Genomic DNA, 72,089 nt, shown 5'->3' with positions numbered 1-72,089 from the left:
CCAGAAATGGAGTCATCCAAATTTAGTAAACACACTAGAAAATATTTTTCCTAAGTGACCTGCCAAAGACCAAACAGCACATTCATGGTAGATCCACAGTTAGAACCCAGGAGAACTGAGATCTGCCCACTAGGCAATTACCTTCTGGAATCAAAGAGCCCAGATAGGATTATCTTTTCACACAGAGGTACCCCACAAAGCCCCTTGAATGATGAGCATTTTGCCTTCTTACCTAAATTATTGGTCTTCAGTATTTTGAATGCTGACATTCCCAGAAGCTCTGCCTCCAAAAGCAATGCTTCCTGGAAGAGCAAACATCACATCATCAGTCAGTGTTACAGGCTGTTTTTGTGATATCTATCTCCCTAAAAACTAAAGCCAACAGCTCATACAAAATAATACTATAAAGAAAAATTGTTCTCCTGCTATTATCCGATGTTATATATGTAAAAGGCTGACTGAGGAGCTCTCTCAACTCTTAGTGATTATCTTCAAAAACTCATGAAAGGTGGGAGAGATTCCAGAGGACTGGAAGAGGGCAATTATAGTGGCAATCTATAAAAAGGGGAATAAGGACAACTCTGGGAATTATAGGACAGTCAGCTTAACTTCAATACCCAGAAAAATAGTGGAGCAAATAATCAACCAATCAATTTCCAAACACCTAGAAGATACTAAGGTGATAAGTAACAATCAACTTGGATTTGTCAAGAATAAATCATGTCAAACCAACTGAATAGCTTTCTTTGAGAGGGTAACAAGCCTTGTGGACACAGGGGAAGCGGTAGATGTTGTATGTCTTGATTTTAGTAAGGCTTTTGATACTGTCTCTCATGATCTTCTCATAAACAAACTAGGGAAATACAACCTAGATGGAGCTACTATAAAGTGGGTGCAAAACTGGTTGGAAAACCATTCCTAAAGAGTAATCATCAGTGGTTCACAGTCAAGCATATCAAGCGGAGTGCTGTACGGATTGGTCCTGAGTCTGGTTCTGTTCAATATCTTCATAAATTATTTAGATAATGCATAAAGTTTGCAGATGATACCAAATTGGGAGATGTTGCAAGTGCTTTGGAGGATAGGATTAAAATTCAAAATTACCTGGACAAACTGGAGAAATGGTCTGAAATAAACAGGATGAAATTCAATACCGACAAATGTAAAGTACTCCACTTAGGAAGGAACAATGAATTGCACACATACAATATGGGAAATGATTGCCTAGGAAGGAGTACTGCGGAAAGGGATCTGGGGTTTATAATGGATCACAAGTTAAATCTGACTCAACAGTGTAGCACTGTAGCAAAAAGAGCAAACATCATTCTGGGATGGATTAGCGGGAGTGTTATAAACAAGACACGAGAAGTAATTCTTCCACTCTACTCTGTGATGATAAGATCTCAGCTGCAGTATTGTGTCCAGTTCTAGGTGCCACATTTCAGGAAGGATATGGACAAATTGGAGAAAATCCAGAGAAGAGCAACAAAAATGATTAAAAGTCTGGAAAACATGACCTAGGAGGAAAGATTGAAAATATTGGGTTTATTTAGTCTGTAGAAGAGAAGACTGAGGGGGGACATGATAGCAATTTTCAAGTACATAAAATATTGTTACAAGGAGGAGGGTGAAAAATTATTCTCGTTAATCTCTGAGGATAGGACAAGAAGCAGTGGGCTTAAATTGCAGCAAGGGAGGTTTAAGTTGAACATAAGGAAAAACTTCCTGTCAGGGTAGTTAAGCCCTGGAACACATTGCCTAGGGAGTTGTGGAATTTCTGTCATTGAAGGTTTTAAAAACAGGTTAGACAAACACCTGTCAGGGATGGTCTAGTTATTACTTAGTCCTGCCTTGAGTGCAGGGGAGAAGACTAGATGACCTCTTGAGGTCCTTTCTAGTCCTACACTTCTATTATTCTAGTATAAAGAACATGTATTCTACTACTGTATCAATGAAATGGATGGCTGAAGATTCAGCTTGGGGGATGTGGACTCTCCAAACTAAGGACCAGACCCTGCACCCATGGGAGTCAGTTGGAGCTCTGCTACTGAACTCAACATGAGCAGGATTGAGTCTTGCCCTCAGGTGTATGGGGCCACTGACACCAGGTAGTTGCTTTCACAGGATCTGCTGCAATCATACACACATATCTGAGGGTAGGACTGAGCCCTAAGGCTCTGTATTCCTTTGATACTGCCTAAGCTGTTGTTCTTTCTTTGATTTATAAACAACGCTAATCCTAGAGCAAGTATCCCTCTCTCGATACACAGGAGCCAACATTTTCACATTTACGTGTCTACTGTCATGTCCCCAAATCCATATTTAAGAACCTACAAAATAGTGGCCTGATTTTAAGAGATACTGAGCACCCACAACTCACCCTGGAGTTAATGGGAGTTATAATTACTCAGCATCTTTGAATCTCAGGACAATTTTATTTAGATGCCTGCATATGGATCTAGGAGCCTAACTATAGGAACCCATCTTAGAAAATGGAGATCTGTTGAAACAGAATGTACTTCAAAATGTTGTGTGTCCGAGCAGTACACAGCATGCATATCTGCTTTGTGATTATGTCATTCTTTGTTACATCTGTATGCTTTCCCTTTCCTGTCTGCAATCTGGTAATAATATTAATATTAATGAATGAAAGTAAATTTAAGCTACCCTTACAGGCCTGTGCAATTAAACAGGTACATAGAATTAACATCAAGTATTAGGCTTTATTGAACAATTTTTTTCATTGTTAGAGTATCACTCTAATCTCTGGCATATATATATATATATATATATATATATATATATATATATATATATATATATATATATATATAAAATAATTATTCGAATGTGAACAATCTAATTACAATAAACTTACTTTGTAGAGAAAGGGTGGTGTTGTGGTTAAGCCACATAACTGTGAGTCACAGGACCTGGGTTTTGTTCTCAGTTCTGCCACAGACATCTTGTTTAATTTGGGCAAGTTACTTAATTGCTTTGTGCCTCCATTTCCTCATCAAAAAGATGGGGATAGTGCTATTCATTTACCTCTGAGATGTGATGTGAAATTCAATTTCTTAAGGCATGGAAGTGCTTTGAGATCCTCTGATGTCATACAAGTTTTAAAAACAAAACAAAAAACAACCCCAGTGATCAGATCAAGGAATATGGCAACTTCCTTCCTGAAGCTATATTAGTGTTATATTTCCTAAAGGGGTCTTTAAAATCTTTAGGATAGCTTGTAGTTGAAAAATTATACATCTCTCTCTCTCTCTCTCTCTGTATATACTAAAAGACTCATTCGTGTTAATATATAAATTTAGTACTTCTATATACATTCCCAGTGGTGACCCCATGGCTATCGCTTTTCATCTCAACCCGATTTTCCACCCTTTCTAAATTTCTTTAAAAAATAAAATGTCCTTTTGGCCTAAGATTTCTCAATGTACACTTATTCTATTCCTCTTCCTATGTACACCAGGCCCATTCCTGCAGTTCTTACTCTGACAAAACTCCCATAAGGATCTAATGTTATTATTAGGAGTTATTACTTACATTTAAATTACAGAAACACCTACAGACCCCAGCCAGGTCAGAGCTCCAGTAAATGACACTCTGCCTGATAAGGACCCGGCATTGCAGTACCCAACATGCATGCATGAAAGCGCAAAATCTGTGTATCCCCCTAGGAAATATTTACAATTAAAACGTAATACATGAATCAGATCCTATTACTGGGGTGGCCAAATTGTGGCTCACAAGCCACATGTGGCTCTTTTACCATTAAAGTGCAGCTCACAATCCCCTTTCTCCGCCTACCAGACTGGGAGGGTGGAGCTCAGGACCTCTGCCTTGCAGTGGGGTGGTGGGGTAGGAGCCTCTGTCCAGTGGAGAGGGGGGTCTAGGGGCTTCAGCCCTGCAGGATGCACCTGCTGGGGCTCAGGGCTTCAGCCGCAGTGGGGCTGAAGCCCCGAGCTCTGGCTCCTGGCAGGTGTGCCCCGGCTCTCAAACTTCTGAAGATTGAGAGATGCGGCTCGGAGGGCCAGTAAGTTTGACCACCCCTTCCCTATTAATTCTCAAAGAGATTTTTGTGGCAGTGACATTTGCAACCCATTTTTATAGTCCTCATTAAAGATCACAAGCAGCTATTTTGTGTGTATTTGTTTTCCTCAAACCTTTCATATGAGCAGAAAGATGAATTGACACCATTCAGCATTTTCACAGTCACTGGAAAAACAGTTTCTCTCTAGGTACTCACATTGGAATAAGACACTACGCAGAAGTCTGCACGTGACACTCCAAAGATTACATTGAAAAGGTGTAACACAAAAGATTGCATTTCTAATTTAATAGATACCTTTAGATTTTTTTTTTTTGCTGTCAAGATTGCAGTCTGATAGTTTGCAGTATCATAGTCTGGTTTTTATATATATAAAAATAAGTAGGTAATTACAACCCACACTCACTGTGGTTTATAAAGTGATTCTTCAGCATTTATTGAAGACCTAAATGTTTCCAAGGAGAATGACTTTTTGCCAGGAAAGCAAGATGCTACCTTTAAAAAATTAATAAATGCAATATTAATAATTCTTTCTTGGAAAATATTAATAGTAAGATAGTCATTTTAAATCTGAATGTAATTAGGGATTCAAGCTACTCCCTAATTAAGTGGAATTCAGTTTATTCACTAGTAAAATTTCAGGAAGGCCTGGAGCTTATTTGGTGAACTTTAATGTGCACTGCAGTGAACTCCTAGCATAAATGTCTTTGCCCTCTAGTGGCAGGAGGCCTGAATAGTAAATATACTAGTGAGAGTCACATGCAGTGAAGATACTGTGAGTGCTGTACAAATTTATTACCTATACATCTTGTCAATGGTGCACCAGAATTTTAAACCACAAAGCCCTGGGCCTCTCCTACACAAAGAATATACGGTCAAGATGTGAGTGATGTTTGAACAACAACCTAAAAAAATGCCCAGCCACTGAACACAAGACAATGCACAAAACAGTTAAAGTAAGTCTGCAAGAAAATGTTTTAATATAATAGTATAATAAAAAACAACAACAAAAAATCAAACCTACTTTCAATGTTGTTTTCGGATGTCATTACCTAGGGTTTTTTTTAAAAAAAGAACACTGAAAAAACAGCTCCATTCAGGTTCCAGAAAGGAGTGCACTTTCATGGTCACAGATGCTTCTGTCCTTGTACCCCCAAGCGCGACCCCTTCTTTTCATCCTCTTCAATTTATCCCTGTTCTGGTCCTCTCCTGGTTCCTCATCCCAGTCTCTTTGCCCAACCAGTTCCAGACTTCCCCACAAAGCTCCCCATCTGAGTCCCAGTCCCTCTCTTACCTCAGCGCCCAGTCATAGTCTGTATCTCAGACTTCCCATCCTAGTCTCTTTGTCCCAATCTTCTTGTCCAGCCAGTGTGTCTCAGCCACACCCATCATCCCATCTCAGTCTTTCCACACTCCCCAGCTGGTTCCTACTGCCCTCTGCCCTCGTTTTCCCCACCAGTTCCCAGTCGTAACCCCTATTACTAGCTCCCAGTCCCCATCTCCCCTCTTCGCCCTCCTCCCCAGGATGCTCCTTGTCCAAATCTACTCTGTCTGCTGCCACTTAGGTCCAGCTATTGTTCCATTTTCATTTCAGGAAGGCTGCTTCCACCTCCTTCATGCTGGCTGGGTGCCAGCAAGGGGAGAACTGAGAACACAAGATAGCCTTTCTGCACTCAGTTCCTGAGATTGACACTACAGTGTCCCCCAGCAGCTGGGAGGAGCTGTGCAGGAAAAGTCTTGCTTGGCCCCTGCAGCCCTGGGATGGAGAATGCTCAGTACACATGGAATTGTTTGAGAATTTAGCCAAATGCTAACACATTTCTACCCAGCATGTGTGGAGATTGAAATGAGATTTTTCAAAGGTTTATAACTTGGCCAAATTTGCGTGGATTTTCACAGGAGAAGCAAAAGGCACATTTTTGACACAACAACCACCTCCCTGCCAACTGTCAAGCCCTGGTTCCAAAGCATGGAGGTGCTATACCTTCTCAGCTAAATGGTTGTAAGAATTTTAAAATGGGCAAAACAACATATGTTTCCCTAGAAAAACAACATATGTTTCCCATTCTTAGAAATGGCTGAACTATTTTTGCTGAAACTTTCCCAGAAAGTTCAGCCCGAGGCAGATACCTGGCATAGAAAATTACAGCCCAAATGGTTGAAGTTTGGCAATGTTATAAGCAATGAAAAACAGCCTTATAAATGAAAAATGTTGGGCAACCTGCAAGACTCCATATTTTCTGATGTGGTGGCAGAGAAAAAAAATAGTGTTAGTCTTTGAAAAATGTAAATCGTTTTAGTACTGTTAATTTGTACTGGGTACACGTTTTAATATCTGAAATGTATTAAGAAATAAATACTTTGGCCAGATCTTCAGATGGTGTAAATTGACTTAAATGATTTATACCAGCTGAGGTTTGGCCACATTAATCATTAGATACTAAAATAATCATTGGGCCAGAGAAAGGGAAAGAGAGCAAGGGAATGACCCTGTAGTCTAGTGGTTAGGGCACCCACCTAGCAAGTGAGTGACCCAGACTCCAGTCCCCCTGTTCCAATCACTTTCTTTATTTATCCACATGGGAACTGCTTCACAAGGAGAGACAGAGGGACCCCAACATGAGAATACACTATAGCTCAAACTGTCTGTACTGGGCTATCTTGATTATCACTTCAAAAGTTTTTTTCTCTTACGTAATTGGCCTCTCAGAGTTGGTAAGACAACTCCCACCTGTTCATGCTCTCTGTATGTGTGTATATATATCTCCTCAATATATGTTCCATTCTATATGCATCCGAAGAAGTGGGCTGTAGCCCACGAAAGCTTATGCTCTAATAAATTTGTTAGTCTCTGAGGTGCCACAAGTACTCCTGTTCTTTTTGCGGATACAGACTAACACGGCTGCTACTCTGAAACCTGTCACTATAGCTCAGTAGTTGGAGCACTCACCTGAGAGTATTCAAATCCTTTCTTCCTCTCTGGCAGAGATGGGGAATTTGAATCTGGGTCTCCCATGTCTTAGGTGAGTGCTATAAAAGCTATACAGTGGGAACCATTACTACCACCTCCTCCGCAGCTTTGTGGATCACAGCATTCCTGTGATTTCTTCAGTTCCTAAAACGTAGGCAGTCTGATGTTCAGCCTTTCAGTGCCTATGTCCCTTTGTGGATCCCACCCTCAGCAACTCCACACAGGCAGACCCCTGTGCCAGTGTGAAGCCCCATTCAAGTCAACTGAGCCCAAGGTCCTGGGTGCAGGGATCCATCCATGCAGAGTCATTTTCATATGGGTACCTTTACATACATGGGTAGTCTCACTGAACTTGACAGAAGAACTCATATGCATAAGTGTTTCCAGGATTAGAGCCTTAGGGATGATCACTAATTTTAAATAATCAGAAATCTATTTCTCAATGCAGTCTTAAAGATCAGGAAATGATCTATAGATATGACATATAGTCTGTGAGGGAAGGCAGAAAGATACCATGAAAGCCATGGTTAAGAATTGCCACCAAGTTTAAAAAGTACAGTATGCATGAATTGTTACAGCTCATACATTTATGCATTGATTTTAGATCTGCAGAAAATCATTGCAGTTCTATTACGCAAATCTGACCAAAGCTACTTGTAATGCAGGAAGCTTCTTCCAGACAGTTGCGCTTATTCTAGTTTTATTACAGTAATGTTACAATTGAAGGTATCTCTCCAGCAGTCACTTGTCTTCTAGTCAATTAAAGAAATTTGTTTGCTCCACCAGCTAGGGTGACCAGATAGCAACTATGAAAAAACGGGACAGGGGGTGGGGGGGTAATAGGCGCCTACATAAGAAAAAGTCCTAAAAAACAGGACTGTCCCTTTAAAAACGGGACATCTGGTCACCCTACTACTAGCTAATCAGGATTCAAACAAAATCTTGTCATAGGGGAAAATCAATCTTGTTACCCTCAAATTTTTCATATTTTCTGGTTAAATAATCAATAATGTTTCTAATCCTGATTCTTATTACTGATACATTCTAGCAATATACTATTGAATTAGTTTCTTAACAGTAGCAATCAAAATACTTTCATGTATTTATAAAGAACTGGGGGAATGCACTAGTTGAAACATAAATCAAGTAATTATTATTAATAAAGCATTATTTTGGTTTTAAATCCTACAGAAAGAAGTGGAAGCCATAGAATGACATTAACATTAGAAATAGGTCACAAATGTTACATTATTAATATTGCCTCCTACTATGCTTTCCAGTCCATTGATTAAATATTGGGTGAAATCCAGAACTCAAAGTCAATGGGAGTTTTGCAACTGACATCAGTGGGGCCAGGATTTCATCCCTTAATAACTTGATTGACAATTAAATATAACAACTCAGTTTTAGGAGTTATCAAAATTCAGACCTGCTTTAATAGGAATGAGGATGAATGTGTGATAGTAGAATACTGCAGGACATGGGCCACATCAGGTAGGTGGACTTGTTATTTGTGGCGCACATCCTGATGGAAGCTGCTTTCCTGACACGCTCATCATATACTTTAGCTGAATTGCATTACTACACCTTACATACACTGCAATCCTCCCCAGTGTAGCAGATGCATAGGATTTAACCCTTTTCATTAGTATCACTCACTTCCAGGAAAATCCTTAAAACAACCACCATTTCTATGCCAGATTCCGTTTGATACTGAAGGATTCCAGTGGCTCCATTTGCTCCAGATCTAGTTTCCTTCTCAAACAGCATAATAAAGGTGTGACACACAGGAGTGGTAGTAGGAGACAAGCCTTTATTTTCTGGTCCAGTCACCTGACATGGGTCACGGTTACTCAAAGTTAGACCAATCACACGGCAGGGGTAAGCACCTATCCATGACAGTGACTATCGTTACTCACAGTATTCTGAAATTGCCAGCTTTACTAAACAAAATAAAATAAGTTCAACGTGCAAATAAAATCACATAGATTTTCATTTGGATTTGTTTTCAAGTTTGGTCCATGTAGACATTTCCAAATATACTAAGCTCTGCTTCACACATTTGCTTTAAAATCTGCACGCCCTGCTTCCAGGACTATCTCATGTTTTTGTTCAATAGCAGGATCCATTGAGCTACCTCAGCTGAGGAATAGGCCCTGTGTTTTATTTGTGACTCTTCCCAAGCAGATTCTCCCAGCTGACCTGAAGGCATCTGATCCACTAGAATGTTCACACACTTCTGGTTTACTTTCACTAAGTATGTTTCTGGGCCAATACTTACAAAGACTGTTACAAGTATTCTCTTTACTACCCTTGTAAATATTTTCCTCTATCTCCTCCTCCTCTCCGCTCTTCAAGCAGTATAGCTGGCTTCATTAGCAAGGGCACTCAGATGTTTGGACATCTCTAGTCAATCTTGAAAGTGTGCCCGCCTTACTATATTCCAAAGACGCCTTACAGTGAATAGAGAAGATGCATGTTCTTAAATGCTCAGAAAATGCCTCCTCACTGTGAACACGACTAACATTGAAGTTCCAGGTGGATGCTCAGTTTTCAATCTGACAAAAGAACCAAAAGTTAAGATTTTGATGGTTTTGCTGTCTGGTTATTCTCATGTTTTGCTTAGAAGGACCTGTGTTTCCCTGAGTACAGAATCTGATCTGTACATATGTGGTGGGACTTGACTACATGTACATCTTTGCATACTTTGTGCTGTGCTTTCAAAGTTATTCAAAACAGCAAGAGTTTTGCACCAAAACTAGTTTCCCCTATTGTTAAATATAAGCATGTGCTTAAGTGTTTTCCTTAGTTAAGATGCTTTCCTGAATCAGGGCCTCAACTTGTCTACCCCCAAAAGTTGTACTGCTTTAACTATACCTTACTGTTACGCAGTGTAACCCCATCCCACCCAGTGGGGATGCAGAAACATCAGTATAAAAGTATTTATACCAGTATAGCTATTCCTGTACAGGAAGGAGAATAAACTATGCTTGTAATAATGCCCCTTTATACCAATATAACTGCATCCATACCAGAGGTTGTAATAATAATAATAAAAATCACACCCCAACCAACATAGTTCTATCAGTACAAAAACTGTGGGTAGACCAAGTCTAAGTAAAGACTCAGCTGGGGCCTTCACTAGCTGCCATAGTCTGCTATAATGTGTCATTTAGTGTTTTGTTGTGGCATACACATTTAAAATACAATTATTAATTAACACACTATAATGCATATATTTTATCACTTAAATACACCACTTACATATGACAGTTGGAAGTGTACACTAGCATCCAAACTAACCTCTTTTTTTTTTTTTTTTCCAAACTGATGGGAAATCTTTTGTTTAAGATATCCCACAGAATATCCTGAATCCAAGTTTCCATACAAAATGGGATTTTTAAAATCTCAGCCTGTGTTATCTATTGCATTCTGATATTTAGTCAGCAGTGGGGGCAAAACACAATAGTAATTGTGGAGTACAAAAGAGGAAACGGTTACACATATTTGGCTTTTGGATTAAATATGTTTCATGCAGAATGCTGAAAATTATGCTAATCAAAATTATGTCAGATAACAGAAATCATTTTCTGAAGATAATAATATCCTGGTGGTAACTGTGCTTTTTTTAGACAGTCTAAAATAGGAGTTTCTTTAGCTGACATATCTAGGTTAACCTGAGGCATTGCTTTCACAGCTCTTACAGCAATATATTATCTCTAAAATGGATTCTCAAGGTAATTATAATGTGAGAGTAATAGCAATAGGTTTGGCCCTCATTGTAATGGTTCAGCAAGCACTGAACATCTCTAATTATGCAAAAATAAAAATCAAGAGCCTGCCTGTATTGCAATTTATAATGTCATTAATTTTACATATTAATAGAAATTTCTATTTAGCTGATTGCACTCAGAGCTAAATTTGTCTAAAACAAACAGAGAAATACACCATGTAATTTAATTTAGGAGCTCATTTTCAGTGCCTGGTGTTATGATGAAGTTGCACTCTTGCAATGGTGCCTTCAAAGCACAATTTTAAAAGTACTAAAAAGCGGTCTAAGATATTTTAAAATATATTCTTAAAAGTGGAATATGATGTGTATTAATAAGAAATTTGGATACAACTATTCATCATACGACATCCATTCTCGTTATAAGAAACTCATTTTCTATACCTGTGTTCCAGTTACAGATCAACTAAAAGCAACTATTTGGATCTGGTGTCTGACCCAGATCCTCAGCTGCTGTAAAATGGCCTGGCTTCATCAATGGAGTTATGACAGTTTGTTTGAACTATGCCAGTTTACACCAGTAAGGATGTGGCCCTACAGTTTGAGAAAAGCAATTGAGCAAGAACAGTATTATTATTATTTAGTGGTATTATTTATTTGTATTGCAATAGCACCCAGGAGCCATCTTCATGGACCAGGAGCTCATTGCGCTAGGCACTGTCCAAACACAGAACAAAAAGCTGGTCATATTTCACAATATTTTGGTAATACAACTAATTTCATGCCCTCTTGAGAAAGGCCACAGAGTGATTTCAGTGATTTGATAGTAATGTCAATGCAAGTTTTGGTGAGAATGTAAACAGAGATATCAATTGAAATAAAAAATAATGATGCTATGATGCCAAGATGAAATCAAACAACAGTGTGAGTCTTTGGAATCCAGATTATAATGGCAAGACAACCAGTATGTCAGGATTACATCACTACAGTCTAGTCAAGGCATTGCTCTGTCAACATGAAATAAAATGACATCAGTTTGTCAATGGTCCACATAAGATCAAGTTATGAATCATCAGACAAAGTCTGTCCAGACCACATTAAGATATCAGTGTGATCTCAAATGGAAGACAATGTCATTATCAAAAATAAAATTACCATAATACTACCCTTCCAAAATACATGATGCTGAGGTTGAGATATAAGTCTAGAAAAGCAAAGAAATTCTGAGTTAAGTCTTACACAATGTCCTATGCCATCAACATAGTCCTGTTGTGCTAAGACATTGCATACAATCATCCAGGCCTCAGAACAATGATTTATCCCACAGCGAAGGTATTGTTTTAATAAAAAATGGGTTCATTATATAGGCAATAACAATTATACTTTAGTTAACTTTAATCTGTAGGAGCATCATGTTGAACGGTATTTGGCCAACCAGAATGCATAACATCCCACTATATTATAAGCGAGGGAGTGTGGTCATTGAACTGGGAGTCAGGAGACCTGCGTTCTACATCCAGTTTTGCCACTCATGTGCTTTGTGATCCAGGCAAGTCACTTCACCTCTCTGTTTCCACTCCCACCCTTTGTCTGCCCCTTCTGCTTAGACTGTAAACATTTTGGTACAGGGACTCCATGGGCACAGGGAGTCCATGGGCCTGACTCTTTACTGCCTTGCACTTTGCTTTGTCATTAACACTGGAGCAAAGTGATTGCAAAATGCTAGCCCATCAGAATTCTTCACTCAGTTCACCAGTGGCAGCATTTTACACCCCTTTTGACCTCGTTTTGCACAGATGTAAATCACTGCACAAAAGGCAACACAATGAAGAAGCAGGTGAAGCTTAAGTGGTTTATAGACACTATACAGCCACTGCTAGGGACAAGATAGAAACCTCAGGATGAGAGTTTGCTGTGCAGCTATGGCGGTCCTGACGATTCCACACTATGTAGGCACCTTGGGCCAGAATTCGAGATCTTTGACACAGGGTAACACATAGTACAGTGCCTAGGTACAACAGGGTTGAGGTAAGTGTGCTGTGACAACTTGTTGAGAATCCATTTGCTTTCACATCTGAACCTTAAAATTACTTTTAAGATACTTTACATGCTGTGTAGAGATTAAGATTCTGGTTGCATGCTAATTATCTTCAAAGCCACATTAGTAAATACATTCTGACACTGGAAATGCTGGACTGAACTGTTTGTCTTTATGCAAATTCCTAGTAAGCCGTCTGTACATATTGCATTAGATTACCGATAGTTTCAACAAGCTTTTAAAGCCTGAGCTAATTATTTCTTGATTTGACTTTTATTTACCAAGTCACATTTAGGGTACATCACACATGGGGAACTAGTATACCAAATACTGCAGTGTCAGTGTTATTCTGTAGTTCACATATTACCTTATGCTTTTAGGAAACCAATATTTTGGCTGCTGTGTGCGATTTGTATAAGATGCGGAGTCTCATTTTTGTTGGGACTTCAACCAGCTCCTATTTATATACCCACAACTTTGCATGCACACTATTGCAGCAGTAACACCTGTCACGGAGGTGGCAGATTCTAACCCATGTGTGCAGGTGAAAGAATTTGAATGTACAAAAACCATTTGAACAAACAATATGAAGGATACACCTTAAAAACAATAATATTCTGGGAGGGCTGCAAATCCATCTATTCAAAAATCCAACCCATCTATTAAGACCTGATCCTGCAATCCTTATTTATGTGAAACACCCATTAGCTTCCATGAGGGTTTTGCCTGAGCAACAGAGTAATCAAGTCCATGTTGATATATGTTTCCAAGTCAAGCGCTTGCAGGTTTGCACAACAATATAAAAATAAAGTCGTGGCAGAACGGATGCAAAGACTGCCACAGTAACAGGGCTCTGTTTCTTCTCAGAGTGCCATAATATAATAAAAGCCCCATTTAGCTAAAACCTCAGGCAGCTAAAACAATCTAGGAATGAGTGTCATTGCATTAGAACTACACTGAGTAGAGCTTTTAAATTGTGGGCTCCATTTTTATTTTCTAAAGCATAAAAGAAAAGTATCTGGCTTTCTCATATAAAAACAGGGGCTGGCCTGAAGGAGACTGTAGCAGTTGAGAATGTGAACGGAAGCTACTCTGCTAATTTCCAAGCTACACTGCAATTCAGATTGAACGGGGTGTGACCCAAAAGTGGGTTGCAATGGGGTACTCAGTGCTTTGCGCCCCTCAGCTGAGAGCTGTAAAATCTCTGGGTCTCGAACACCTGGAGTGGAGGTTGGCAGTACAGGAAGGAAGCTCACTCTTTCCTCCTGCTGCAGCCTCTGCCCACGCGCCACCTCTTCCTGCCCAGCACCCTTCTCAAAAGTAGCTCCTCCGTCCCCTCCCCCATGCACAGTATTCAGCACCAACCCTCAGGGCAGTGTGTTTTACAGGTGGCCAGAAACCCCAAGAGCACCAGCCTACCTCACCCCAGCAGCACACGCCCCCAAATCCCTTTTGGATCTGTCACTCACCAAATAGCTGAAAAAAAATCATCCCATGACCCAAATCCCACAATCCTTTGCCACATAAGGAAGTGAGTGGTATGGTGGGTTGCAGGACAATGTTTTTTGGCTATTTTCTGGGCTGTGAACCACTGATGCAGAACTAAAACACACAACCACCTTGCACCATGTTTGTCCATTAAAGATGGTGGGGGTGACCTCCTGTGAAGTGAGATGAGTATCCTAAAAATGAACATCCCCCTCAGTCTTCTACAGGATGGCATTAGTAACATTCACTTTCCTAGAGGCACCAGTGACAGGCAACTATAAACCATCATTAAAGGGGAATGTTGGGAGCACAGGTAGTTGGAAAGGAAATATAACCACCATAGGAACACTGAATCTTTGAATTCACTCCCCATTTTAAAAGGCACCTCTGGTTCTTCCTTTACATAGTCCATTGTAATGGCTCAGATCAGACTTTCCTGTTTGAGGGGAATTTTGGGGAGGAAAGCTCCAAGAGGATCCTTTTGCAGAGATAACCACCTATAGTCCTGCTGGGAAGCGGGGCAGGGTTTGATCCCTCCAAAGAAAAAGCTTTGGAGCCTATCCCAAATATCTGGCAGATTCCCTGGGATCTGAATGGATGCTAGGGATCCACAAGAAACTTCGACTCCTGCGCATCAGCTTTGGCACCCATTAGAGTCCCCTCAGTCCTACTGGAGTTGAGCTACCAGAGGGTCCTCTGGCCAGGGTGGCCCATAGGATACCTGAAAGGGCTAAGCAGAAGAGAGAATACAGGTTGTGGCTTGTATTATCTTAATTGCTGAGGTTTTGCAGAGCTGGAGAGGGAGAAGATGCATCTCCCCCAACCCCATCCTGCCCACTCCTGTTCTGTCATATCCATATCTCCCCCAGCTTGGCCCTGAACCACTGAGGCCCCCATGGGGTTCAGGGTGGGGACAGTGTTGTGGAGACAATAGAGTCCCTCTTCCACACAGGCAAGAGATTTGTACATGGAGTGTCCCGTTTCCATGCACAGAGCTAGGGGCCCACAGTTAGCAACATCCCAACTCCCAGTGGCTTTTTATAACTGCTTTGATCTAAAGCCTGGGCAGCATATGCATTTCTGTTCTCAAATACACTGTGAACCACTATAAGATTTTTTTTTCTTCTGGGACAAGAAAACACCATTAAAATATCATCTTAACAATATGGTGCATTAGCTCAACAAAATAACCCCATTAACTCATGTCACAAGTGACCATAACAATCAGGATTCTATAAATTGGTTTTTCATAGCTTCACCAAGCAGAATTATGTAAACAAAAATAATGTAAAATGGTAAGTTAACGACTTCCAGAGCATTAACCTCATGACATCAGAAAATAAAATGAACAGGAATATTTGAATCCTACTATGCACCTTAAATACAAATCATACCATTGCCATATAAAGTAATTAATTTGGTGAGAATACCCACTGAAGTGATCACTGATTAATTTGAACATTACGGGTAAATTTTCAGTCAAGTCTCTAGCCACCCTTCATATCTACATGCTCAAAATTAATTATGCACATATTTGTGCCTACATATTGCAGATGCAAAAAAAAAAAACAAGACATTTGTGTGCACCCTTTAAATAGTCTAACATCTGTTTGTACAGGGCTTCAAATGGGTTTTTTGGGTCCATATGCTATGCTGACTTTAGAACTGCTGTACACTGGGGGCATACTGCAAAGCTACCTAATTCATGGGAGAAACTGGGCTTACACTTAAAGGGCATAGTTATGTGCAGATGCCATTTTGCACATGCACAGGTGGAGGCTGAGGGCTAAAAACTGGTCCTGAACATTAAATGTAATAGTTTCCAGTGATTTGGGGAAGTATTCCATGATACTCATTGATTGCACTACCATTCTAGGTTAACTTATGAAGAACATTTGACATTAATGCTTGATTCCATTAAAATGAGTTTTAAAAAGAACTTGCTTTGGAGATAGAAAACATCACAAATACTTCTGCTCATGCCTACATAACTTTATTGATCTCGGCATAGCCTCCAAAAGGAGCTACAAAATTGCAAACAAATATTAAATCAAAAACTGTAATTGCCATGAGAATAGATTAGATTTGTACCATTTACTTTTTTCTCACTGGTATGGACCTCCGCTATGCATTTCCGCATTCTTATTAGAATTATTATCCAAAATAGACAATCAGAATTGTAATGCTTCATATATTTTCTAAACACAATGAGCAGTTTTTCTGGATTGCCTTTTCTTATTTTTCCCTCTTTTGGTTTATTCTACAGTAAAGCCAAAGGTGGTTGTCGTCATCATTTTGTCATGCAATAATCAGGCCCTGAAGTTCACAAATAAATTCGGCAATTCATACAGGGTCCTTTGTAAGGGCTTGATCCATGGTGTCCAATCCAAAAACCTTCCCTTTCTTTATTTAACAATAGCTTCCCTGGGTAGGCAAGTCCTTAATTACACTTGGTTCATATTTCTGAGGTTTTCTTTCCAACTATAACAGATAGAAGCTTACTCTTTTTTTTAAATTAAAGCTGAGATTCTGGAGAACAAGGTAGTGCTTTCAGAGAGGTGCTTGTATAGCATCTGGTGCATACCAGTTGCTTCCAAGCCCTGGTCGTTAGATATTGGAATTCTGGTGTCCAATGTCCAAGTCAAACAAAGCTGATAGAAAATGAATTCATTCATATGATGACTGATTTTCCCACACACAGGACTCACAGAGAGTCCAATATAAAAATCAGTGAGCCACATCTTGAAGTGAGAGAGAGTTGAATCTGTACGGTCTGTGTGAAAAGTGAGCAGGGATTTCAGGAGTCGGTCAAATAGTTTTGTTTTTTTTTAATTGTTACAAGACTACAGGAGCACAATATTGCACTCAGAAGCATGGGTGAGTGGTAAAACCTGCTCCCAACACATCTTTCAGAGTGGATCCCACCTCTACTGATTTTCATTCCTGCAGTGTGCCCCATATGCTAGGTCACAATAACGGATGTTATTTTCTGAGATGCTCGTGATATGAATCAGAAGATTCATCTTTTTACCATTTATTTCAGCTAATATTTCCCTCGATAGGGCATCAATATCCTCAACTGTTGTCATTCCAACCTGAGTTTCTGATCTTCCAATTTTGGCAGGTCATCAGTTACCTTGCGCACCTATACACCAACATGTGATGGACTCTTTTAAAATTTCATTTTATTGCCTTGCTTTCTGAGTCTCTGAGCCTGCTTATAAATTGCACCATTGATAGCATTCTGGTTTCTTCAAAAGCAACTGAGGATCACTGCCTGAGAGTCAACAAAATTATGCAATTAAAGATGCTTCTCCCGTGTTCTAAAAAAATTCATTCAGAAAACAAGGAGAGATTCTCCCCTGCACTAAGCTACTTTGCACAATGCCACACTGGACTGTAAAGCCAACAGAGTTGGCCACAATGTGGCTCCTATGCCATCTCTCCCACCAGCCAGAAGAGGGGACATTCCTAGAGGTAAAAGGGGGCATAGCCAGTGCTTTCCTGCATACTGCTAATCTCTGTGTACCATACCAGAACCTTCAGGCCACTGGCAGTGAGCATAATTTAGAGCAGCCTTTAGGTTGATCTAATTTACAATGGAGAAACCAGTCCAGTACACAGATAGCCCAGGAGTGTGGTAGTGCAAAAGTGGCTTAAAGTGACCCTTGTGCGCACAACACCCCATCCTGAGTTGTGCTACGCATTCAGTCACAACCAAGGGTAAGATTGCAGAGAGGGAAAGGTGATGGCATTCTTCCAAGCTCCACCCACAAAATAAGCTCTGCGATGTGAGTCACCAAAACTGGATGCTGGTAACTATAGATGTCTCAGACATAAGTGTGTGTGCTCCCCTCACTGGGACTTCAATAAGCCTGTGACCTTTCCTAAGCTCTCTAGCTTGGCTTCTTCTTGATTGGGGGAAAAATTAGTAGTATTTCCCAAATGCCATCCACTTGTGGCATCCAAGTGAGCTGTCACTCACAGTACACCATGCAGCTCTGTGAGCCTCCCTCTAATTTCTTGCACGAGGAATGAAATAGTTAACTGTTGACATTTCAATTACATGGCTGGGCAGCTGAGTTAATGAATGGGGCAAGTCACACTTCTCAGTCAGAGCTATTGTTCCAGGCTCGCTGCAGACTCAAGCACACTTCTCTGCATCAGGGCTTATCTACACTGGGAAATAACCTGTAACTGCTAAAAGTGGAATTATTATTAATTATTTTTATTAATAAGTATGATTTATAATACTTGTGTGTAATTATTATTAATTTTAATTCTTGTGGAATAGCTATTCTACACTAGCTCCTCATGTGAACACTATGAGTGCCTTTGTGTGGTTTAGTTTAATCCCTTTTGGATTAAGTGCAGAATAAGTGTCCTCACGGAGAACTAGTGCAGAATCGCCATTGCACTTTAAATCCACAGCCTAGCTTATTTCACAATCGCTTCCCTGCATAGACAAGTCCTTAGCTACACTTGGTTCATATTTATGAGGTTTTTCTTTTCAAACTATAACAGGTAGAAGTTCACTCTTTTTTTAAATGAAAAAAAGCTTTAAAAGTTTTTTTAAAAGCTGAGATTCTGGAGAACAAAGTAGTGGTTTCAGAGAGGTGTTGTGTGGCATATGGTGAGTACTGGTTGTTTCCAAGCCCTGGGCATTGGATATTAGATTTTGGTGTCTAATACCCAAGTTAAACAAAGCTGGTAGAAAATGAATTCATTTTCATTCTGACTGATTTTCCCACACATAGAACTCACAGAGAGTCAAGTATAAAAGTCAACGAGCCAAACTCTGAAGCGAGAGTGAGTGTAGTCTGAGTAAAAACTGAGTAGGGATTTCAGGAGTTGGCCAAATTGATTTTGTTTTGTTTTGCTTTAATAGTTACAAGACTACAGAGAGTACATTTTACTTCAGTCCTGTGTCAATACTTGTCACCAGAGTGAACACACTACAAACAGCACCCATTCTCAATACAGTTAGAGGAGGATACATTGGATGCAATCTATGGGCTTCAATTCACTGTCCAGCCCTGTCTCCGCTGCTGCGTCCCCACAAGTATTTGTTCATCTAGGCCCCAATCCTGCAAATGTTTATGCATATGCTTAACTTTATTTCCATGAGTTGAAATCAATGGGGCTACTGATGACAGCAATCAAGTGTTTGCATGATCGGGCCCTCAATTTAATTCATCCCTAAAAACCTCACTTCTGCAGCATCATCTACAAAAAAAAAAAAAGTACATTTACACATAAAAAACCAAAGCCAAAATCTTTCAGCCACCAAGGAAGATGCAGAGAGCCCACATAGCCGTATTTCTGTTACCCGTTGTGACTCAAGAACCTCTTAATGCCAACTGGCAAGGGGGTGCAGGTGATGTCTCAAATAAAATCTGGTGTGTCACTGGTCATCAATATCATTGTCCAGTGCATGTACAGGTGTTGTGTAAGGAATCATGCATATATACTGAAAATATTTTTTCTCAAAGTCTGTATCTGGGGGGCTGGTCACCAGCAAAGGTGAAAAACAGGTTTTCTGTCTGACAAGAGATGTCTAGTTGTTTACATGTAAATTGAGCATTGTCTCATTCACAATGGGTCTTCTATCACCAATCTGAACTGAATGCAAATAAAGACTTGTAAGACCTTCACGAAAGAAACTAACCGGAAAAGATAATAGTGGGAGGGGAGAACCTGATCTTGAGGTGCCCTTCAAAGGCTTTTTTGGCTATGTTTGGAGGGCAGACCAGGCACCCAGGCATCCCTCACCTAGGAAGTAAAAGGACAGCAGATTTGCTTCATGAACATGGGATCTCAGCTAGGCTTGGTTGAAAATGCTGGAGAGAACTTTGGATGAGATAGGCTTCTTTCGACAGCAGGTTAACCTGTTAGCATGCTTTCTAGAGACTAAACTTAGCTATGATTTAGTTTGATATATAACCATTTGTTTCCAATATTCTTACTCATTATCACCTGCATCTCTATTCTTTGATAAAATTGCCCCCCCACACACACACACACAATAAGTGTATCTAAGTGCTGTGGTGCTAAGCAAAGTGCTGGTCCTGAGTTGACGCTTACAAGCTGGTGTGTACTGTGGGCAAGGGGCTGAACACTACAGGGATAGCTCAAAGTATTCAGGGGCTGGTGTGGCCTGTTGCTACCTGTACAGACAGAGCAAGGCCTGCAGGGCCAGGAAGATAGTGCTTATGTTGCCAGAGAGTGGTGGTTCAGGGAGCTGACCCACAGCAGGCACAGACAAGACCGCTTCACGCTAAGGGGAAGGTGGTGGTGAGATGCCACACCACCCTGGGTACCATCACACCCATATCCTTCTTCCTCCCTCTTCATTCCTGGTGGATGTTATGGTTTCATTTCTCTGTCAAGTCCATTATTGACATAGGGAGATCTGCAGGACAGAAGCCAGTCTCTTGTGCTCTCTTTCCAGCACCAAGCACACTTTCAGATGCTATAAAAAGATGAATAATGCTGCTAAGGAAATAGTCCCTTAAAATCACTGGTGTTTATATAAACAATATTGTGCGTTGCCTATAATATTGTCCTAAAAGAATGAGAAAGTACAAAATGTGAGCCAAATACAGATATTAACCTTTCCATGTGCTTCTGTTATGTTTAAATCCATCAGAAATCAATTACAATTATGATCATATAATCCCTGTTTCATTTGACAATAAGGATGCAGCACATTTTTGTGGATTACAACAAGAATTACCGGCTAAAAGATGACTCTGAGTTTGGCATTCAAAGGAATAACACAGCCCTCACACGGACAGTATTTCTATTACAAAGCAAAAGGGCCCAGCACATCAAAGTCAGTATAAACAAAGTTAACCTTCAGAATGTAACAGTGTTTTTGTCAATGAAATCCCTGAGAAATCAATATAAATGTGGCTATAGTATACCACAGTGATATGAACCTTGTGTATCTTGCATTTCATGCTTCATCTAATCTTATCTCTTACCTTTCGGCCTAGCAGTCTTTTCCAAAGCAGACAATAAAATTGGATTCAGGTTCAATAACTAGAATTCATCCCGGAAGGCTGACGATTTGACAACAAGCCGGAGAGCAGAGATGTGGGGAAGGAAGTGGACTGTGTTGTGAGTTGTGCTTTGTGACCACTAAGAAATAGCACAGTGGTAGTGCACTAGTGTTTGGCCCTTTGAGATGTCAATACCACAGAGCACTGATTGTCTAGGGTGTGATGGAAGAACTCCACGAAGGGCCCTGATGGGTTATTATTTATGGACCAGATTCAGCAAAGGAACAAGGAATAGATATTTGACAAATGAAAATATGTCAATGAATAAATAGCATTTATATTCCTTATTAGTCTGCTTTCAAATGTAAACAAATAGCCCAAATGATTAATAGGAAACTTTCTGTGGGCTATGTTGTGACATAACAGTCTTCCCTGACTATAGGGCAATGAGCATGCAATGAATTGTGACTTTGTCCCAATTTGTTCTGTGGTTTCTCTGCTTTCTCCAGACAGGCAGTAATTAGTTGCTGGTTTATACCAGTAGCCAATTATTTATTCCTCCACATCAGTTCATGGCACTGGCTGGTGTGCTATGGGGAGAGGGGTGGCAGAGCCGTTCCTCCCCTCTTCACAAATCCCACCATCACCACTTGCACAGAACAGAAGGCCCCCATGGAGCCCCACACTGTGATCTGCAATGCAAGAGACTTTTCAACCTTCTTCACACAACCATGCAGGTCAAGAGTTCTGTATTAATAGAAAGTCAGCATACATGCACGTAACAGCCCACTTTGAGAAAACAGACAGTGGGTACTAGATTATATTCAGAACATTTCAAATGCTGATAAACGGACGTCATTTAATCACTGAGTCTAGGATTTTTGAAGGAGTCTATGGGAGTTAGGCACACCATTTCCACTGAGTTTCCATGGGATTTAGGCAACTAAGTCCCTTAGGTTCCTTTGAAATTCCCAGCATATTTTTTATCTTCATATTTATCCCTTTGATTAACCTAACCCAATGGTCCAAAGAAACTGCACTCCATTAGATACATGTCTGTAGTGACCAGGACAGTCATGCCTAAGAGTTAGAATCAGGAACCAGAGACAGAGTCAGGTGCCAAACCAAAGTCAGCATCAGGGGTAGGAGCAGGGACCTGAAGAGAAAGCAGGAAAATGGGAACAGACAGGGATCTGAGATAAGGAGGACCGGAACAGGCTGGAAGGCAGGGCTCTGCAGTCAAGCAGGTAGGCAGGGTCCAGAGTAGCCCTTCAGTGATTAGTCTAGTTGTTCAATTTCCTGAGCCTCTTTCTGGCTTAAGTAGAGCGTCCCAGCCAATTGATGGGAGGGGGAGAGAGCTGGACATCTCCACTAATCAGGAACTTCATGGGCAAGGCCCTTTGTTAGCTAGTGCTTCACTAGCCCCCTTCTTGAAGAATTTGACTGTGCTGCTGGGTAGCAACAGTCTATGCATAGCAACAGTCTATGCATAGCCGGGAAACCCACAGGCCTAGGTTCAAGGCTTATGAGCCCTCATGCTGTCTTAGTAAAGTACACCAAAATTTGCTATTTTATAAATTTATTTTGCATCGTATCATTATCCAAGTGATTTTCCAGCCCTTCAATATTGCTTTTAACAGCAAAATTGACTATCCTATTCATGTTAACCTATTTTCAGCGTTGCCAATGACAAACATTCAAAAACCATGAGTCAGGCCCCCAGAAATCATGAAATTAGCTTTAAAATTAGATTTTTTTAAAAATATAACAATTGTCTGGTTTCTCTGCCTTGAGTGTACACTTGGGTTCATGTTTACAAGCTTTTCTCCACAACCCTGAGGGCTAGAAATTACTTTTGTTAAAATGAAAGCTGAGTGAGAGTCTCATGTAATTTCATGACTCCCGGTCCTGGGGACTGAAGAAAAAGCACCAAATATCATGAAACTCCCAAGTAAATCAGAAGAGCTGGAAACACTGCTTTCCCCCTCCCCCTCAATACATTGACTGATTTCTGGAGCACCTGTTTCTGGGCAGAGTGTCCAGAAAGCTCAAAAATATTAAAAGTAAAATTAAATTGTAACTCAGCCTAGAGATACTAGACATTTCCCTAAACAAACTAGACAAAAGGGAATAATCCAAAGAGGAAGAGCTGGTGGGAAAGGAGGGGCCAGAATGGGCAGAGATACAGCATCCTAAATAGAAGCAGCTTGAGGGCAGCAACAGAGGGATTCTTCACTGAGGGAATTCCATAGATAGGATCCCTGATCCAAGGTAATTTTGCTGATGGTCCAGTTGAGCTACAGCCTTGGAATTCAAGAACAATCTGTTTCATGTCAGTTGCCTGACATGCCTGAGAGGGAAACAGAGTGAGATGAGTACACAGGTAACTCAGACTCAAAGAGTGGTTAAAGCAAACTGAAACAGGATGGGAAGTTCTCACTGCACCAGTTCAGGAGAAGGGGGATCAGTCCAAGAAGCTGTTTACCTGAGCCAGGGAGAGGAGGGGACGCTTCCAGTATTGCCAACCCCAAATGCTCAAAATTATGAGTCAAGCCCCCAAAATCGTGAAATTGACTTTAAATTATTTTTTAAAATAATAAATTTGGCAATAAATTTTAGTTGCTTTCTGAGCCTTCAGGTTGCACACAGGTCATGTTTTGTCTACAACCATGAGAACAAGAAACTTACTTTAAAAAAAAAAAATTGAAAGCTGGGATTCTGATATATTCACATGATTCCAGGAGCCAAGGTATTAAGAAATATACAAGACTCCCAGTCAAATTGCAAGAGTTGGCAAGGCTGAGCTCCCCTCTGCTTTTAGCCAATGGGTGGCAGCAGTGCGCCCCTGCTCCCCCCAACTTTAATACTAGATCTAGACAATTAAAGGCTTTATATGTAATTGAAACTATAAGTCTGAAAAGGTTCTATTGCCCTCGTTGGTCAATATCATTTTTTACTAGTCATTTCCTTATCAAAGCTTATTGTAATCCCAAGATTAACATCATTTACTACAGAAGTAGTTAACAGTTATGTGCACAATATGTGACTGAATGAGGATCCGCATAATTAGCAAAGCCAGTTGTAAAACTGACCCTGGAAAATACGCCTTGTTATAATCATCATTTTCTTTACAAGTTTTAAAGAATCAACAAAAAGAGCCATCACTTTTGTGTATATATATTTCAGTTAACACATGATTTTTTTATGATAAAATGATAAATGATGAAATGATATAGTTGAAAATCTTAACCAAATGTTGATAGCTAATCACGGTCATTATGACAAATGGAGGAAGATAATTGGCATTCATATATGGATACAGCATGTGAATGAGTGGATGTCACTTGCAGTATCATATTCTTCTGTGATCTGAATTTAGAATGTGGTTGTAGGAAGGGAGGATTCATTCATAGGCTTTGAATGCAAACAGGAAACTCATCTTACTGGGAGAGCGATTATATGAAATTAGCTGTCACCACCCAAACGTTGCTCAGGCAGCAATTTCTTAGCTGTAGTTAAAGAGGCTAAACATAGTGGTCCCTCTCAATTATGATAGCTCATAAAAAAAAAATCACATAAAAGCTGAAAGTACAATATTATTAAGATAGTACTAACACTTTTTCAGCACTCCTCCCCTCACCCCGCCTCTTTTCCACAAAGGGCATTTTGCATTGTGACACATTACAACAATTTATGTTCTTCTCTATTCTGTGAAATATAAAACTGATGAGACATTAGGCACAGAAAAGCTTAGTTATCCAATTGTCTGAACCTTATCCAAAGTCAATGAAAAAAGTCCTGTAGACTTTAAATCATGCCAATCTTTCTTTCCATCTCCTTCAATTTCAAAATTCAGAACAAATAAAATTAAATTTTAAAAAACCCTCCCCCAACTTTTGAGTTCGCACCTACCCCATTGCTAAAATATGCTCATTATCTTTACTCTAATTCTCATAAATTGTAATGTTCGGTATCATCTACCACTTAAAGCATTTTGCAGGGTTTTCCACCAAACTGAATCACTACTGTTATTGAATCTCTTCCTTCCCCTTCACTAAATTAAAGGATGGTTCTTAAATTCTAGATCTGGTGTGGACTGGTAAAGTAGTTTAAAAAACAAAAACAAAAACAAACAAAAAAACCACCACAGGGTTTTTGCAAATACATGTTAAATAGGTACCTGATTTGAATGTAATGGGGAAGGATCAAAAAGGGTTTGCTATATGGCATTTCACCTGAAAAATAAAGTGAGTTATTGTTCCTTACACAGTCATAAGCATGGTCTCTCCAAATATATGGTTTTACCAAAATGCTCTTTGAATAAAAAACCTGCTTTTCCACAAAGGATGGTTCAGTGGTGAGGCAGCTAAGCTAAGACTTAGGAGACTCAGGTACAATTCTCTGTTCTGCCACAAACAGCCCATGTGACTTGAGCAAGTCACGTAGGTTACATCTATACTATGAGCTAGGGGTGTGATTCCCCTGCTCGCATACACGTACGCGCACTAGCTCTCATCAAGCTAGCGCAAGTGGTGGCAATGGAGGCGTGGCTGAGCTGTGCCGAATACATATCCACTGGTTTCTGGTGGGTATGTATTCAGTCCAGCTTAGCTGTGCTTTCGTTGCCTCTACCCATGCTACTGTGCATACTGCTATTTATACTTCCGCTAGCCCAATGAGAGCTTGCGCAAGTACATATACACAAGCGGGGGAATTACATCCTTCGCTCATAGTGTAGACATAGCCTGAGGACCTATACACACTCGCACCTACTTCGGTATAACTTAACTCACTCAGGGGGTTAAAAAAGCCACCCACTGAGCAGCGTAAGTTACACCAACCTAAGCACCAGTGTGGACAGCGCTATGTTGCGGGAGAAGCTCTCCCACTGACATAGCTAGTGGAGTAATGATGCCGATGGGAGAGCTCTCTCCCACTGGCATAGAGTGTCTGCACTAGCAGTGCTATAGTGACACAGCTACATCGGTACAGCTGCGCTGCTGTAGCGATTCTAGTGTAGACTAGCCCTTAGCCTCAGTTCCCTATCTGTATAATAGTCTAATAGCACTTCCCTACCTCACAGGGTTGTTGTGAGGGTAGATACATTTAAGAGGTTGTGAGGAGCTCAGATACTACAGTAATGCTGACCATTGAAGTACCTAAAACAGAAAGACCTTTCCTGTAATATACTATATTATCTGTATGTTTGGCTGATGGTGCTGTAGTGGCCTCTAGGATCTGGCAGGATTATTCAAGCCAATTTACAACTCTGGCTGAAGGTCTTTCTAGGGCAAAGAGTGACTAAATCAATACAAGTCAGAGCATGGTACTTGTATAGCCCGGTAAATCATCTGAATTCTGTCACTGCCCAGGATGAAAAAGGAGAACCACCCCCAAGGTGCTTTTAGTGTAGCTATAGTACTAAGAGGAATGAGAGCAGAGCACGACATTCTTATCTCTTAAACCATGTTCTGTAGATGACAAGCTGGCAGGACAAAGACTTTTTCTGATTGTTTTAAATGCTTTTAGAAATTGCAAATATCAAATACCTGGCAAAGTTAAAAACAAGAGTCAGGATTGCTAGGATACCTAATTCATACACACATATACAATATTTTGTAGCCCTGATCCAGCAAACCACTTCAGAGTGCTTAACTTTAAGCATGTGAATCGTCAATGAGACTCTTCATTTTCTTAAAGTTAAGCATGTGCTTAGGTGCTTTGCTGGATTGGGGCCTAACCGAATAGGTGTTATCCTGCAATGTTAAAACATGTCACCATTTTAAATGCAGGGAATCATTTGCAGGATTCCATATGCTAACAAGTGATTCTAGTGTAAATGTCATTTGGACATAAAAAATTCTTTTTCAGATGTGAATGTCATAATGATGGAGTGTTCACGACTGCCTTAATTCCAAAGATTGCTCCCAGTGCAAGATAGTTACTTTAACACAGCAGCAGTGCAAAAAATGTTTCTCAAGTCCTTTTTTGTGTGCATTTGATAATCTTTTCCATAATACTGTTTGATCTAAATATTGATTGGGATTCTTGTCTTTACAGTTTTTTTGTATGTAATTGAATTCTTTCACCATCTGTAAACAGAACCACAAAGGACTTGCCAACCTCAGTATGCAGACAGTTAGATCTCTTGGTGCAACTTTGTGCTGGGGTATTTGGCGATCAGTATGGGTTAATATGAAGCATACAGTAGGTCATGTGTGCTCTGGGTGGATTGATTGGTGTCCCATGATCAAGATCTATAAGTTGCCCCTAAGCAGTAGTCTACTGAATGCTGATTTGAGACCTGGCCCTGAAAACTGCTGAACTTGTGCATCCCTAATTGCCATTGCCTTTCATGAGAGCTGAGGGCCCTCAGCCCCTCAGAGCAAATGCTCAAACTCCTTGAGTACAAAATGTCAGAAAGAGCAAGCAACATGCATATGAAGGCCTGAGTGGAAGTTTTATATATCTATTGATTTCTATTAATTATTTTAAACTTAATCTGTCAAATCCATCACTGGTATAGCTTCATTGATTTGATGCAGACACATCCAGATTGAATTTGTGCTTATGTCAATTATAATAACATCAGTAATAGTTATATTTTAGGGCATGTTTTCATATTCCAGAGGCTAACTTGTACCTGCCTCTGTGTGTGCAATTAAATCATTTCTCATTCTAAGAGTCACTTCTCTATGCAAATGTGGGTTTTGAAGAGACACATGCATGCATGCATGCACTTTTTGAAGGCACATGTGTGCATGCACTTTTTGTATCCTGTAAGAGTGGATGGGAGGCAAATTTTCAAACCCTGGATGCTCAGCATTTGCCTCCCATCCACTCTTACTGGATACATTTGTACAATATGGACCAGTGGCTATGGCACTGGACTACTATTCAGAAGATGTGGGTTCTAGTCCGGGCTTTGCTACTGGCCTGCTGGGTAACCTTGAGCAAGGCACTTAACCCTCTCTGTGTCTCTATTTCCTCAATCAGAAATTGTGGATAATGATACTTACCGCCTTCCTAAAGTATTTTAAGATGTACGGATGAAAAACACAATAATAATATATAGCTGTTATATAATTAGCCCAAGTGGGCTCCAATCCTTGACTGGGGCCTGAGAGCCCTACAGTAATACAAATTATAAATAATGGTAATTAATGTGCATTTTGTATATAGATTGGTTTACACTGGAACCGGATGTGGGAGCTAACAAATCAATTCAATAGGACAGGAGGTTAAAACCTTTTTGGTTTGGCATATTAAGGGTATTATTTCTAAAGAGTTTGCTGAGACTCTTGTTATGAATTATCCATATTTCTGGGGTTTTTTTTATAATTATTTGGATGACATTTGCATTTGTATCGGACAACGCCTTTAGTATCTGCCAGTGGCAATCCATGAACCAGAACTTCAGAGATCTTGATGAGATTTTGGAGGATTTGGAGGAACTGTAAAGTTTGTGAGAGTGTCACTTGCCTCTGGCTGCAGAGAGAGAGAGAGAGAGAGAGAGAGAGACTGGACTATGGCACTATTCCAATATTAAAATACATTGCTGGTCAGCAATCCTCAGCTCATGTAAGTCAGAGAGACCCAGAGGGCATTGGATCTGAAGTTAAGACCATGTTGTAGGAGACATGGGGGTCAGAAGCAGTCTGGGCAGTACAGGGTGTCTGACATTCACATACTATTAAAGATTCCCATATTCAGAAGGAATGGTCAAAGGCAAACATTTCGGAAAATCTTTCAGGCTGGGATTCAGATGTTCTATCACGCATATAGCTAACTATTGTAATTATGATCTAAATTAAAAACTCACGGTAAGAAATTTGGGAAACTGATGTAAACTAACAAACAATCTCTTATTTCAGCCTATAAGGAAAAGATGAAGGAGCTGTCCATGCTGTCTCTGATCTGCTCTTGTTTTTATCCTGAACCTCGCAACATGAATATCTATACATATGATGGTGAGTAACCTTCACTGGAAATCATCCTGCTTGTTAAATAATTTGGCAGTGCTGGGATATGACTCATTTCACTTTCACAGTTTCTAATATTTAGTCAATGCTTTGCTGATTTAACAATTCACTTGCTATTTCTGGCTGTTAGTTCTTACCAATTGCCTATTGCTCATTGTGGTGATTGTTTGGCCCCAATAACAACATATTAAAATCTCATTTTAAAAAGCCCATGGCTGGCTATTTTATAATTAGCTGTACTGTACTTAATACCTCAAGAAATACTACCCATTCAGGAATTGCAGATATTCACAGCTGAGGTAATTCTCAGGAAAATCAAGAAAATATGCTTTCCCTAGCAGGCACCAATGAGGTAATTCTCAATTAGTAAACTTGGATTTTTCTCACCTAGGCTTGAGATACCATGTTTCTAAATTCATTACATCTGGGGACTTTTCCTTGTGAGCAAGTAGATGGGTGTTATGAATTGAACAAACTATTTGAGGAGTTGCATCTCTGGCCTGTGTAGGGGGCTAAGAGACAGCAGGGTCTCAGCAGCTGCTTCAGCAAACAAAAGCAGTACAGCATATCTGTAATTACCAAAGGGGTCAGGAGCTATTCCTGCCCTTCACCAGCATAAAAGGAGACAATTTTGGAGAAACATTTTAAAATCTAATTTAAGGACTGGTCAAGCTGCTGGATTGATAGCCTTGGAAACAGAAATTCTTTATTTATCCATAGGACAGGTACAGCAGGAATCAGTCTATGCAAGCTTCCCCAGGTGATCTGATAATGACATCTCAGCCTCAGATGCATGAAAAACTCTAGTTCAGTCTCCATTCCAATTCAATACTTGGCTTGGTTGCTGAGATGAGCAATATGGTGCCAAGTGATATCACGTGTGATGGTGAATAGTCTCAAGTACAGGGCCGGCTCTAGGCACCAGCAAAACAAGCTGGTGCTTGGGGCGGCATATTTGTAGGGGCGGCATGGCCGGCGCCAGAATGCAGCCCCTAAAAATGTGCCCCGGCCGCCCTAGCTCACCTCCGCTGCCGCTCGCGCGCCGCTACTCGCCCTCCCTCCCAGGCTTAAGAGCCTGGGAGGGAGGGGGAGAAGCAGCGCCCGCGCCGTGGCCACTCGGAGTCTCCCCCTCCCTCCCAGGCTCTCAAACCTGGGAGGGAGGGGGAGATTCCGAGCGGCCACGGCGCGCGAAATAGTTGTTTCGCGCGCCGCTGCTCCCCCCCCCCTCCCTCCCAGGCCTGAGAGCCTGGGGGGAGGAGGCAGGGCTGGGGATTTGGGGAAGGGGCGGAGTTGAGGCGGGGCCGGGGGTAGGGGTAATTAAAAAATGGGGGGGGGGGGCGGCCAAAATTGTTTTTGCTTTGGGCGGCAAAAATCCTAGAGCCGGCCCTGCTCAAGTATGGACACTTGTTCACCACTGGACTGCAATCACCAATTAATTTCACATGACCATCAATCACATACAGATTATTTTTGGTCAAACAACTGCTTTTTAATTTAACTTTGGAAAACCAGATTGGGTTTACAAAAGTAGGTTTGTTACTATTAAAAGTGTCAATAGTTTTGAACATTTTTACCATTACTCCTCCATGACTTCCTATATATGTATTTCCCTCTAAAGTCATTAATAAACTTCTTCTAACCCTGAGAATTACCAAAGAGTAAATTTACAGTAGTTCATTTTCATGAAGCAACTACCAAACATGGCAAGGGCTAGTGAAAGACAATTTTTCACACCAGCTTTACACATTTATTTGTCCATATTAAGCTTTCTTTACTACCATATAAATCCCCACATACACACATATACATATACACATGCTTTTATAGCCTTCCAAAATGACATACATATTTATCTTTATAGGATTAATTTATACTTACACTGTTACTAACAAATGGGAATGTACCTCTCACGAGACCTGTTTTCAACACATACTCGGCCGTTTCCCTTTCATTGCCAAAGTATGCTATTTCTCTCCTCCAATGTTGGGTTTAGCCTTTTTAATTTTATTTCCTAGATATGGAAGTGAAACAAATCAACAAACGTGCCTCTGGCCAGGCCTTTGAACTGATCTTAAAGCCACCATCTCCTGTCTCAGAAGCACCACGGACTTTAGCCTCTCCAAAGAAGAAAGAACTGTCCCGTGAGGAGATCCAGAAAAAGCTGGAAGCTGCTGAGGAAAGGAGAAAGGTAGCTTTGCTTTTTAGCTGTGCCTTGCCATATGCAATTGCGACAAAGTTTCCTATCATTTCTGATGAAAAATCATCTTGCAGTGAGGATACATCGTGAGCATTATAATAATAATACTGACATTATTTCCACTGACATTTATGGCTGATGGTGCACTCATTGCAAGATGATTTTTCATCAGAAATGTTAAAAAAATGAAAAATGTTGAATGAAACAAACTCTTTTATTCTCTCTACTTTTTAGCCAACCCCTCTTCCCCCCAAATTCAACCAGCTCTAATGGCCAGGAAGTATGGGTTATATAATGAAGGTATCTGTGGAGAGAAAGCCTTATGGAGCTTTAAATTCACAATCTTTGCTCCATGTATATAGTGCTAGAACTGTGTAGGCCCCTATATGAAATAAAGATGTTCCCCTTTATGACCTTAATCAGCATTTCAGACTTCCGTGTGTGTTCATCATGTACCTTCTACAAAGATGTCAGACCTTCTAGCAATAAAAAAAAAGAAAAATGCAGGGTACTTAGAGCAAGCAGACAGAACTATACCTCAGCTCTCTGGCTTCCACCCTGATTGATGGGCCAAAGAAGTCTTCCCTTGTCAAACATTTTCAGGGACAGATTTAGCTATTCTATAAATTTAAGCTTAGGTCAGACTATATTTGTTATGTATATTTTAGGCCATGTTAAAACAGGATCAACGGCCAGATTCTCAGCACTGGTCAATGTGCAGAAGTCAGGGGATGGGGTACAAAGTGATTTAAAGCTCGTCTTTGCAGGTCTGTGGCACTTAGGGCTGCTCTGTGGAGGACTAACAAGACTTCTACTATGTTAGAGCATTCTCAGGGCTGCTCTAAATTATGCCAAGCTGCAATCACCACAGGAGGCTGAAAATGCAGTGGAAGACTGGAGACAGTACTGGCCACTCCCCCTTTCCCCCTGCCAGGCTGTCTTTTCCCTGCCTCACAGAAGCAGAGTGCAGTAAGAGCTTCTAACCTCTTTGCCACCAAATGATCTATGTTATCTTGGTGTGATCTTGCTGGCATTAGACTCACATTTCACTGGTGAGTTGATGTAAAGTGGCTACACCTCATAGAGAATCTGACCTAAGGTGCCTGAAATTAAAACAAGTTCAGCTGTCTCTGAGCCTTTACTCTGTCTCTTGAATCTTATCATTTGTTATAAATTAAGAGCAGAGTTTGTAGAATTTTGTCAAAAGGTGGAAGAAAATAAGCAAAGAAATTAAGGGGCTCATGCTGCAACCTGGAACCACGTGCAGCAGCTTCTAGACTGTTTCCTTTCAGAAGAATGAAATAAAAGCCCCCATCCCCTCCCCTTCTCCACTCAGTTACTGACTAGTCTAAATCAGGAGCGACTCCCATCCAAGTCAATGGAGTGTGAGGAGAATCAGACCCATTAAACTCAATGGGACCAGGCTGATTTACACTAGCTGAGGATCTGACCGTTATTTCAATCCATTTAGAACACTGCTGACATAAAGAGACATAAATGGGAATGAAATGGCAGCAGTTAAGAAACTTGATAATTTGTGCATATTTTACTGTGAAATCTAAACCTTCGTGGCCAACTTATTTTACTGATCAGAGTGTGTATTTCTTCCAATATAAAACCTAATAATGTAATTAGACTGGAAATTGGCTTAAGAGTTGCCAGCACTGATGCCTTCTTTTCCCCTACCAATATGTTCATTTTGAATGATGATCTCCACATTTCCTTCTCTAGCTGGGTCATTGTAACCTACGAGATCCGCATCATCCTTTTCTACCCACGCGCTACAGTTGTCAGGCATAACCATTCTAGATCATGTCTTTTGGGCACAGTTTTAAATAAAATCAAGTACAACTAATTGATTGCCTTTAACAAAAGTTATTAATTGATTTCACACCATTTTGGAGTTAGAGTGGACTGTGTTAATTTGATTAGTGTTCATTAATAAATTGTCAAATTCATGTGAAAAAGCCTACAGCGATGCATATATTGAAATGACTCCTTATATGTGCTCTAGGTTCCCTAGCTTTTTGATTATCACTCTTTTTATCACTGTATACTCATCCCTTTATCATTTTCCTTCCTTTCTTCTCCCCCTTTTCCTCCTCTCCTGTGGACCCTGCCAGAATACAATTTATAATTAATGTGTATTGCTGTTTGAGGAATTTCTTAAAAATACTGCATCTCAAAGTGAGATGTACTTTGGATAGCAATAGAGTTCTCCATTCCACGTACAGGCTCCTCCTTACTGCATTCCATTATTATCCCATTATTTTAATGGGGGGGGGGTGCGCTGTGTTTTCCTCCCCAAGTAGGTAATCAGAAAGATCTCATCATCCTTTCCAATTAAGAAATGAGAGCTCATTATCATTGTAAGAAGCAGAAGTTTATTTCTTAACAGTACAGAAAACTCAACCAGATCTCTAACATGATGCAACAATTTATACCCATTGGCCTTGGAATATTTAGCTACCACACCAGATTTCTACGCTTGAAAAGCCCTAGGTTGAATTATACATTGTGATCACCATTAATCAGCATGAAAATTAGACTCTAAAGGGATTTCTAGTAGTTTTAGGATTAGAGTAGAGAACTCATATGTAATTACATCCTCTTAATGGCTTTGTATTTGGATGGAAATTAATTGCACTAGTCCCTAATGCAGAACACCAGAGTGGATGCAGAATAATGGCCATGTTTTCTAACATTCATGCTGTCAATTATACAGTAAAGCCAATGCGTCATTTTTAATACCATTATTATTAATGTTGAAGGATAAGCTCCCACCCAGGCATCACAGTATGGGCAGTGTCTATCCCTGTTGTGTGGAGTGGCCAGTTTTCCTAGATTTGCCTCTCTATCTGCTAACACCATTGCAGTACTCACCATCTGGCTGTGGGAGTGGAACACATTGCCTCCTTTGAGGCCATCTTTCATGCTGCTTCATTCATTGGCAAAAGGCATTTGATCCTCCTCTTCTCTGGCAGTATCACTAGAGACAAAGGCATCTGTTTTCCACTCCACTGTATGCCACAAAGACGAGACGAGCCTCACTAGACATGCTGCCAAGGACACAAACCTCAAGGGAGGAGGCAAATAGAACCTGGAGAATATTGCTCTCCTTCTGTGCTAGGCCAATGGAAGCCCCTCCACCTCTCACATGAGTAGTTTGGGGAATTCAGGGTGATTGGCCAGTTGAAGTAGGAAGTGAAGCCAGGTAGCAGCCCACTCTGTGCAACATGTTTCCTTGCCAAAGCCTGAGATTTTATTGTGAATTTCCCCTTGGGAATTATTTTGTTCTCCTTGTAGCAGCCTTAACTTTCAAACCATGGCTTTTACTGTCTTAGGAGGAGCTGCAGAGGTTAGTTTCACCCAACTGAGTAAGGCTTATTAGCACTAGGGCCACACAGTCAGCAACGCTGTCATGGGGGAATGAGACTGGGAAGCACTGTGGAGGAAACGCCAGAGGTGGGGAATATGACAGAAACCAGGATTCTGCATGGATTCTTGCATTATTCCTCGTGTCTAAGAGGTCATGCCCCTGCCCTTCCACACAGCTACTCACCCCACACCCTGAGGGGCTAATGAATCTCTTTAATTTTTTGCAGCTCTGAAGCTACATACATGTTGCATTGGTTTGGCCCCTTCCAAATGCTTTTGCATGCAATGGCATGGGAGATCAATGCCAGAAGCTACCTTTCACAAACAGTAACTCAAAGATAAACAGCGATACTAAACAAAATCCAATGGCTGGAAGCTGACTCTAGACAAACTGAGACTAGAAATAAAGGGCAATTTATTAACAATAAGGGTAATTAATAGTTGGAATAACTTACCTAGGGGGTTGGTAGATTCTCTGTTACTTCAAGTCTTCAAAGGTAGAATGTGGTTGGAATTATTAATTTATTAATACAGGATATTGCCAGACACTAATTCAACCACAAATTCCTTTATTCAATCCAAAGGCCAAATGATATTTATACAATTGCTTTAAACATGCCTAAAAAGTTTAAATAATAAGCACTTATTACACCCACGCAGTAACAAACATTCATAAGCATTTGATCAGAGTACTCACAAAAGGGCTAGACAGAGGGGTGCTTAAACTCATGTTGGCTGGCTTCAACTGGCCAGGCAGGTATTAGTGTTGAACCTTTAAAAGTTCATCTTGTTATATTCTAACAAACAAATGATGTCACTTCCAATCGCTAACTGTAGCTTAGAACCAGTTTTGGGCAGTGTGGGACTGGGCCCCTTTCTCCAGTATAAACATTGGTATGTCAGAGTTTACTACCAGTTCACCACAGAACTTTTAACCAAATTGTGATAATCTTCTATAATTTAGAGGCTTTTTTCAAGGACTTTTCCTCCTATCTTATCAGCATCCTTTTAGGTCCAGTTGTTCCAGTCAAGCCACATTCCAAGCTTTGCATTCTCCCCAAAACTTGTCTTGTTAGATGCCACATTCCTTCCAACTTTTGAAGCTTTTATTTTCAAGGCCATGTTACATATTTTTCCTATATTTTCAAAGCCTTTCCATGGTTGATAAACCCCCTTTATTTTACTTACACTACAAAACACATATTTTCCTTCACTCCAACAGATGTCTTTCTAAAATATATACTATAGAATCATAGAATATCAGGGTTGGAAGGGACCTCAGGAGGTCATCTAGTCCAACCCCCTGCTCAAAGCAGGACCAATTCCCAACTAAATCATCCCAGACAGGGCTTTGTCAAGCCTGACCTTAAAAACCTCTATGGAAGGAGATTCCACCACCTCCCTAGATAATTATCCATTCCAATGCTTCACCACCCTCCTAGAGAAAAAGTTTTTCCTAATATCCAACCTAAGCCTCTCCCACTGCAACTTGAGACCATTACTCCTTGTTCTGTCTGGTACCATCCTAGATGACAGTCTAGATCCATCCTCTTTGGAACCCCCTTTCAGGTAGTTGAAAGCAGCTATCAAATCCCCCCTCATTCTTCTCTTCTCCAGACTAAAGAATCCCAGTTCCCTCAGCCTCTCCTAATAAATCATGTGCTCCAGGCCTCTAATCATTTTTGTTGCCCTCCATTGGACTCTTTCCAATTTTTGCACATCCTTCTTGAAGTGTGGGGCCCAAAACTGGACATAGTACTCCAGATGAGGCCTCACGAATGCCGAAGAGAGGAGAATGATCATGTCCCTCGATCTGCTGGCAATGCTCCTACTTATACAGCCCAAAATGCCGTTAGCCTTCTTGGCAACAAGGGCACACTGTTGACTCATATCCAGCTTCTTGTCCACTGTAACCCCTAGGTCCTTTTTCTGCAGAACTGCTGCCTAGCCACTCGGTCCCTAGTTTGTAGCAGTGCATGGGATTCTTCCACCCTAAGTGCAGGACTCTGAACTTGTCCTTGTTGAACCTCATCAGATTTGTTTTGGCCCAATCCTCAAATTTGTCAGGTCCCTCTGTATCCTATCCCTACCCTCCAGCGTATCTACCACTCCTCCCAATTTAGTGTCATCTGCAAACTGGCTGAGGGTGCAATCCACACCATCCTCCAGATCATTAATGAAGATATTTAACAAAACTTGCCCTAGGACAGAACCTTGTGGCACTCCACTTCATACCGGCTGCCAGCTAGACATGGAACCATTGATCACTACCCGTTGAGCCCGAAGATCTAGCCAGCTTTCTATCCACCTTATAGTCCATTCATCCAGCCCATATTTCTTTAACTTGCTGGCAAGAATACTGTGGGAGACCATATCAAAAGCTTTGCTAAAGTCAAGGAATAATATGTCCACTGCTTTCCCCTCATCCACAGAGCCAGTTATCTCGTCATAGAAGGCAATTAGATTAGTAAGGCATAACTTGCCCTTGGTGAATCCATGCTGACTGTTCCTGATCACTTTCCTCTCCTCTAAATGCTTCAGAATTGATTCCTTGAGGACCTGCTCCATGATTTTTCCAGCTCAACCACAAGTTATAGCAGCAGCTCCCAAACTGTAGGTTGCGATCCCAAATGGGATTGCACCATCAGCAGATGGAGTTGCAGTGATCTCTACTATAGGAGGACTCCAGCTTGCTCCACACAGTGTTACCTCATATATACGATGTGTGCAAGGTCACAATGCATGGAGGATGTGATTTTGCTCTACAAAATGGCATCCTCTTCACAGCGTGACCTTGCACCCATCATACGTATGAGGTCACACTGTGTAAAGGATGCCATTTTGTAGAGCAAAATGGCGTCCTCCATGCGGCATGACCTTATGCGTACGGTGCGTGCGAGGTCACACTGTCATGGAGGATGCCATTTTGCTCTTCCAAATGGCACTTTCCATGCTGTTTGGGGCCCAGACAGGAAATACTTCATTAAAATGGGGTTGTGCCAGCAAAAAAGTTTGGGAACCCCTGAGTTATGGTCTTGACAAAGCAATCACTGGTGAAATTCAGTAGCCTGTGTTATATAGGAGGTCAAACTAGATGATCATAATGGTCCCTTTTGGCTTTAAAATCTAGGAATGTATGAATCAAGAAGCAGGAGTCCCAAGGTTATTCCTGAGCTCAGATCTCCAGCGATCAGTTTATTGTGACTGGCACAATATGAAGTCTGACAGCATGACTATTAATTATTAAAATTATTCCTATGGGGGGAAAATAATTTGTGAATAAACAAATGCAGAAGGTGGCCTCTCTATTGAATGTGTGTGAAATAGGGTTTTGCTTTTTTTCAGATAAACAATTCTGATGCCAAGAGCTTGGAAAATAATGAAAAATTAAAGATTTGCACTACATCCACAAAGAGAGAGAATGATAAAATACCAAGCCAGCTTAGCGAATTGATTGTGTGTGCAACATTGGGGCCTGAAAAACTCCCTTTCCCAGAGAACTCCAAGGAGTAAAAGGCTACATTTGTTTTCCACTTACAAATTTTTAGAAAGGTCAGTAGGGAGAGAAATGGGAAAGTGAACAGCGAGCACATAGATGATTTCAGCATTTGCCCCATTTAGCTAGTTTTCCTTTCTGTTTTGCTTTCTTTTGTTTAAAAATCTTTACTGTCCTTTGGCTGCTCTGCATGGCAGCTGTGTTTGTTTGGAGACAGAATACAAAATGAAGGGCAGTTCTTTTATAGAATGAGCCCTGCAGTGTATTGGAAGAGTAACATAGCTCCCACTTATGGTGCGTCTATGTAAGTTACAGCATATTCTGGTGTACTGTTGTCCCATCTGCTGTTAATAAAGTCCATTGACAATAATTCTGTGTGTGCCTCACACAGCAGTTTCTCCCCAAGAAAGCATTATTGGAAGAGGTATGTTATTTACAAGGTGGAGGTTGTGCACTAGATATCAAGTTCTGACTGACAGTCGGACCTCTGAGTTAGCTCTGGAAGAGAGGAGAGCTGGTTAAAGCCATTTTTCCTTTTTGTTATATTTCATGTATCATTATTTCATTGTATAGTCTTACTCGCACTCTGATCCCAAGCCCACTAGAAATATCAGGCCCTACAACCATATTTTGCATGAAAATTCTCCCAAACACAGTGTGGGATACTCAGAAATAGGATGTTGTTCTTTAGTACCCTCCCCATCACCACCAAACACTGACACCTTGGCTTGTAAAAGGAGTCGAACAACAAGAAGGAAAACAGGAGTCTTAAAATGGAACTTCTGTTGAAATAGTTGTGGAAAGGGGGTTTATTTTTTCAAAACAACAATACATTTAACGTGGGTCCTTTATTTGGAATAGGGCTACATGGCCACGTGAAATCAGAAGCAGCCTATAAGTCCATTGTATCTATGCTATTTTGATGACAATGCTGACAGTGCTGTCCTATATACACTCCTAAACATTGCGTGCCATGGGAAGACAAGCACATTGTTCTGCACACACATAAAAATCCAAACTGAGGAGAAGGAGGCCCTTAACTGAGAAATCCTGTCCTCACATCTCAAAGGGAAATCAGCTAATACAAAGCACAATTGTGTCTTATAGCATTGAATGTATCAAACTCCATGGCTCCTTATGACATTTCTTTTCATGTTATAATTGCCCCACCCAAAGGGCTTAGGCCAGGGGTCAGCAACCTTCGGCACATGGCCCATCAGGGTAATCCACTGGCGGGCCATGAGATATTTTGTTTACGTTGACCATCTGCAGGCATGGTCCCCCGCAGTTCCCAGTGGCCGCAGTTCACCATTCCCGGCCAATGAGAGCTGCGGGAAGCAGTGGCCAGCACGTCCCTGTGGCCCGCATTGCTTCCTGTAGCTCTCATTGGCCGGGAACGGCGAACCGCGGCCACTGGGAGCTGCGGGGGGGCCGTGCCTCTGGACAGTCAATGTCTCTCAGTCCGCCAGCGGATTACCCTGTTGGGCCGCGTGCCAAAGGTTGCCAACCCTTGCCTTAGGCAATGCCATTCTGCTAAGAAAAGAGTCGTCACTGACTGCAGTAACTATTCTAGGCCTTCACCCTGCAATGGGATGCATGTGGATGACCCCTTATGCACTACGAAGTCCCATTGACTGCTATAAAGGTTATATTGCTATTTAAGCTTTAAAAAATAACAAATATTTAATTACAGATGAAAATCTGTGTACAGTAAGGGTGGGAACTATACACCCAATTCCTATACATTTCTAGTGAAAACTGGACATCTAAATCCCTTAGCTTTGAAAATCTCAGCCTCAAAATATATTGAATTATCTTCTCCAAATGTGACATTTCTCTTTTCACTTAAAATTAATGCTAAGAACTATTTACCATTTACTTAGGTACCAGGGAATATCCTTAATTTTCTTCAGTAATGTGGTATTAGAGGAAGAAGTAAGTTAAATCAACATATCATGGCAAAATATTTTTCCCTTAAAGCATATTTAATAAAAAAGTAGATATCTGGAACCAGTTAAGTCCAAAATTATTCCCTACAGCATTCTAAAATAGGGGCAATCAAAAATGAAATGTAAGGGACTCAGATGTAGTAAAGCTCATGGTTACTTGTATATTATCTGTGCCAGTCTAGAAAACAATTAAATCAAATACCACATAGTCAAATAGTCAGTTACACAGAAGCCAGTAGAAAACTCACAAAAAATGTAATTGCACTTTCAAAACTCATGTATACTAGCAAGTCTATTCTCATCCCCATACAGGTACATTATACTCATTAATGTTAATGCAAGGTCTATGCATTTTGTCTTGTCCCTGAGATGCTTCATGGAAGGGACACAGTTGTCAAACTGCCAACCCACATTTTACATTAATATACCACTAACATCAAGTTTGCTTTAAAAAGAAACATTTCGGACCAGATTCAGACATTTTATTATACCAATTGTAATCGGAGCCAGCCAATCAGTGGGCTAGATGAATAGCATTTAATTATCAGTATAAATCAAAATTGGAGTAATTAGAAACAGACATTCAGAAAGATGCATTATATACTGAAAATAGAATACTATGGCTCAAGGACTTAGTAAATGAGCTTTGGAACTTTTGATATCTATGTGGTTGGTTCAATCAATGATTAAATGTTGTTAACATCAGACAACTGGTTCATGGCCTCCATGAAACGTGTTGGTGGCCTCAAAACAGTTCCCAAAAAACAGCTCTCTCCATTGTAAAAACAACCTGCTGTCAGCGCTAATTGTTCTGCCCCCACCACTGTCTTTTGCTAGAGAGGAAAGGATTGAATGGGTCTGGAGACTGACCCATGCTCTCAGCGCTAGAAATAATCACTCCAGGATTAGGATGAGGTGTGTTGGTGGGGTTGGAGAACTTTGCATTGCCATTACCAATGGTGTGTGACTGGTTTTGAACAGAGAACTCCTGGCTTCTGGGTGGTAAATCCAGCTCTTTTCACAAATACTCATTCACTAGTTCAAATCTAGAGGGAAAAATAGCAGGACTTTTATTATTATTGTTGTTGTTTAAAATAGCTAAAGAAGAAACAAGCCTTATTCGGAGTCTGTCAGATACAGATGTTCACAATTTACAGAGCCAGGTTTTCAACACATGGCCTCTCTTTGTGACTGTGCAGCCTTGCGCATGCACAAAGCCCAGGAGCATGCATAAGCTCCTTGCAAATGTCTTTCACACACAAATTTTATGCAAAAACTGTTCATAAAGCTGCATGAGAGCAAATGATAGTCTCAACAAGACACCTCTGAAAATTTCTCCACATTGCAAAACCAAGACACAGTTTAGCACTGCTGGCTCAACAGGGGATACAGACTGGAAAACAGAGATGCCAGAAAGGCGTGCACTAGTGAGATGGGCACTGGACAAGGCCTCAGGAAACCAAAGATAAAAAGTCATTGGGAATTTTGCCTTTGACTTCAACAGAGGAAGGATTTCATCCACGGATTCCACTCCTAGCTCTTCCACTGATCTCTTGTGTGACCAAGTCACTTCACTACACTGCATTTGTTTCCCCTCCCACTTTTTGTCCATTTTGTCTACATAGAATATAATTTCTTCAGGACAGGGGCTGTCTCTCACTGTGTGTTTGTACAGTGCCTAGCATAGTGGGGTGTCTATAGCAGCGGGGGCATCTAGACACTATTGCAATACACATAATAATTCATACTGTATCCCATGTGAGGAATGAGATGTAATGGCAACGATCTATGAAGAAGCCAGTGCTGTGCAAGCCAGCATGGTGTTTAGTTCTACCCCATTCCCTTGCTTTGATGCGCAACAGCAAGAAAACAACTAAATTCATTTCCCCTGAAAATGTCATTCCTTGATCTCAATGTTGTTTTTCTATAAATGCTTGGTCTTTACTTTGGCATTTACACTGCAGGAGGAGACCTTTATCCTGTCTTAACATTCTATTCCATTAACATTAGCTCTTCAATATACAATACTCGGAGATACACCAAAGTTAATGCAATTCCCCCTGAATGTGTTAATTAAAAAAATCCAGCAACTGGATTAATTTTGCAGCATCAAAGTGAACCTTTCATAATTGGAACTTGCCCCCTATATATCCTTAAAACTAATACAGTCAGGGTATGCATTCAAGTGCAAATTTCAACTTTAAAAGGAATTGTTCTGCTAGTTCACTTCCTGCTATTTGAGTAATCCTTTTTTTTCTCTCTCTCTCTCTCTCTACAGAACTGATTTAATATATTTTTGGATATACTTGTCACCGGAAAGTAGATAAATCTGGGAAAATAGAAAATCCTTGTATATATATACAGCTGAACCCAATTTTCAACTTGAATGTCTTAAAAAAAAAAAAAAAACACCTCCATAGTCTGCATTTGCAAGCTCTACAGGCACTTTGACATTTAAAATGGAGATCTAGTTGACTATATGTCTATGTAAGCATCCAAATGTGGGATTTGGAGCTCCTATAAAAGCACCCCTTAAAAACTGGGATCGCAGTTGCTTTTTAAAGCATCCACTAAAAAAAAAAAAAAGAAGAAGAAGAAGGTCATAAACAACTTTGCTGCATTGGCCTCTTTTTCAGCATACTTGAATATCAGCTTGAGTTGAAGGATTTGTATCTAGAGTGCTTTACAACATTTGTAAGCAGATGTTGTAAGGCAAAATAATGTTGTAAGTCAAAAAAGCTAACAATGTTAGCAACCATTAGGAAAGGGATAGATAATAAAACAGAAAATATCATAATGCCACTATATAATCTATGGTATGCCCACACCTTGAATACTGTGTGCAGTTCTGGTCACCCCATCTCAAAAAAGATATGTCAGGACTGGAAAAAGAACAGAGAAGGGCAACACAAATGATGAGAGGCTTGGAACAGCTTCCAGATCGAGGTCTATAAAATCAGGAATGGTGTGGAGACAATAAATAAGGATGTGTTATTTATCCCTTCACATAGCGCAAGAATTAGGGGTCACCCAATGAAATGAATAGGCACCAGAGATTAAACACATTGCCTGGGGACATTGCGAAGGCCAAAAGTATAACTGGATTCAGAAGAGAATTACACAAATTCATGGATGATAAGTCCATTAATGGCTAGTAGCCAAGATGATCAGGGATGCATCCCCGTGCTCTGGGTGTTTCTAAACCTCTGACTGCCAGAAACTGGGACTGGATGACCGGAGGGCTAACTTGATTATTGCCCTGTTCACTCTCTCTGAAACATCTGGCACCAGGCACTGTCGGAAGACAGGATACTGGGCTAGATGGACCATTAGTCTGACCCAGCATGGTCATCTTATGACATTTATAAGTGTGCAAGAAACTTGTTTGTGCTCTAGTGTGGAATGTTATGTCTGGGAATTAATAATAATCCCAGGCATAAATTAATAAATAATAATAATAATAGCCAAAAATGTGTACAGTAATATACATAGGAAGAGACAAATTATGTAAACTATAGACTTTCTGTTGGAATTATGTGTATGTTACTTTTGGAACCCCAGCACAGCATCTGAATTCCAAGAGAAGTAACTAAGGAACTAGTTTGCTAATCACAGTCATGTTAGTAATCATTCTTTAGCTCAGTGGTGGGCAACCTGTGGCACGCAGCCCATCAGGGTAATCCGCTGGCGGGCCATGAGACAGTTTGTTTACATTGACCGTCCACTGGCATGGCTGCCCGCAGCTCTCAGTGGCTGCGGTTCACTGTTCCAGCCAATGAGAGCTGTGGGAAGTGGCGGCCAGCACGTCCCTGCCCACCACTGCCTTAGTGCCTTCAACATGTGCAGCAGACTTTGTTCCGACATGGAGGAAATGTTCTTTTGCCAAATGTTTTTGAGGCAGATACCATTCCACCATTACAGTGCGAAAAACAATTTGGCTTCACTCCAAGTCTTGCTTTATTAGGCTGTGACAGTGATCGGACCATTGAAGGCCAGATTCACAGCTGCTGTAAAACAGAAGTCAATGGAAAAATTTACATTAGCTGAGGCTCTACCCCTGTTCTTTTCCATTTATTTAGCACCAGCCACTTCTTGTAGCTAGACTAGTGTTCATCTCACAATGGAAATCGTCCATTCAAATTCCTGTCCCACTCCAGGTTGCTAAATCCTGGGGTATTTATGGAAGAGTTTATAAACATACCCAGGCCATTTATATTGAGAGATCAGAACTCTTTATAATGTACAATATATGGCAAATACCCAGACTAACAAGGCCCTGTTCAATTGTAACAATACAAGGCCCTGTTCAATTTTTAATCAGGTAAACTCCTATTGGTGCCAATGTGGTATCTCACCTCCTAGAACTCTGTATACTTTACTATGGAATTCAAAATCTTTACTATAAAATTCAACCTATGCCAATAAAAATTATGTTTTTAAGCTGTAAGGGATTTGAATGCATGACAACACAGCTTGAGAAATGGGCAACATTTTCAAAAGTAACTAAAGTGGCTAAGATGCCTAAATACCATTGAAAGCCAATGGGATTTATTTTGAAAACTTTACCCAGAACCACAGTGCAAACGCTGATTTTCAAATATATCTTCTAAATAGCCCTGGATATCTCAGAATATCTGCTGTTTTATTTCAGGGGAATTGTTTGATTGAATTAATAGATAATGGGGTACATTTGGTTATGAGCACTTGCATGTTTTTAATCCTCATGAAACTTTTCTCTCTCAAATTATTAAATCTTCAACTACACCACCATCCGTAGTGTTAGGGGAAATTATTGTTTAATACTATAGTATTTTTTCTACGGGAATAGTCATCAGAAATCACTTCTTATACAAAAAGGAGGTACTGGTCCTTTAAGGTAAGGGGTGCTCAAAATTCTTCAGAGAGTGGGCCACATTTTAAGGGAGACACGGTCACACAAATTACCTTTACTCCTGGTCATGGCCATGTGGATCACTTCCCCTTCTGTTTGTGATTGCCCACACCACTTTGTTTCATCTGAAATTCTGGCCTCTACAATGGTTTCTTACATGGAAGTTAATATTTGGAAAAGATTTAATACGATGTTAGCTCTCAGCACCTGATTTAGCAGGGGGAAAACAAGGAGGAGTATTAGCTATGTACCCAGCGAACTCACCATGCACCACCAGTGAGTGCTCTGAGGACCATGGTTTGAGCACCTCTGCTTTAGGCACGTCCATGAAACCATGCCAGAGATGAAAGCATCCAGACCACACATGGCAGAAGTTCATCAGTGTAGGTTTCCTCTTTAATCTGAAAGAGGCCATTTGTTCCTTCCCAAAGCTGAACATTTCTTACCTCAGTGCCTTGCTGCAGTTTGTGAAGAGCCACCAGTATGAGTTCTGCTGCATTTTTTGGAATCTGCTCTATTTCTCTGGTCAGCAATCTTTGTTTTGTGTGTAGCTCATCGCTGTTATCAGAATTTTCTTTTTAATCTTATTACAGCACCCTTTATCTTGTGTGAGAGAATTTCAGTGCTTTCACTTCACTTCAGTGACTACAAGGAGGTTTACAGGAAATAGCATTTATTACTGCAATTTGTAATTATTGGTGAAAACTCTCAATTTAGTCCCTAAAATGTGGGCTATCTATGTTGGTCTAATTTTATTGTTGGGTTTAGTGTGCAGGTGCTGGGTGGTGTTTGTGGCCTGTGATATACTGGAGGCCAGTCTAGATGATCTGGTGGTCTCTTCTGGCCTTAAATTTTATGATTCTAATGTGTTTACACACAAAATGGTGGTAACCTTCACTGAAATCTGCACATATCAGGCTGCTACCGCATTTCATTCCTTTCCTCCATTCTTCCATCTTCCTCCCTCTGGTTCATTTTATAGAACAGTCCACAGTGTCGCTCATCATTTCCAAATATTCCCCTTAAATATATTTTCTTTGGACTTGAGTTGATCCTGAAACGGTCTTAACATTGCAACCTCGTTGGCTTGCATCAGAAGATCAATGGTTTCATTTTGTTTTAAGTGAACTTCAGTGTCCTAAACGTAATTCTAAACTAACAGAAAAGCTCATGTTTCTGGCAATTGTGCTCATAAATAAGGGTACTAGGATACAGGGTGCAGATTGCATGCATTTAAGATCCTCTGTAGATTTCATGGTCTTTGCATAATTTAAGCTTTCAATTTAAAAAAAAAATTTTTTTTAGGCCTTTTGTTTGGAAAAATAAAAATAAACAAAGTGGAGCCAGATCAGATCTGAACTTCCTACATTCATCTCAAGGGAATGTTAACTTGAAAGCCTATCTGTGACCATTTCAACAAAGATAGCTTGAGGAAAACAAAATATTCATAGCTCTTGTTTCTGAAGCCCAATTATAAAAGAGTACATATTTTTAGACTGAAATCCCATATAATTTTGAAATAAAATGTTCAAGCATAAATGACTGCATCTCTTACCACTGAAATATTTAAGGCAGGTACAGACAGTGTCACATGGTAGCCTTACTAATCCAGAATTCATACTCTCTTTCAGATGTTTCCTTATTTGAATTCCTCACATATGTTCAGTGTCTTCATATCTCAGTTATTGAAATGGGCCTTGCTTATAACAGATGTGGGGGAAAACAGAGTTTTTCCAGAATGTCCCTCAGATCTATTGCCACTATAAATAAATGTATTTATTTCTTACTCTACTATATATTTTATTAACTTAGTTTTACCAAGCATTGCAAGAAAAAACAAAACAGCAGATCTCACAAAAATCCAGACTCAGTGCACTTGGGCCTTTCTAATCAAAGACTTGCTTAGTAGTGTTTTTTATTTACTCAGACTGCCTTATGCATTGTCTTCTGACATTCTCTAGACTATTGCCTCAGCAGGATGTGTCTTTTTTCCCCAGTCCCAGGAGGCCCAGGTGCTGAAACATCTGGCAGAAAAGAGAGAGCATGAGCGAGAAGTCCTTCAGAAGGCTTTGGAGGAGAACAATAACTTCAGCAAAATGGCAGAGGAAAAGCTGATACTGAAAATGGAACAGATCAAAGAAAACCGTGAAGCTAATTTAGCTGCTCTTATTGAACGTCTTCAAGAAAAGGTAATCAGGTCATGACTCCACACCACAGCCTGCAGCAAAAATTTTGGTCAAAATTTTCAAAAGTAACTGGTGATTTTGGGTGACTCCATTTTTAGATCCCTTAACTTGAGGCACCTTCAGAGGATGATTGCTCAGGGCTTTCTGAAAACCATGTCTCATTAAGGTGACAAGCTGAGAACTCAAAATCACTAATATTTTGAAAAATCTTGGCCTCCTTCTCAGACTGTACCAGCTAGTTCTCTGCTATATCCAATTCTGATATGCTCTCAGGCCTGTTTATCTGTTCCCTTTTCTGGCTGAAAACTTCACCTTTACCCTTATGGGCAAAGAGTCAGTGTTTTTTAAATCAAAGGCCCCAAGTTCAAAGACAGAAAAAATGCCAAAGAAAGGTTGCTTAGGTTTAATTTCTGGCTTCTAAGCGGGATTTATGAACAATGTGGAATAAATCATTTGTCTCATATTTAACCACATACATCCATAACGGACTGTGTTGCAATCACTCTCCTAATTGAGGGAGATTAGATCTATCTTTTGGACCCCTTCAATATACATCCCCAGGGGCTGAGTGTACCTACCATTCCTAATGCAACCCTTCCAGCCTGGAGAGCAAAAGCGCAGGAAAAGGAACCAGATGTGATAAAGTCCTTTTAACTTATTCTGCAGAGAATGATAACTTTTCTCTGTTGGGATGCAATACAAGCTGCTATTTTGAAGCATCTAATATGTCAGCAGACAAGTGTATATACCTCTCAGTTGTCCCTGAGGCGGAGGGATGTCCATTTTAGATCTACGTTTTTCTCCATCTTACACTCATCTTACACCATCTCACCTTGTTAACAGTAGATAATTGCCATCAGAGATGTCAAATGAGGAAGCAGAGCTGGACAAGAAAGAGAGGGCAGCATTCTGTGTTATACCCTAAAGAAGGATGTAACAGGCTGTTTCAACCTAGTCTCTGGGAGCCCCAGGATTGTGCCTAACCTCCTTGACAGTGTTTTAAATAAGCTTGCATGCACATATCCCAAAGTCCAGCAACTCAAAGGAAAAAGACTGTTAGTTGTCCTTGCGGTAATGAAAGGAAATAGGGAGGGCAAAAGGAGCAGTTGCATGCTCTAGACTGATGTCAGAAGGAAGTCCCTTTATGTCACAGTCCATCCAGATGAGCAAGTAGATGACATATACATGAAGTCAAGGCAATGCTTCTGAGAAGAGGCTGCCTTCTCCCCACTGGAGGTGAAGTCCAGGCAGGAAATGTGGATAGACCAAAAATTAAGAACTTTGGGATTTAAAAATCAAACCCACAAGCACCCAAAATGCCAACCATGACTATGTAAGAGGGAAAAAAAATAAAACAGTGAGGCCAAAATCTTCAAAACTGGCCTCTAATTGTAAGTGCCCTGATTTTTGGGTGCTCAAAGGCTCCCGCAATCAGATGCCACTTGTGGATGCCGAAGTCAGTGGAAGCGGCAAGAGATCAGCCTCTGGAAATCAGCCCTGCCCTAGCCATCTAACATTTGCCACACAAAATTAGAAGCCACATATGTAAATTTGACCTTCAAATTTCAAATGAGATCAACACAACAAGTTTGCCATGGGCCTGTTCCAAAGCCTAGTGAAGCCAATGGACACACTCACATTGACTGCAGTGGGCTTTGGATCAGTCCCCATAAAGGAACATGACGACGTATAAATCTCACATAGGACACTCACTGGAGGCACCCTCACTTGCAGTCAGTTGGCCATGGGTCTTTGTTGCTGTTGTCATTTTGTGTTTGTCATTGAGTTTTCAGATTATATTCTCAGAGCTAAATACATGAATGAGATCAAAATCTGATCATTAGTTTATATGAAAGGACAGCAAGAAAAAAAAATCCCCAGATACGTGCCGAACAGCCAGAAAAAATACAGCTTTGTAAACACTCTGGATGGAAGCTTCCCAAATTCATTCCAGAGCTGTTGTTTCTGAGTACAGGCCCATGGTAACATGAGTATCCAAATTTACAGTGGCGCCAATGAATCTAAAATTAACTAGGACAGAGCTTTGTATTACAGCCATTAATGGTTATTATTCTAATCAGAAATGACCAAGAGAAGACAAATTGGCCAGTGATGAACAGAAAGGCCTAAAGGTGAACCTTGAAGACAGCTGCCATTTTACCTAGAAGTTCTAGGAGAATCTGCAGGGCTGGCCATCCGCTCAACCCAGAGGCAGATTTACAGTGAAACACAGGGTGCCCTGGCACTGGGCTCCCCCAACAACAGGGGGCCCCAGGGCTGGGCAGCTGCGGGGGCAGAAGCTTGGTCCTGCTGGCTCCTGGGGTTCCTGCTGCAGGCTCCGCCCCCACCAGCAGCCAAGCTCCCCCCTCCCCTGCCTCTTCCCCGAGGCGTGCCGCGTTCCCACCCCTCCGCCTCCCTCTCCCTCCCAGTGCTTCCACTACCACCAAACAGCTGTTTGCCGGTGCTCCGGGTGCTCCGGGAGGGAGGGGGAGAAGCAGGGCCACAGCGTGCTCAGGGGAGGAGGCAGAGAAGAGACGGGGGCGGGGCCTTGGGGAAGGGGGTGGAATCGGGGCAGGGCGGAGCAAAGGCGGGGCCCTCGCACTCCCCCTACACATGCCCCCTGCCGTGAGCTGCTCAGGCAGGGGGCTGAGAGCACCCCCACGACCCCAGCCCACACCCCCTCACACATATCCAGCCCTGACTCCTGCACCCCCTCACACACCCCTAGCCACCTGCCCTCCCTAACTCCTGCACCCCCCTCACACACCTCCAACCCTGACTTCTTCACCTCTCTCACACACACCCAGCCCCCTGTCCTCCCTGACTCCTGCACCCCCCCACATCCCCACCTGCACCCCTCGCACCAGACAGGAGCACCAAACCCCAATCCCCTGCCCCAGCCCTGAGCCCCCTCCCACACTAAGTCCTGGCCAGATCCCGCACCCCAATGTTTTTTTACATTTTTTTTTATAAAGCTCTCTTATCCAAAGCACTTTACAATAGTTAGCTAACGGTACAAACAATATTTGGAAAGATCATTAAGTGGTCCGCCGAGATCCTCAGTGATTTTCAAGTGGTCTGTGGAAAAATAAGTTTGACTACAAAAACAATCAAGGTACCTCAGTTTATTTTCATTGACTTCCTATTACTTAGAGGAGGAGGAGGAGGGGGAAAAAAGAATGAAAAACGGGGGCGGGGAGGAGATAAGAGAGAATGGTCTTTTTCTTGGCTGGGTCCCAAGGAGGGGCCCCAAAAATGAAGCTGAGCACAGGGCCCCACTAACTCTAAATCTGCCACTGGCTGAACCTCATCTTTGGAATACTCAGATTGCCCCTTCTGGGTGATCTCACTGATTTCAATATAAGAGCTATCCCATGCCTATGTCAGCTGTAAAGCCTCTTGTCCTTGAGATCGTGTTCTTTGTGGTCTCCTTCACAGTGATGAGGAATATCTGAATCCCCAGCTCTTCCAAACAGGGTGGACATTAACTCACTAACGGTTAGTATCAGTTGTGAGTGGGGGCTCTCAACTCCCATGTCCCTGCTGAACCCTGAGGAGTTTCATACCTGGATATTGCCCAGGCATAATGGTGGTCTCTGAAAGTTATAGAAACAAACACAGGCTGCAGAGGAAGTGGCTGGGTGTCTGTCCCCTGCAGCAGCATCTAGATTGGCACAAAGACTTATTCTAGGCGTATAGAAGGTATGTTATTGTCCCCAGCCATAGGACAGAGAACCATTCTCTGCCGGAAACTCTCCTGTTGAAACATTTTGGCTAATGTGCAGTCTGATTCATCCAGATGACTGCTTCAGTCTGTCAGCAGCTCCTTCGGATGAGACCGCAATGAGCTGTGACCTTTGAGAATATAGTTAGGTCTCTCCTTGCCTTTTTACTGTGAAAGTTGCAAGCTAGCCATGGAGTGCATTTATGACTGGTGTCTTGTTTCTGACAAAGATGTCCAGGGTTCTCAGAAGCTCACTACTGCGGGTCTGATTCATGTCCATTTAGGGTTGTTCTGATTCTTTTCCAGTGTGGCTGTGCTACCCTTACTGACCGGCATTGTCACCATGCGACATTCTGCCTGCATCCTGCCTAGATGCCTTAGTGGAGGAATTCTTGAGTCCTTTTCCTCAGACTGCATCTGCATAGAATTTAGCCCTAAATTAGAATTGTTCCCTTTTTATTACAAGTCTTCCACAAGTTCAGTGTCTGGATGGTACCTTGTCAGGCTGTTGATCCTGGCATTTACTTTGCCAGTGATGGCAACCTCAATTGCTTGCCTGACCACTTCTCCCTCAATCACCTCCGTGCTTCCTCACATGCCATCCCCGTGCATTGGAACATCTCCACATAAGTATAAATAAAACTGTCAACTTATCCTTAAAAGCTACCTCTGAAATGATGCCTATAAATTTCTCCTGCTGGCACTGGTTAGGGTAAATGATGATCTGCAATTTCTGCTTTTCTGCTCAACTCTGCTCATTTTGTTACTCATTCCCGCACCCTTCCCCATCATAGATGTCTAGTTTTCCTCCTGTTGTGTCCTGTCATCTAGATTGTGAGCTCTCCGGCTACCTTGATGGAGCCATGATCCTTAACTGCAGCTCCTACATACTACTGTAATATGAACAGTAATAATAGCCACCTCTCACACACGAAGATATGGTAACCTGCTAGCAAGAAGGTAATTACCTAGAGCCAGTTCACCACGGCTGAGATTAAATTTTTCAGCGACATTTTGGAAAGCAATGGGAGTTGTGCGCATTCAGCACCTAGAAGAATTGGACCCTTAGGGTGAAATTCCCTCCTGAGCAGAGGGCATGCCACAGGGGCTACGTCACTCTTAAATCCTACTTAAGACCTCAAAACAGGACTTAAGTCAAATTTAAGTAGTGAATAGGCCTTGTGCTGGACTAGTGAATTTCATCCTTCATGAGCAGCACCCCCAAAAGATTGTTGTTCTACTTATTCTATCTATGCACAGGGGAACTGTACACAGAGAGCAAAGGGTTTCCATTAAGAATCTTCCTGGGCAGGTGCAGCAAAGACGAGGTTTGACCTTTCCCTTCTTGATGTTTTCCAGGAGAGGCATGCTGCAGAGGTCCGTAGAAACAAGGAGCTCCAGGTTGAACTGTCTGGCTGAAAAAAGCAACGGTGGATGAGACACCTCCCCACCATTAGTAAACTCCCCTGCCTATATTATTACGGATCATGCGATATCAGTATGGGAAACGTATGACATGGTTTAAAAAAAAAAAAAAAAAAAATCAAGAACTCAATAAAAAACAAAACAAAAACAAAAATAAAAACAATATGGTCTCTCTGCAGAGTGATTTGCTTGATGTTTAAAAAAAACTTGGATCTTATTTTGTAAATACTTACATTTTTGTTAAAAAATACAAGTATTGCATTATGCAAGTTATTTCATAATCTTACATGTCCTGTAACAGGCTTTTGATGTTGTCTATTTCCACTCAGTTGAATTTGCTAGGTCTGTTCATTTGAAGCAGCCCATGTCTAATTCCATTCCCTGCCATTTTAATTCTAACCATGCAATGAGGTTAATAGTAGGTCTATGGTGCTAGAGACCAGTCATCGCCTAATAACCCAGAAGGCTTTGTAATCAATAAGCTCTGTTAAAACAATAACTAGATCACAGGTATTGTGACGACACATGAAGCTGTCCAGATAAAAAGCTCTGGAAACATTGTGTGTTCATAATTTATTTACATCTACCCTTTGTAGCATTAAAATGAACTGGAGATTAAACTGTTATTTGCAATGTTTATTTTGTCTGCCTTCATCAGATCAGAGGCAACAAATATGGCTTTTTTAATAAGAGCTACTGATAAGAAGGCAAGGGACATCAATCTGAGCCAAAGTTAAGAAGCTGAGTATTATAAACAGCTAGCTATGAAAAATCCTAAATGGTACACAACAGCCATAAAAATTCTAATTGTCTCACAAGCTTAATTCACAAGTTGAAGATTTATTGATGGCGCAATTAATCAACATCAAGTGGCTTTGTCTGTAGATGCCATGATCTATGATATTCATTTGAAGCTACTGTGTTACACGTGTAAAAGTACAAAGGCTACTGAGTATTTCCACCTGGAACCCGTGAGCTGGTTGTTGCATTTTTTTTTTTTTAAACACTGCTGATTTCCACTCAACATGATCTGTCCTCTTCAGTGTTAGTCAACCTGACCTACTTTAAAGACATCTAGAAAAAAAGAGGGCTGATGCAGCAGGAATAATTAGACAGGGTGCTTGTGCCAAGTACGGTATCACCAAACCTAACATAACCCCTAAAATAGCTGCCGTTTTGAAGTTGTCCCTACCCCCTGGAGGTTGCTGCCTGCATATTCTACTCTTCATTAGTGCTATTTTCCTGTATGTCATTGTGAGCAAGCTGTGATTAATAAAGAATTGGGGTTCTGTGAACTGAAAAAGGGCTTGTCTGTTCTCTCGCTCCATCACTTCTCTGACACATGCCACTGTGAAGTTAAAGTCCACTGACTTCATAGCATCATGGACGTTAGAAACGGAAAGGCCTATGAATAGGTCAGGGAGCCCATTCCCCTGCCAATATAGGATGAATCCCTACAATATATATTTTTATTGTTGAGACATAGTGCTTATCATTATGTGTCTCCGAGGCTGAGATACAATGCAATCCTGAAGGGTGACTTTACAGAGCACAGAATGTAATAAAAAAAGAAACCACCAGTAAAAAGGCATGTGGGGATGCAGGCTTACCACTGTCATGTCCCACAACAAGCACATATCATGACCCCAACACTTGCTATCTGTTAACACATTGATATTAGAGCCTAAGGAAACTCACTTCCAGGCTTAAATGAACAAGGCAAAATAGCTAGAGATAGTGCTGAGCAGCAGCAGGGTTTGGCTGTAGAACCCGATCAGGACTCACACCATGTAAAGACACAGGTTTGGTCCAGAACCAAAATCAAGAATAATTATTTTCAAATAGTTTCTGATTTAAATCCAGGAAAGCAAAGCTACTGAGAGATGGTTCCTGAAGAAAGATGGGCCAAGACAAGAAATATTTATGATGAATTGGGGGCTTCCAAACCCCCAAGTCTGAACCAGCCTAGGGTTTGGTTTTGCAAAACCAGAATCCACCCAACAAGTTTTTCCAAAATCAAACTTAGTCCGTGCAGGGCTTTTGGCTCATTTCTCAGACAGACAATCAGCAAATGCCCACACAGGCACCAGGGCATGAGCAAAGTAACAGATTTGACAACACATGCACCACATAACAATAGAAGGGATAAAGCCCTTCACAAAAACTTGGTTTTGTTGTTTAAATTCCTGTTTTTATGGCAGCAAGAACAAAAGAGGAAATGGAAAACACTAGGAATTGGTTCAAATAGGAAACTTTGGATCTGGATTTCATACTCCCAAAGTTGGCAGGTGTTTATAATGGGTGCAACCAAAATGCCTAATCCAAAGGTATATTCATAGATTCCAAGGCCATAAGGGACCATTGCGATCATCTAGTCCGACCTCCTGCACAGTACAGGCCGTAGAACTTCCCCCATATAATTCCTAGAACAGATCTTTTAGAAAACCATCCAGGAGCTCACCTAAGTTCAGAGGGGTTCAGATCGACAGGTTTGGTGTGAGCGTTTCTCAGGCAAAGATAATATACTGGCACCTGAGGATCCTTCAGAACCAAATTACTGCCATGTCAATTGGCTAATAAGATTTGGCACTATTTTAGCACCGTTCCTATTACTCCATCACTGTATACTTTCTAGCTGATCCCCATTTATACATTTGGTGTAATGGATCTATAAAATGGGGTTGCAGATTAAAGATCTTCCTGAAAGGTAAGAATACTCAGAACACCCATTTTTAAAGCCTTTCTATCCCAGCCATTTTAAATATTTGAGCTTTTTTAAATTCTGTGGGTGTTGTGACAGACCCAGACCAGTGGGGTACAGGAGTCTGGTAGAGGGCAAATATACTGGTCACTGGATGAGTAGTTTTCTGTTCCCTGAGTGACCAGAGCAGGGGCTGCACTAGAGTAATCAGGAACCTGCTAGAACCAGTTAAGGCAGGCAGGCTAATTAGGACACCTGGAGCCAATTAAGAAGAAGCTGCTAGAATCAATTAAGGCAGGCTAATCAGGGCACCTGGGTTTTAAAAGGAGCTCACTTCAGTTTGTGGTGTGAGTGTGAGGAGCTGGGAGCAAGAGGCACAAGGAGCTGAGAGTGAGAGGGTGTGCTGCTGGACGACTGAGGAGCACAAGCATTATCAGACACCAGGAGGAAGGTCCTGTGGTGAGAATAAGAGGGGTTTGGAGGAGGCCATGGGGAAATAGCCCAGGGAGTTGTAGCTGTTATGCAGCTGTTACAGGAGGCACTATAGACAGCTGCAGTCCACAGGGCCCTGGGCTGGAACCCGGAGTAGAGGGAGGGCCCGGGTTCCCCCCAAACCTCCCAATTGACCTGGACTGTGGGTTCTTCCAGAGGGCAAGGTCTCTGAGCTGTTCCCCAACTCACATGGTGAATCTCTGAGGCAAGAAAATCCGCCAATAAGCGCAGGACCCATCAAGATAGAGGAGGAACTTTGTCACACTGGTGTCAGGGGTGGGATCTTGGGGTGCACAGCGCAGCGGAAGAAGGAGGGTGATTAAAAAAAAAAAAAAAAGAGGGTTTTTTTTTCCCCACCACAATGGATGACGTAGTGCGGGCACTGATACAAGCTACGGCAGCCCAGCAGGAGGCTACCCGTGTCCAGGCAGCTGCCCAACAGGAGGCAGTGCGGCTGCAGCAAGAGACTAATCGCCTGCTGATGGACCAGACTGCTCAAGACCGAGCTATGTTGCGGGAACTGGTAAACCAGGTAAAGTCCCTTACAGAGCTGAATCGCGGCCATGATGGGACGTGGCTCATACGGGCCAGCCATTGGCTGCAGAAAATGACACGGGAGGATGATGTAGAGGCATACCTTCTGGCCTTTGAGAGGACAGCCCTACGGGAGGCCTGGCCTCGAGATCAGTGGTCTGGCATCCTTGCCCCATTCCTGTGTGGGGAGGCCCAGAAGGCCTACCATGATCTGCCTGAAGAGGTTGCGGCAGACTACCCCAGCTGAAAGCAAAGATCCTGGCCAGATCTGGGGTGACGACAGCAGTGTGGGCCCAGCAGTATCACGGTTGGAGGTACCAGGAAGACAAAACCCCGCGGTCCCAATTGTATGACCTCATCCATCTCGCACGAAAGTGGTTGCAAACAGAATCCCGGAGTCCGGAAGAGATACTAGCGGTTCTGGTCATCGACCGATACATGAGGGGACTACCACCAGACCTTCGTGCCTGGGTAAGCCAGAACGAACCCTCCACCTATGAAGAGGTTGTCGCCCTGGTAGAGAGGCGAAGGACAGCGAGGGAGCTGACCCGACCAGTTAAGGAAGAGGCACCCTGGGTTAAACTAGCAGCACCAAGCCCTAAAGTTCGGGTGACTGGGCCACCAGGAGGGCCCAGGTGGAAAAAGAGAGAGGCTGAAGGCCCATCAGAGGCCACAAAGAGTCGGAGCACTGAGGGAGAAGAGGATCGTGATGTTAGACTGCCCAAACCAAGAGACCGGGGAACGCCTAGGGCTCCATACAGATGTTATGCCTGCAGGGAGTGGGGACACATAGCTGCACAGTGTCCCAATGCTGAGGAGCCTATGCAGTGTAACCTGGGGAACTGGGCAGATCCCTGCTCCCTAATCCACCTTGTGGGGGTCTCACTAACCCCACATATGCATACCAGACCAGTGAAATTAAATGGGGTAGGGACCACGGCACTGGTTGATTCGGGGAGTGCTATCACGCTTATCTCAGGGAAGCTCGTGAAGCGTAGTCAGCTGCTACAGGCTAAACGTACGGGGATAACATGTGTCCATGGGACAGTTAGTTACTACCCCACCATCCCAGTAAAAATCGAGATCCAAGGGAACACTACTGAGGTAGCAGCAGGTGTAGTCCCTAAACTCCCATACCCGCTGCTCATAGGGAGGGACTTCCCAGGGTTTGGAAACTTACTCCCAGTAGGGGGGTTGGAGAAAGATGGGGACCCTAAAATTGGTGAGGCATCCACAGCAGACTGTCAACCCCCAATCTTCTCTGAAATATCCCCAGATTTGTTCTCCACTCCCAGACAGGGTAGAAAGACAAAAAGGAAAAGAAGGGCAGCTAAGGCCTTGGGAACCCGAATACTGACCCAAAGCCAGAGGGTCACCCTGGTAGGTAGGCGGACCCGCGCAGCTGAAAAGGAGGCCACGCAGGAAGGAGAAGCACCTGAGTCTGACCCCCACCCTAATGCTTCTGAACCAGTAGAGGCAACAGAGACTGGGCCCCTAGATCTTGGGCAGATTAGCCCCGGGACAGGAAATTTTGGACGGGACCAGGCAGAAGACCCAAGATATGACAACATTAGGAAGGAGGTGACAAATAGATGGGGTCCCCGTGGAAGGAAAAACCCAGGGACCGGGACCCTACTTCATAATGAAGAAGGATCTCTTATACCGGGTTGCACCAGTACAGGGGCAGAAGGTACAGCAGATCCTAGTACCTCAAAAACACCAGAACGCTGTATTAAGTCTTGCTCATAGTCATCTTTTGGGGGGGCATTTGGGGGTAGAGAAGACCCTGGCACGAGTCCTACGACGGTTCTTCTGGCCCGGAGTACATGAAGAAGTGCGGAGGTACTGTGCCTCCTGCCCAGAGTGTCAGCTGCACAGTCCCCGTCCCCACTTGAGGGCACCTTTAATACCCCTTCCCATCATAGAGGTCCCCTTCGAGCGAATAGCCATGGACCTAGTGGGACCTCTGGAGAAGACGGCTCGGGGCCACCAATATACTACTTGTTTTGGACTATGCTACTCGCTACCCAGAAACCGTCCCCCTGCGGAACACGGCCTCTAAAACTATAGCCAAAGAGCTGGTGGGGATCTTTGCCCAAATGGGGCTACCGAAGGAGATATTAACCGACCAAGGAACCCCATTTATGTTGAGACTAATGAAGGACCTCTGTACGCTGCTCCATATACATACCCTGAGAACTTCGGTCTACCATCCTCAGACTGATGGGTTGGTAGAAAGGTTTAACCGAACCCTCAAGGCTATGATAAGGAAGGTGGTAAGTCGGGAAGGGAAGGATTGGGACACCCTACTACCCTACCTTATGTTCGCTATCTGGGAGGTACCTCAGGCCTCAACTGGGTTTTCCCCCTTTGAGTTATTATACGGGCGTCACCCCAGTGGCATACTAGATATCGCCAAAGAGATCTGGGAAGAGGAACCCAATGAGAGGAGAAATATAATAGAGCATGTAATGCAGATGCGAGACCGGATAGCCTGGGTTACCCCTATTGTACGGGAACATTTGGAGAAGGCATAGGAGGCCCAGCGAACCCATTACAATTGCCAGGCAAAAGTGCGACATTTCCAACCAGGAGATTGGGTTATGGTGTTGGTACCCACAGCAGAAAGCAAGCTTCTGGCCCAATGGCAGGGGCCCTATGAGGTGGTTGAACCCATGGGGGAAGTAACCTACAAAGTGCGGCAGCCAGGACGCAGAAAACAAGAACAGATTTATCATGTTAACCTTCTGAAACCCTGGCATGCACAAGAGGCATGCACAACGGTCCAAAAAGACCTAACCCAGGAAAACAAGCCTTCCAAACAGGTGAGAGTGTCTCCCGATTTAACACCAGACCAGAAGAATGAGGTGTCTGAGATGATCTTCCGGAACCAAGATGTGTTCTCGACAAAACCGGGTCAAACAACCGAGACATATCACCACATCGTCACGAACCCTGGGGCCAGAGTAACAATGAGGCCCTATTGGGTGCCAGCGGCAAAAAGGGAGGAAATAAAAGCAGAAGTAAAAAAAATGCTGGAGTTGGGGGATCATCGAAGAATCCCACAGTCAGTGATCCAGCCCAATCGTGCTGGTGCCCAAACCTGATGGCACCACAAGATTTTGCAACGACTTCCGGCGACTAAACGAAGTATCCCAGTTCGACGCGTACCCCATACCTCGCATAGATGAGCTAGTGGACTGTCTGGGTAATGCTCGGTACTTGACTACCCTAGACTTGACAAAGGGGTACTGCCAGATTCCCCTTGCAGAAGACGCAAAGGAAAGGACTGTGTTCTCTACACCACAGGGTCTTTTTCAATATACTGTCCTCCCTTTTGGACTACATGGGGCCCCAGCTACCTTCCAGCGCCTCATGGACAAGCTATTACGCCCGCATAACAGTTATGCTGCTGCCTACTTGGACGATGTGGTCATTCATACCCCAGACTGGGAAACCCACCTGGAGAAGGTGGAGGCAGTCCTCGATACCTTCAGGCGAGCTGGCCTTGCAGCAAACCTTGCCAAGTGCGCTGTAGGGTTTACAGAGGCCAAATATCTTGGCTACATTGTGGGAAAAGATTTGGTAAAACCCCAAGTGAACAAGTTAGAGGCCATCCAAAATTGGCCCTGACCAAGTCGCAAGAAACAAGTCCGGGCGTTCCTAGGTGTGGTGGAGTATTACCGACAATTTATCCCCCACTTTGCCACAAGGGCAAGCCCCCTGACAGACTTAGTGAAAGCCCGTGGACCTGATCTGATGAGATGGTCTGACGCAGCAGAGGAAGCATTCACAGACCTACGGACTGCCCTCTACAGTAACCCCGTACTGATAGCCCCTGATTTCACCAAGGAGTTTTTCCTGCAGACGAATGCATCGGAAGTAGGGTTGGGGGCCGTTCTATCACAGATGGTCGGGGAGGAGGAACATCCAATTCTATACCTCAGTCGGAAACTCCTTCCAAGGGAACAAAAATATGCAGTGGTGGAGAGAGAATGCCTCGCTGTAAAATGGGCCATGGAAACATTGCGCTACTATCTGCTCGGGCGCAGATTTGTCCTCATGACCGACCATGCCCCTCTTCAATGGATGCAGCAGAACAAGGAGAAGAACACAAGGGTGACCAGATGGTTCTTATCCCTCCAACCTTTCCAGTTCCGTGTGCAACACAGAGCAGGGAGCCGTCATGGCAACGCCGATGGCTTGTCACGTGTGCACTGTCTGGCGTCCCAAGCTGCCCAACCCCTTGGCGTTGAGCAGGGGGGAGGGATATGTGACAGACCCAGACCAGTGGGGTACAGGAGTCTGGTAGAGGGCAAATATACTGATCACTGGATGAGTAGTTCTCTGTTCCCTGAGTGACCAGAGCAGGGGCTGCACTAGAGTAATCAGGAACCTGCTAGAACCAGTTAAGGCAGGCAGGCTAATTAGGACACCTGGAGCCAATTAAGAAGAAGCTGCTAGAATCAATTAAGGCAGGCTAATCAGGGCACCTGGGTTTTAAAAGGAGCTCACTTCAGTTTGTGGTGCGAGTGTGAGGAGCTGGGAGCAAGAGGCGCAAGGAACTGAGAGTGAGAGGGTGTGCTGCTGGACGACTGAGGAGCACAAGCGTTATCAGACACCAGGAGGAAGGTCCTGTGGTGAGAATAAGGAAGGTGTTTGGAGGAGGCCATGGGGAAGTAGCCCAGGGAGTTGTAGCTGTCATGCAGCTGTTACAGGAGGCACTATAGACAGCTGCAGTCCACAGGGCCCTGGGCTGGAACCCGGAGTAGAGGGAGGGCCCGGGTTCCCCCCAAACCTCCCAATTGACCTGGACTGTGGGTTCTTCCAGAGGGGAAGGTCTCTGGGCTGTTCCCCAACCCACTTGGTGAATCTGAGGCAAGAAAATCCGCCAATAAGCGCAGGACCCACCAAGATAGAGGAACTTTGTCACAGTGTGCAGCACCTTCGACAAATTAGGCCACTTCCTTAGGTGACTAACCATAGATTTGGGTGCCTAACTATATCTCCAGACAGATGTGAACATTTTTAGCCTAAGCACTGAAACTGAACTAACTGAAATTGCTGGTAGATCCTTAAAAAGTGCAGTGCAAACAGGGGATACTGTAACACCAGGGCAAATGCTTGGCCATCTCAGTGGGAGTTATAACTACACAACTGCAGAGCAGAGATGTGCCAAGACCCCACAAGAGGCACTGTTTTCTTTGCATGCTCACAGTTAACCCCAGTTTGCAGGTGCAAACATGCCCCTTTAGATGTTGCTGTGTTTTAAGTTAGTTTATCAGTTAATTAGGTCATGGCTATTAGAAGGACAATGCTTGAGCAACCAGAAATGAAGTTTGTGTTCCAACCCAAACTTGAACCCTCCCAACCTTCACTGCTGTTTGGGGATCCAGAGTCTGGGTTCATTTCTAGTCCATATCTTAAAACTTTTTCCCCTTTGTTATCACATTTAAAGGTTTTTTTTTATAATAATAATAAATGAAACAAAACTGTAACAATACTTAACTTGCATAGCAACTTGTATCCCTTCCTTCAATCAAGAGTCACAAAGCACTTTACAAACCAATGAACCCACAGCAATGGCTGCATGGGGTTATGGTATGGTATGTCCAAACAGTTAGTATGGTATGTCCAAAAAGTTACCCCCATTGACCTACTTCTTACTGATCCTTTTAGAGGGAAAGCCACTGGGATCCACTGTCTCCTGAATATCTGAAGAGGTGACAGCCTGAAAGGGGGGTTACTCCCTTCACCTGAAGTGACCTGTAGAAGTTCTTTCCTCTTCTAAAGGCTGGGTGACTAGAAGAGGGGGAATGACTGGACAGATCTTACCACTAAACTGCCCTTGTAGTGGAATAAAGATTTCCACCTCCTCAGGCTTTCAGGAGGAGGACAGGGAGACAGCCCCCGTGCAATCAAACCCCTTTTTCTCAAGCTTTTGGGAGGAAGGAAATGGCGATTCTATCCTTCTTCAAGTGCAGTGCAGTGAAGTTTGTCTCTATGGGCCCTTTGTTACTGGATAGCTCTCAGACTACTGTATACAACAAAAAACGGACCGTGTCTTACAATGGAGAGGCAATGTTTGCTTACATTTTAAAGTGTATCACTCATTCTAAGTGTATTTCAGCAATGAGGGAGCAGTGGGAAACATCTATTTTGTTTGTTGAAGCAGCAATTCACCCATTAGGGATATAGCCAAGAAAGATAGAAATCCTGAAAATCTTATACGTTTGCCCTACTGCCTCAGAAATACTGGTGCAGTGGCGCCATGCAGTGGTCAATTTTTATTTTGTCGGCCTCCACCAGGGAGAATCTCTAGAGCAGGGGTAGGCAACCTATGGCACGCATGCTGAAGGCGACACGTGAGCTGATTTTCAATGCCACTCTCACTGCCTGGGTCCTGGCCACCACTCCAGGGGACTCTGCATTTTAATTTAATTTTAAATGAAGCTTCTTAAACATTTTAAAAACCTTATTTACTTTACATACAACAATAGTTTAGTTATATATTATAGACTTATAGAAAGAGACCTTCTAAAAACGTTAAAATGTATTACTGGCACGCGAAACCTTAAATTAGAGTGAATAAATGAAGACTTGGCACACCACTTCTGAAAGGTTGCCGACCCCTGCTCTAGAGCATGTAGTGTCAAGCTCTTCTTTCAAAGGGTTTTCATTGAATCAGCATTATGCTTTCACTAATACATTTGATAGCTTTTGGAGTCCAGTCACCAGGACCGGCTCTAGGCACCAGAAAACCAAGCATGTGCTTGGGGCGGCACAATTTCAGGGGCCACCTTTTTGTTGTTGTTGTTGCTTTGGCAGTTGTGCTCTAAGGTTTTTTTTGTTTGTTTTCTTTTGCTTGGGGCGGCAAAAAACCTGCCAGTCACTTTAGATTAGGACTGTTTCACTGCACTGCACTGTGACTGACATGAAATCTCATCCAACTGCAGAACTGGAAGCAGTCAGTTTATTCATAGATTCATAGTTTCCAAGGCCAGAAGGGACCATTGTGATCTAGTCTGATGTCCTCCAAACACAGGCCACAGAACTTCCCCCAAAATAATTCCTAGAGCATAGCCTTTAGAAAAACATCCAATTATTTATTTTAAAATGGTCAGTGATGGAGTATCCACCACGACCCTTGGTATATTGTTCCAATGGTTAACTACTGTCACTGTTAGAAATTTGCGCCTTATTTCCTGTCCAAATTTGTCTAGCTTCAACTTCCAGCCATTGGATCATGTTATACTTTTTTCTGCTAAATTGAAGAGCCCATTATGAAATATTTATTCCCCATGTGGGTACTTATAGACTAATCAAATCACCCCAAAACCTTCTCTTTGTTAAGCTAAGTAGAGAGAGTTCCTTGAGTCTATCATTATAAGATGTTTTCTAATCCTTTCATAATTCTCAAGGCTCTTCACTGAACCCTCTCCAATTTATCAACATCCTTCATGAACTGTGGACACCAGAACTGGACACAGTATACCAGGTCACTTCTGTGATGGTGCACCCCATAAGGCTTCATGGAAATATGCTTATGGATGTGTGTGTGTGTGTGTGTGTGTGTGTGTGTGTGTGTATATATATATATATATATATAACATAACTGGAATATGTTTTATGCTACATATGCCATGTAACATATCTCTGTAAAGGTTATAATCTACTGAATCTATTCATCCTATTTGTATGCATGTGTCCTTGTTGTATTCGAAGTTATGAATACTGGCTGTGTACTTGCTTGATTTCTAAGTAGCCTTAGTAAAGCATGTGGTCAGCTTCTTGAGAAAGGAATGTGCAAATTAAGTGCCCACTCAAGAAACACTTAAAGGACAATGAATACCTGAGGACATTCAGGGTAGCATGTAAACAATGGCTACTGCCTGTAAAAACTGAGTCATGCATGGACATGTGACTTCCCCATGTGACTCCAAAACTCCATCTTGGAGCTGGACTTTGCATAGGAGAGAGAAGGGGGTCTCCACCCACAAGAGAAAGTCTACTTAAACCCCTGGGAGACCCCTCCATTTTGTCTTCAGCTGGCTCAAGAGATAGTCTCTCCACCCCCAAGGATACCTGAGAGAAACTGGAACAAAGGACGGTAACTACAGGGGGCATGAGTGATTGCTGGACCCAGACTAGAAGGAGGCTAGTCTGTAAAAGGAAGCTTATTGGAATTCCTCTGAGGGTGAGGTTTTTATCTGTATTCAGTTTGCTTACTGTATTAGACAGAGTTGCGTGTTCTATTTTATTTTGCTTGGTAATTCACTTTGTTCTGTCTGTTACTACTTGGAACCACTTAAATCCTATTTATGTATTTAATAAAATCACTTTTTACTTATTAATTAACCCAGAGTATGTATTAATACGGGGGGGGGGGGGAGGGGAGAGAACAGCTGTGCATCTCTCTCTCTATCGGTATTATAGAGGGCGAACAATTTATGAGTTTACCCTGTATAAACTTTATACAGGGTAAAACGGTTTTATTTGGGGTTTGGACCCCATTGGGAGTTGGGAATCTGAGTGTTAAAGACAGGAACACTTCTCAAGTTGCTTTCAGTTAAGTCTGCAGCTTTGGGGCACGTGGTTCAGACCCTGGGTCGGTGTTGGAGCAGACGGGTGTGTCTGGCTCCACAAAACAGGGTGCTGGAGTCCCAAGCTGGCAGGGAAAGTAGGGGCAGAAGTAGTCTTGGCTCATCAGTTGGCAGCCCCAACCTATCACAACTTCAGTACCAAATATAGAGCTAGAATAACCTCTCTACTACTACTCAGGATTCTTGTTTATGCATCCAAGCATTGCATTAGCCCTTTTGGCCACAGAGTCACATGGGAAGCTCACGTTCAGCTGATTATCCACCACAACCCACAAATCTTTTTCAGAGTCTTTGTTTCCCAGGATAGATTTCCCCCATCCTGTAAGTCTGGCCTATATTCTTTGTTCCTAGGCATATGCATTTACATTTGGTCATATTAAAATGTATCTTGTTTGCTTGATCCCATCTTATCAAGCGATCCAGATCATTCTGTATCAGTAACCTGTTGTCTTCATTATTTACCACTCCCCCAATTTTCGGGTCACCTACACATTTTATCAGTGATGATTTTATACATGGCAACAAATTATTCTAACTACAGAGCAGGAAGGGGCCAGCATTATTTGCTATGCTGCCCAGACTCCTCCGTAACTAAAAGAACAACTAGGATAATGTGACTTTAGACAAGCCTAGCATTGTCAGAGTCCTAGGAGGCAGCTGATGATACACAGCAAGCAGCTCAGAAGAAAAACCAAGGAACAGATAGGAGCAATTGCAGAAAGATAGGGAACAGAGAATAACGCTAGCATGGATGCTCAGTAACAGATCATGTGGGCTAGACAAACAAAGAAATAACTCTTGCACTTAAAACGTAGGCCTAGCATCACAGCAGATGAAAGAGAGACTGCTTAGCCTTGAATTCACCCTTCTACAAAGGTGCGTAGCCACAGAAGTCTTAGAATGGGGGATAACCAGAACACATTACAAGTAGACATAAAAATCCAGCCCACAACTTACCTGTAAAGGTAAAAATTATCATCTACATCTAGTATCAGAACTCCCCTCACCATTGTATGGCACTGAAAATAAGAAAAATAATCTAAAATTTGTTTCTATGTCCATGACAATAGTTCTGGGTGCACACATAGCTCACTGGAGACAGAAGACAACCTGAAAGCAGCCTTAAAGCCAAGATACAGAACAAGAGAGAGGGAGGTGTTAACTAAGGAAAGAGCCATGCCACAGCTTTTCAGACAGGAATGTCCAGTACTTCATTGTATTATGGAAACACACAGTCCTATTTTAAACAGACATTCAGAATTCATATTATTATAATTAATTATATTATAATGTACTTTAGGAATATAACCCCTAAATTATTAAAATATCAAATTTGCACAACCATAATGTTAAAAATGATTTTTATATGTTCTACTTGCTTTCAAACAAGCTTTTAATAAACGCTGTAAAATCATGCATGACCAGCAGGGGGCAATATATTATTATTAAACATGTGACTAAGATCACTTTACATTTCAAATGTGGTAATCAGTGCACTACACTAAGGCCCTGGTACATAGGTGCTGGAACTACGGGTACTGGGGGTGCTACCTCAACCCCTGGCTTGAAGTGGTTTCCATCACAGACAGGGTTTACAGTTGGTTCAATGGTGCTCAGCAACCCCACTATACAAATTGTTCCAGCACCCCTGCCCTGGTATGGATTATTGCAAAGTATGACATCCTGTTACTTGTCCTGAGATCTGGATTTTAGTTTGACTCATAAAATGTGTTCCTCTTTGAGTGGGGAAACCCCACTGCTTTGGCTGGATTCCTTTACAGAAAAGTCCTATCGAATTTAAGGAGGAACACAGTGGAGTCCAGTGGAGATTTCATACGGTTCTGTATAAGTTACTCTAAAAACCTACAGAACATAAGAAAGATCTCCTGCTGTGCATTTTTTGAACCATCCTAAAGAAATTCTATGGCATGGATAGAATTATCTATAAAATTCTATAGGATAATTCAGAAAGATTAATATTTTCTCTTAGTTTTTAAAAGGACTGCTCCATAAGTGTTGAAAGAAAGAAAGAACCTCCAGTCTATTACCTCAGCTCATAGCATTAGGCCATAGAGATGCTATTCCATTTCCTAATTATACAGATTCTACCCCATAGCTAGTTTACAGTTACTACTTGTATTCAGAGCCTCCCTATCAGGGATGTAGCAACATTTTTATCTGGGGGAGGGGGACTAGAGTTAAAAAAAAAAAAAAAAAAAAAGAGAGAGATTGTTGTTGAATATCTTTTTTACACTATATGATTATTGAAGCAGGGACCCTGGATAACTCACAATCTGTTCTGTTCAACCCAGCAGGGGGACAGTCTCTGATAGTTTCAGCGCTTAAAGTCCCTCTCTTTCCCCCAGGGTACAGGGCTCTTGATAGTCAAGGCGAGGTTGAAAGTCTCTCCTACAGCAGACTCTCTCTGGATCTTTTCTTCCTTGGCTGGAAAATCGCAAGAGGAGGAGACTGTTTACTAAGCGAAGGGGAATTCTATATGCCTGGATGATACTTACTGGTCTGTGCTTCTCTCACCCTTTCTGCAACCAGACTGGCTGTTTCCCTCCTTCTCTCATGAAGGCTACCTGTTCTCTTTCTCATTCTCTGTGCACAAGGACTTCTGATCCCCTCTCTCTAGGGAAACCTGGGATAGGCCCAATCAGCTGCCACTCCTCTGGGGCTGACTCCCAGAGCCTCTTGATTGACTCTTCCCTTCTCCTTCCTCCCCCTCACAATTTCAAAGTTCCATGTGCTCTTTTGACAAAGGAAGATTGGAGGACAGACATCAAGGAGTCCATGGGACTAATTGTATTCAATATTTTTTACTAATCACCTTGGCAAAAAAAGTAGGAATGTGCTAATGAAATTTGCTGATACAAAGTTGGGAGACATCGTCAGTACAGAGGAGGATCGGAGTATTATACAGGAAGATAGATCTGGATGACCTTGAAAACTGGAGTGACAGAAGTAGGATGAGATTCAACAGTACAAAGTGCAAGGTCATGCACTTAGGGTCTAATAATAAGAATTTCTACTACAAGCTCCGGGCTTATCAGCTGGCAGTAACAGAAGAGGAGAGACACCTGGGTGTATGAGTCAATCATAGGATAACTATGAGCCACCAACGTGATGCAGCTGTGAAAAAGGCAAATGTGATCCTAGGATGTATTAGGGAAGGCATTTTCAGTAGAGATAGGGGAGTATTAATGCCATTATACTATACCCTAGTAAGACCTCATCTGGAATACAGTGTACAATTCTGGCCACTCATGCTCAAGAAAGCTGAATTCCAACTGGAACAGGTGCAGAGAAATGCTACTAGGATGATCAGGGGAGTGGAGGGCCTATCTTATGACAGGAGACTGGAAGACCTTGCCTCATTTAGCTTAGCAAAAAGAAGACTGAGAAGGTATGATTGCTCTCTATAAATACATTAGGGAGGTAAATACCAGGAAGGGTGACAAGCTATTTAAGCTAAAGGCCAATGTTGGCACTAGAACAAATTAATATAAACTGGCCTTGAACAAACTGAGGCTGGAAGTTAAAAGGTTTCTAACCACCAGAGGGGAGAGGTTCTGGAACAGCCTCCCAATAGGAGCTGTGGAGGCAAACAACTTAATTAGTTTTAAGTGATAGCTGGACAAATTTATGGAGTGCAAATGTGTGACTCATGATGGTGGGGAGCAGTGCTTAGCAGCCCCGGGGCTCATTTCCAGTTTATGACATATGTTCCTAAAGCTAATGCTTCAGGGTTTCAGTCAGCCACCAGCAGGGGTCAGGAAGGGATTTCCCCCCAATGTATCCTGGGGGGGAGGGGGAAGAGGGTTATCTCCTTCCTCTGAAGCATCAGGGATAGCCCTTTTGGAGATGGGACACTGGACAGGGCTCTGAGGCGGCACCGAGCATTATCTCTCTCGGGTGCTTGAGCCATCTTGTTCTTGCTCATATGCGCAAGGGATAACTGATGTCCATACATGGAGTCGGACAGGAATTTTTCTCCAGGTCAGACTGGCAGTGATCTTGGTTGCAGGTATTTGACCTTCCTCTTCAGCATGTGGATGCAGGTCATACCCAGATAATCCTGGAAAGTATCTCATTTAATGATTTCCCTCCCATTGCAAGGGCCTCAAGCTCTGGTGCACCTCAGTCCCGCCTCTTCTCTGCCTGTGGCACATAATAGTCTAGTCTCTTGCGGACTGTAATACTTTACTCTCTGTTCAGTTGTTGGGTTTAGTGTGAGAGTGGTGGTTGGTGTTGGTGGCCTGTGATATACTAGAGGTCACACCAGATGACCTTGTGCAGTAGTTTTCAAACTGCGGGTTGCAACCCAGTATTGGGTTGCGGAATGGAAGGCACTGGGTCGTGGCGTCTCTGGTCAGCACTGCCAACTGGGCTCTGTGCGCTGCCCCCGCCCTGAGCACTGGCTAAGCACTCCCATTGGCAAGTTCCCGGCCAATGGGAGCTGGGGGGGCGGTGCCTGCGGGTGAGAGCCGCGCGCCTCCACCTGGGAGCCAGACCTGCTGCTGGCTGCTTCCAGGGCATAGCGCTGTCTGTGGTGCCAGGACAGGCAGGAAGCCTGCCTTAGCACCCCTGCTGCACCGCTAACCGGGAGCCACCAGAGGTAAGCCAGCACCCCAATCCCCTGCCCCAGCCCTGAGCCCCCCCAAACCCAGAGCCCCTTCCTGCATCCCAAACCCCTCATCCTCAGCCCCACCCCAGAGCCTGCACCCCCAGCCCAGAGCCCTGACCCCCTCCTGCACCCCAACCCCTACCCCAGCCCTGAGCCCCCCCAAACCTGGAGCCCCCTCCTGCACCCCAAGCCCCTCATCCCCAGCCCCACCCCAGAGCCTGCACCCCCAGCTCAGAGCCCTGACCCTCTCCCACACCCCAACTCCCTGCCCCAGCCCTGAGCCCCTCCCACACCCCAAACCCCTCATCCCCAGCTCCGTTGGGTCACGGGCATCAACAATTTTCTTCAACTTGGTCACCAGAAAAAAAGTTTGAAAACCATTGATCTAGCAGTCCCTTCTGGCCTTGAGCTCTATGATTCTTTGACTGTCTGTTTGCAGCCTCTGATTCCAGTCCCGTCATGCCTGGCTGTCAAAGGGTCTCTAGCTACCATCTTTTTGTTGTCAGAGACTCTGGGTGAGAGAGGAATCCAGTGAATTACATAAACATAATATAAAAACAATTATTTTCCAGTGTAATCAACAAATCAGCTATAGACAGTCCCCTTTCTTCATTCTGCCACATTCTCTATTGTTCTCCAATGTACACAGTGATTATATGAAAGCAAGAGGCCACCTCAATGTTTCAGTTTGCCAGAGAATATTGTGCGTGCTTTTTAATCCTGCAATCCCACACCACTCTTACTGAGCAGTGACTGAGAAAAGTACCAACATAATGGGTATATTTTCAAAGGGCTAAAATGAAATCACTTAAAATAAGGCTGATTTTTAAAAAGGAGGAAGCTACACTTCCCCCAAAAAGTGGATCAAGTACTGCTGGTTGCAGTACCAATGTGTCTCCACCACTGCCTGCAACAGGAACCAAATGCCAGTTGCCTGATACCAGCAGCATTTCTGAGACACCTCATCAACTATGACTTAAGTCAGTGGTTCCCAAACTGGGGTTCGTGAACCCCTGGTGGTTCATGAAATGTTACAGGGGGTTCTCGGGAAAAAAATCCCTAATGGCGGACAGAGCTGTCCCTAGGGACCCTGGGCAGCACAGGGCCAGCAGCCCCTGGACTTCCAAGAGCTAAGCAGATCAAAGCAAGCATACCTATCACACTGAGGAGATTTAAACTTCAAGACTCCTATAAGAAATGGAAAGGGAGGTAGATATTTTTTGCTGTTTTTAAAATTAACTAGGCAGCTAGTATTGTTTTTAAAATTATTATAAAGAACAAGTTTAAGCTTTGTTGTAACGTGCATTGTTTGTAGGATGACCAGATGTCCCGATTTTATAGGAACAGTCCCAATTTTGGGGTCTTTTTCTTATATGGGCTCCTATTACCCCCCACCCCCGTCCCGATTTTTCACATTTGCTGTCTGGTCACCCTAATTGTTTGCCTGGACTGCTCAAGACCTGAATGCTTGTGTAGGAGGAACTCTTTGAGTTGGCTTTTTAAATACCTTCATGCTGTTTCACATCTGATACTCCTTGATGAAACATAGGAGCCTTGTCTTATAATAGGCTTATTCAAAGTGATACAAGCTACAAAAGTGAGATCTTGGAAGAGTGTTGCCATTTTCATAATGTAATAAAAATACTGTAATGATAAATAATAATTAATAATAAATCGTGTGTAATAAGCATATCATGAAAACAAATTTTGTATTTCCAAGATCACGGCTTTTATAATTTATACTCCGGCAAAGGAGAAAATCCCTGGAAACATTCATTTCTAGAAGGGGGTTCGCGAGACTTGACAGTTTAGTGAAAGGGGTTCACAGGTTGTTAAAGTTTGGGAACCACTGACTTAAGTCTTTCCTTGTGCATAACTCTGGAAAATAATTGTTATTTCTACTTATCCGGTTTGATGGTTTTCATTGGTTTCCTTATTCTGAAGCTAGTGAGGGTGTACTTGTTTCTACTGTTGTACAGCTTTTGGGCACACGCTACTTTTGACTAAATACACAGATGAAGCTTTCACAGCCTGGATTATCTAATTGGAAAAAGGCTTGTGACAAATTTAGGAGGCGCCAAGCTTCTTCATGTCACCACAAAGCAGCTTATATTCTTCAAAAGACCACAAAGAATGGTGGTAACAGGCTAAGTTTTCAGTACTCTCAGAAGAAAACAGGAAGATCCTAATGAAAATGCTAAGTAGTACATGTTATCGTCCCCAACAAGAATTTGCACTGTGAGGCCATTATACTAAACAAGCTGAAAATATGCCTTTAAGTGGAAAGGTTGACTGCAACTTTATTCAGTTGCTTTGTTTGCAGGAAGAATAGGATCAAAGTGTCAAACAGAGTCCAGACAAATTCACAAGTCCAGTTGTTCAAAATGAGATAATAGAAATCATGGCTCTTAAAATTGTGAGGGATATTTCTGAGAAAGGCTCTGGAAAGTGGTATACTACAAAAGGAGATGAAACAGACTTCTCCAACACAGAACAAGTGGTTTTATGCCTGCAGTCTGTGGCTGATAACATGAATGATTTTGGAGAGTCCATTGGCTTGTACAATGGACCCTGTACATCAGCAGAGATAATCATATAGTATATCTTTAA

The 72,089-nt window shown here is 42.3% G+C and overlaps 1 protein-coding gene across 1 annotated transcript; it reads left to right on the top strand.

Annotated features, from left to right (window-relative positions):
* The first annotated feature begins 29,164 nt into the window (after positions 1–29,164).
* Positions 29,165–52,563, top strand: STMN2 (stathmin 2). The gene is made up of 4 exons (XM_065399004.1): positions 29,165–29,261; positions 31,289–31,461; positions 47,182–47,373; positions 52,454–52,563. Exons 1-4 carry the CDS (start codon positions 29,180–29,182, stop codon positions 52,511–52,513), a joined length of 507 nt encoding a protein of 168 aa, XP_065255076.1. The 5' UTR covers positions 29,165–29,179; the 3' UTR covers positions 52,514–52,563.
* The last annotated feature ends 19,526 nt before the right edge of the window (positions 52,564–72,089 follow it).

This window comes from Emys orbicularis, chromosome 2 (genome assembly GCF_028017835.1).
Source record: "Emys orbicularis isolate rEmyOrb1 chromosome 2, rEmyOrb1.hap1, whole genome shotgun sequence".
Taxonomy (NCBI): Eukaryota; Metazoa; Chordata; order Testudines; family Emydidae; genus Emys; species Emys orbicularis.
This window is presented reverse-complemented; position numbering and strand designations above follow the sequence as displayed.

Excerpts from the sequence above, each read along its gene's own strand:
- STMN2 (XM_065399004.1), top strand. The coding sequence starts at position 29,180 with ATGAAGGAGCTGTCCATGCTGTCTCTGATCTGCTCTTGTTTTTATCCT. Across the intron at positions 29,262-31,288 it reads GAATATCTATACATATGATG|ATATGGAAGTGAAACAAATC; the intron begins GTGAGTAACCTT and ends TTTATTTCCTAG. Across the intron at positions 47,374-52,453 it reads TTGAACGTCTTCAAGAAAAG|GAGAGGCATGCTGCAGAGGT; the intron begins GTAATCAGGTCA and ends GATGTTTTCCAG.